This window comes from Myxocyprinus asiaticus, chromosome 39 (genome assembly GCF_019703515.2).
Source record: "Myxocyprinus asiaticus isolate MX2 ecotype Aquarium Trade chromosome 39, UBuf_Myxa_2, whole genome shotgun sequence".
NCBI classification, from domain to species: Eukaryota; Metazoa; Chordata; class Actinopteri; order Cypriniformes; family Catostomidae; genus Myxocyprinus; species Myxocyprinus asiaticus.
This window is the reverse complement of record NC_059382.1, coordinates 31,255,218-31,327,306: the sequence shown is the minus strand read 5'-3', so window position 1 is coordinate 31,327,306 and position 72,089 is coordinate 31,255,218. Positions and strand designations below refer to the sequence as shown.

The following is a 72,089-nucleotide window of genomic DNA, read 5'->3' as shown; positions in this document are numbered from 1 at the left end:
AAAATCACTCTGGACCCCACTCACCCTGCCCACTATCTTTTTGAACTGTTGCCTTCTGGCCGACGCTTCAGAGCTCTGAGCACCAGAACCATCAGGCACAGGAACAGGTTTTTCGCTCAGGCTATCCATCTCATGAACAGTTAAACTGCCCCATTGAGCAATAACTATGTGCAATACACAGTTTAGTCTTTCTTATATTTATCCAACACATACAACCTCTTCTGCCATTTCATTCCTCTGAAAAAATAAAAAACAAAAAAAAACATTTGCACTGTACATAACAGATAACAGATTGTATTAGATTTGCACTACCCATGTGTATGTGTGAATGTATGTGTGTGTCTGTACATATGTGTATAATTATTTTTTATTTTTTATTATTATCTATGTCTTGCTGCTGTTTTTGTATTGTTGTACACTGGAAGCTCCTGTCACCAAGACAAATTCCTTGTATGTGTAAGCATACTTGGCAATAAAGCTGATTCTGATTATACATGTCCGCCTTGTGGACGAGTTAATGCAATTGCATTTAACGATCCATGCAGATTCACATGAGTTCTGAACATGGGAGTTTTTATATTTGTAAAATTCTCTATCTGACCTTTTCCAGAAAATGTGTCTGCACAATACAAATAATGTTATCAAACAAATCATTAACTCAATATCAAATATATCAGTGATTAGGCTTTAAACAAGAAACATGCAGTCATAATTATTTACCTGCTACCTGTTTCTGTCAACAAGAAGTAAAAGCTGAGGCAGTACACCTCAAAGCTTAATGTAAGAACTCATAATGTCTAATGTAAAGACACTCTTTCTGAAAATAATAATAATAATAATAATAATAATAATAATAATAATAACAACAGATTAAGATTTGGTCTCTTAAGGGTCTCTGTTGCATATGACAAGAGATAAATGAACTCAGAAATTAACATGCACATAAACAAAGTGAACACAAGATGGTGACAAATCATTGCTAATTGGTCCATTTTAACTGGCAGGATTTGTTATGCGTAAGGAACACCCTGTATAAAACATACTCTATTTTCCATAAATGACAATGTAATATATTTACTGTTTTTATTTTTTGTGTTTATTCAATATTTATTGAATGTATTTTTGTGTATTATGTTCATTTGACAGTAATATATTTTTTGATGTTCTTTTTAGATCCTATAGTTCAACATTTAAATGGAGCCTTCTTGTTTTAATGTGTTATTTATTGAGAGCTTCAATGTGTAGAGCATGTTAAATTGTGCTGTAATAAATATTATACATTTAAACATATTAATATAAAGCAGGGGTGTAAACTCATTTTGGGTCGCAGGCCTGATTAGACCAAGCCACATTGCTTGGGGGCCGAAGTTTATATTTATAAATTATATATACTCTGTGTGTGTGTACAGTACTGTGCAAAAGTCTTAGGCACATAAGATGTTTCACAAGAGCATTTGTTAAGATGGTTATTTATATCTTAAGCTTTAGTGTGTCAATAGGAAATATAAATGTTAGACTCCCAAAAATTACTTTTGCAAATAGAAAAGATTAGAATAGAAGAAAAGGTAGTCCTGCAACAGATGTTATGACCCCCACAAAGCCCCCCACTGAACATCGTGTCAGTCTGAGATTACATAAAGAGACAGAAGCAATTGAGACAGAGTAAATAGATAGAAGAACTGTGGCGAATTCTCCAAGAAACTTGGAACATACTATCTGCCAACAACCAAGAAAATATGTGTCCAAGTGTACCTCGGAGAATTGGTGCTGTTTTAAAGGCAAAGGTGGTCACACCGAATATTGATTTAGCTTTTTTAGTTTACTGGACTTTGTATGACATGAAGTGATAAATAAAAACTATTTATGGCACTATTTTTGAAGAAATCCTTACTATGCAACATTTTCACAAGTGCCTAAAACTTTTGCACAGCACTATATATATAAATACATAAGACCAATAAAAAAAACATTTTTAGTGAATTGTTGGCCTTCTGGAAAGTATGTTCATTTACTGTATATGTACTCAATACTTGGTAGGGGCTCCTTTTTGCTTTAATTACTGCCTCAATTTGGCGTGGCATGGAGGTGATCAGTTTGTGGCACTGCTGAGGTGGTATGGAAGCCCAGGTTTCTTTGACAGTGGCCTTCAGCTCATCTGCATTTTTTGGTCTCTTGTTTCTCATTTTCCTCTTGACAATACCCCATAGATTCTCCATGGGGTTCAGGTCTGGTGAGTTTGCTGGCCAGTCAAGCACACCAACACCATGGTCATTTAACCAACTTTTGGTGCTTTTGGCAGTGTGGGCAGGTGCCAAATCCTGCTGGAAAATGAAATCAGCATCTTTAAAAAGCTGGTCAGCAGAAGGAAGCATGAAGTGCTCCAAAATTTCTTGGTAAATGGGTGCAGTGACTTTGGTTTTCAAAAAACACAATGGACCAACACCAGCAGATGACATTGTACCTCAAATCATCACAGACTGTGGAAACTTAACACTGGACTTCAAGCAACTTGGGCTATGAGCTTCTCCACCCTTCCTCCAGACTCTAGGACCTTGGTTTCCAAATGAAATACAAAACTTGCTCTCATCTGAAAAGAGGACTTTGGAACACTGGGCAACAGTCCAGTTCTTCTTCTCCTTAGCCCAGGTAAGACGCCTCTGACGTTGTCTGTGGTTCAGGAGTGGCTTAACAAGAGGAATACGACAACTGTAGTGTCTGTGTGTGGTGGCTCTTGATGCCTTGACCCCAGCCTCAGTCCATTCCTTGTGAAGTTCACCCAAATTCTTGAATCGATTTTGCTTGACAATCATAAGGCTGCGGTTCTCTTGGTTGGTTGTGCATCTTTTTCTTCCACACTTTTTCCTTCCACTCAACTTTCTGTTAACACGCTTGGATACAGCACTCTGTGAACAGCCAGCTTCTTTGGCAATGAATGTTTGTGGCTTACCCTCCTTGTGAAGGGTGTCAATGATTTTCTTCTGGACAACTGTCAGATCAGCAGTCTTCCCCATGATTGTGTAGCCTAGTGAACCAAACTGAGAGACCATTTTGAAGGCTCAGGAAACCTTTGCAGGTGTTTTGAGTTGATTAGCTGATTGGCATGTCACCATATTCTAATTTTTTGAGATAGTGAATTGGTGGGTTTTTGTTAAATGTGAGCCAAAATCATCACAATTAAAAGAACCAAAGACTTAAACTACTTCAGTCTGTGTGCATTGAATTTATTTAATACACGAGTTTCACAATTTGAGTTGAATTACTGAAATAAATGAACTTTTCCACGACATTCTAATTTATTGAGATGCACCTGTATATATATATATATATAATTTTTTAACATTGTTTAAATAACTTAAAATTATGTATTAAAATTATTAATTAACTTTACCAACATTTTATCATGTATCATATTTTATCAACTTTGTACACAAAACATTTTGACATGACTGAGAACAACTTGCAGAAAATCATATATTCATTCAGCCCCTCCGAATAATTCAGAAAGTTCATTCACTGAAGGATTCGTCAAACTGATTTAAAACGAGAACTCGTGAGCTGGTGAATCACTGTTTTAAAAGTACCGGCTCATAAGAGTCATTTAGTCATGATTCGGACTAAACCAGTCACCATTTTGTTGAGTACAGCCAGCGAACACAACGCAATAGAAAGGTGCGCAGTTTTTTTTTCATGGTGCACGCTTTTTTGTCACCACATTCAGTTCAGACTCCAATCTCCTAACTTGGGTAAAATATAATTTCTTTAGTGACGCTAGTAGTTCAGCGGTGGAGCAAAGGAAAATTGGAGCAAGAAAACAGAATGATGATGTTTTCATAGCTAGCAATGGGGTAAAAGATACCAAATGTTTTGCCCACCAGCCACAGTGGCTGTGAATGCCCAATTTAAAAAAAAATTCATCATTTTTTTTTTTTTTTTTTACCAGCTCCTTTGGTTATTCATAAAGGTATATAAACCACTACTTCTGAAGCTGTAGTAAATGATGACAAAAATAATAATTAATTGTTATTTGCTTTGTATGGTTATGTATTCAGCCACAAATTTTTGGAATTAAGCAATGTTGCATTCACAATGCGTGTAAACGTGGACTACTCCGTGGAAATCAAGCAAACTAAATTAGAGCACCTCCTGAGACGGTCTGAAATCATTTGCAGAGTTCTCATATACGACACTGTTCTTGCAGTTGCAAACTATTCTCAGATTACTGAAACAGCAGAAACAGTGAGCACGCTACATGCGCGTGTTCCATGAGAAGCGCTGCTCTAAACCGCGGTAAAGATAGTTTGTGGTTTGAAATTCAGACTTTGAGTGGCTATAAACCCACTATGCGCTGTCGTAGACATGTAAATAATGTTGCATTTTATTCTTCATGATTTGTGAATTCAGATGACATCATCCTCTGCTCTGCAATCGGTCGTTTAAATTTGACAACTTTTCATTTTCTAATGCAAATAGCTCCAAAAGTTGAACACCTAGAAGACTGAAACCACTCTCATCTTGACCAGTCGGATTTGTGATTTTTTTCACAGCAGTTTGTTTTCCTGTCAACCCTTTTTAAGTCCATGATTTGGGACAGTGACAAATAAGTGCTCTTCACTTTTCACTTTCACATTTCCAGCAAACACGCAGTTTTAGATAGTTTTCACAAATCAGGTTCTTTCACAATCACATTTAGTTGGGTTTGATTGCATCTTACTGCTCTATAGGAAATCAACTTATAATTAACTGACCATCTTCACAGGTCACAGTAGGCACAAATTAACTGTTTTTGTCTCTTAACCCTTTTTTGAGTTCTGGTGTCAACAGTTTACCTAAAAAATCTATGTTATAGGCTTTCTTGAAACATGATAATTATGGCGGAAAAATGCTAGTTTCCCACAAAACTGGATTTGTGAAAACTTTCACAGATTGATTTTACTCAGTTTGATGGCTTCATGCATATTGGCATTGTGAAAAATGAATTTTCTATGCCATAAAACCAATAAACGTCTTATAATTCTACAAAATGAGCACCTACACGTGTCACACTAGGCTTAAATAAACCACTTTTTCACAGATCAGTTTTTGTAATTTAACCAGTTATTTGAGTTCTTGGGTCAACAGTTTACCTGAAAAAGTTATAGGCTTAGAGTTATAACTCTTGTGTTTTAGTCATTCCCATGAATTTCCTATGGTGGGTCAAAGATGACCTGGAACAGCACAAGAGTTACTTTTTTTGCCACGTGGCCTAAACACATTGAATGCAGTCCAATTTTTTGTGTGTTCAGATGGCAAATGTAGGAAAAGTAACTAAGCCTTGGCCCACCGAGATGAAGGATACCATTTGTATTAAAGAAACAAAAATCAAAATGGGTAAAAACAAATGACCAGAACACTGCACAAGGGTTAAACAAAATGACTAGTTGACGTATCATCCATATACAAATTTTATTTGTCAACAACAAACCAAAGCCATCAAACTAAGTAAAATCAATCTATGAAAGTTTTCACAAATCCAGTATTGTGTTTTTCCACCATGTTAAGAATGTGATCTCTTAAATCCTATAACACAGATTTTGTAGGTAAACTGTTGACTCAAGCACTCAAACAAGAGTTAAGAGACAAAACCTGATCTGTGAACAAATGTACAAATCATTAAGGTCTTTTTGAGCATACTGTGACCTGTGAAGATGGTCAGATTTTAGAATTATAAGCTGATTTCCTATTATTACTCAAGGCAATGGGGGTAGAGCAGTAAGATGTAATCAAACGCAACCAAATGTGATTGTGAAAGTTTTCACAAAATCAGGCTCTATCTAAAAATTTGCATGAACCCAGACTGCCTGTTTGTTGGAAATGTGAAAGTGAAGAGTGAAAACTGAAGAGCACTTATTTGTCACTGTCCTGACTCATTGACTTAAAAAGGGTTGACAGGAAAACAAACTGCGGTGAAAAAAATCACAAATCAGACTGGTCAAGATGAGAGTGGTTTCAGACTTCTAGGTGTTCAACTTTTGGAGCTATTTACATTAGAAAATGAAGAGTCGTAAAATGTAAATGACCGATTGTAGAGTGGAGGATGATGTCATATGAATTCACAAATCATGAAGAATAAAATCAACATTATTTACATGTCTAGGACAGCGCATAGTGGGTTTATAGCCAATCAAAGTCTGAATTTCAAACCGCAAACTATCTTTACCATGGTTTGTGCTTATGGGAGGCAGGGCGCCTCTGAATACACAGAGAATCAGATACGTGCATCAACGTCTTTATTCTTTCATCTGTTCTTCAAAATATAATCAAGTGTGTTTCTTCAAATGCCGTTTCTTGGTGTCTGACAGCATTTCTTGTCACATGTCACTCCAAGATTTCACCCACCACTGCACATAAAATATCCACATTTGGCAGGTTGGTGGGTGCTAATTTTACTCTGAACAAAAGGAAAAACACGGAATTTACTAATTTCATTAAGCAGAGGTTACATCACATATACACAATTAGTTGAAGGTAATCAAGCAAAAATAAGAAATAGACGGCTCGCAGTCCACGTGTGTATTTTTTTATTCTGAAGGCTTCCCAGCAAGAACTTCAATTTACACACAGCTTCAATGATAAGTCAACATAAACTCAATAATTATATTATTCAAACAGCTTCGGTCTGGATGTGTGTGTGCGTGTATATCTCAGATTCTCTCTCCCGCTCTGGTGTTCCGCCAGCCTTTTAAAACCCATCTCCGCAGTCACTGAAATGAGCTACAGGTGTTTACAGTCAATAATCATCTGGGTAGGGTTGCACCAGCTGTGCGTAAGTTCTCACGTAAGTTGGGACATAAGTTCACACTAAGGGCTTGTCAGTGCTTAATTTGGTTGCACCACCTGTTCTTAAGGCAAGACTTAACTAGTAGGTTGTAAGCTCTCCGTTAAGTAATGCGTAGTCCCATAATATGATGTTTACCCATATTTATCCAATAAGTAGCCTTCAGATTTGTACATATAAGTGTTAAAAAGCCATCAGTTTCAATTTGATCTTGTTATGGTTGATGTTCAAATCTTGTTTGCTCATGTAACTGTCAGCTGTAATAAATTATATCCCCATTAAAATACCATACGTAATAAAAGTAGATTTAATAAATAGTATATTTGCCCTTTGTAAATAACAATATATAGGAACTGTATCTAAAATAAATAATGGGTGATAAATAAATACTAATACAACAGGCTGAAAAAATAGACATTTATTCATTTTAATATCCTATATATTTCGTATATGTTGAAACTTGACACCAGGCGACGCATGCTGAAAACAGCAACGTTTGGGTGGTTTCATGCTGAAGAGCTGTTTAAAAGTTTTTTTCTCTCTCTCTCTCGTAAACATAAACAAGTGTAAATGCCAACACCATCATATATGTTGAAAGGACTGATGCCTGTCAACCAAAACATGAGCTCATTGATGTCATTAAATGAGTCTGCTTTTTTATTCCATCTGTTACTCCTGGTCAGACTCTGCCGTAAACATTTAGTTTATAAGTAGGGTTACGTTCTACCTAAGTTTAATGGTACATATAGCTGGTGAAACCAGCCTCAGGGGCCTCCGACCAGGAGTAATGGATGGAATAAAAAGTAGACTCACTTAATGACATCAATGAGCTCATGTTTTGGTTGACAGGCTTCAGTCCTCTCGACATGTATATGATGGTGTTGGCATTTACACTTGTTTACATTTACGGGAGAAAACATTATGTAAAAAACTTACTTCTTTAGCATGAAACCGATCTAACGGTGCACTTTCCTGTGTACGGTGTCAAGTTTCAACATATACGATATATATATAAGATATTAAAATGAATAAATGTCTATTTTTCCAGCCTGTTGTATAAGTAATTATTTATTTATTGTCCCTTATTCATTTTAGATAGTTATTAAATATTGTTATTTACATAGGTTAAATATACCATAAATGAAATCTTGTTTTATTACGTATCGTATTTTAATGGGGATATAATTTATTACAGCTGACAGTTATGTGAGCAAACAAGGTTTGAACATCAACGAGATAAAACTGAAATGCACGGCTTTTTAATACTTCTGTGTACAAACTTGAAGGCTGCTTATTGGATCAATTAATGTAAACGTCATATCATGCGACTACGCATTACTTTACAGTGAGCTTACAACCTACTAGTTAAGTCTTGCCTTAAGAACAGGTGGTGCAACCAAATTAAGCACCGACTTAGTTACAAACTAACTAGTAGTTACTAAGACCTTAGTGTGAACTTTACGTCCTAACTTACGTGAGAACTTACGCACAGCTGGTGGAACCCTACCCTGGTGATGGCTTTTACCGCTTCCTCTCTCCCCACTGACAGATACACGACCATGTCCCCCTCCACACAAACATAAACGCCAAGGAGCTGAAACCTGCTTAAAATTAATAATAGACCCTGTACTGGTAACTCCAGACTTCCAAAACCCCTTCATTGTCCAAGCTGATGCCTCTGAGATGGGGTTAGGAGCTGTCCTCTCTTAGTTTAGGGATTGAGAAGAACATCCCATTACATTCATCAGATTTAAGTTACTCAAACATGAACGTAACTGCTCCAGTGTTGAGAAAGAATGTTTGGCCAACAGGTGGGCCCTTAAAAAACCTAGGTATTACATGCTGGGGAGAGAATTCATCCTTCTCACTGACCATGCACCACTGAAATGGATGTCCACTGCAAAGGACACTAATGCCAGGGTCACCCATTAGTTCTTAGACTTACAAGACTTCTGTTTCAGAGTGGAGCATCGAGCCGGGAAGTTGCAAGGTAATGCAGATGCCCTGTTCCAAAGAGATGAATGCCTGTTGTCTGTCGCACCTGGCAACAGCCTGGAGCTGGGGGGGAAATATGTGGCACCCCAGGGATGGGAGGAGGTGCCCATGGCCAAGAGAGAAGGTTCTGCCTAGGAGAAAACATTAACCAAGAGTACTTCTACCTGCTCACCCTCTAAACGTGGCACCACCCTAGCTGAAGCCAGTGATGGGCTAATGAAGATCCCCATAAAAACTTACACCCAGTATCACACAGGGTGTGTCTGGTCCTGTGAGAAGCCTAAACAGGACCTTGTCTGGGTGCTGGATGTCTATTGAAACTTGTAGCTGAGTACGCAACCTTTTGAATCCAGCTCACACTTACTTAACGCCCTGTCTCTCGTTGTCTCTCCCCCCGCTCCATGAAGGTGGACTAGATGCCGATCAGTCACTGAGGATCTAAAACTCTGCAGATACCCTGGTTCGGGAAGAACTTCAGTTTAACTTTGACCCCCCTGCCCCTTTACCTACTCCCATGTTTTGGTCTGAATAAAAGATAATTTTTTTGTTAAAACCACTCCTGTCTCTAGTGGTCTCGTTTTGATGTAACTCATTCCTCTCCTTGCCATGGGGTGCCACAATATCCACATAACAAACATTGTTGCTCTTAATTATTTCAAAAGGAAAACCATGGACAATTAAGACTGTAAACAAAGACAAAAAGATTTGAAGTAACAAACTGTCCTGTGACACATTTTTAATGGATGTGGGGATTTGCGTATGCAGGTGTGTCATCGTTTGTAATAAGTGGTCAAAAAAGTCTAATTAACACAGAAGCAAGATAATTGGGCCCCTGTTGATGTCAATTGTTTCTCTTAGTTCACAATGATCTTAAGACTTTGCCCCTTGAGTGCTATTTTGCATGTTTATTGCCAAGGTAGAACGTTTGACCTTTGTTCATGCAACAAAATGTAGAGGACCCTTGAGATGTGTATAGCTAAATAAACAAAGTCCAGTAATGAGGACTGAATTAGAGTTGTTAAATTAACTTATTCATGTGGACACCTATTCACAGTCATTCTGCTATATATTCCACAAAGTTTACAGGCGTACTCATGATTAGGCATAAATAGTAATCTGTACCCACAGAATTCTGCAGAAAGCTCCTCAATTTGGTTGGAGAATGGCATACACTTGTCATGCAGGAATTTCTAAACATACCATGTATGTCCATTGATTCATTATTTTGGCTTATTTGGTACTTGCAGTAATAATATGTTTTACTTATCAGATGTTGGTGCATTAGTGTACTCTCAGATCTGTTTAGCACATTTAACCACATTTAAAACAATTTCACATGATTCTACATATTTTCTTTCAAAATCAGCATAGGAATTTTGAGAACAGTGTTCTGTTCCACATGAGAATACTCATTAGTACTGAAATACTACCTTACTAGTCTTGTCAATGCATGTAGGAAAATGACATAATCATACAACAGAAATTAGGCAAGGGAACATATGACAAATATTATTGGAAGCAGCTGATAGATACTGACACTGTGTCCTAACCAGCTGCGATTAACATAATCACACTGGAAATCAACATGTTGCTACCAAATGTTCCAGTACCCTGAAAAAAACCCTATTTACCTGTGTTTACCTTTTTTCAGTGGCGTAAAAGATAGCATGCTGTGTCTGAAGCCACAGAGACCTGGGTTCTGGTCCTGCGTATACACTGAAGTACTGCAATCACGTTTGGATAATCAATGATGAGCGCAATTCTAGGGTTCCATTTTCCCTAAAACAAATTACAGTTTTACTCCATTTACAGTTAGGTTTAGGAATGGGGTAGACTTAATAAAATATGCATTCCTCTTTATAGTATTACATAACTTAAAGCAAAAAAATGGCTGTACCATACAACTCACTTTTGGTGCACCTCTGTGGACCTCTGTATTTCACCCAATGCTTAGAATTTTAGTAAGCAGAGAGGTTAGCTGAAGAACTGTTGAAGAGTTGTTGAATTCACATTGAGATCAGTCTATTGCAACCGCGATGAGCAGCTGGGCATTCTGTCGATCACTTGGTTTCTATTGCTGTGGCATCACACCAGAGAGAACACGCATGTCCATACACAATCTCAGGAAAAAAAAAAAAGATTTCCATTCAATAAACAGACGGTTCCTCCTGACTCTAGTTATTTCTGATTTTATTAGTAATTTAAGTGTAGGAGATCCATACAGCATGGTGCGGCCATGTCATGTTCATACAGATTTCTTGCAACTGGAATGTTATTTTGTCGCATCTGGATACAACATGCTGTCATACACACAGGAAACACATCTAACATACTAATCTCCCAGGGAAATCGATGACAGGAGGTGTGTTGTTTTGTCTGCTAAAATTAGTCTGTGCTTTCCAAATGTTTGAATTGACCTCTCATTGGCTAAAGCTGGTACCACAGTCAACCACATGTGCCGAATGCGGTTTGAGCTATAAGAACACAAAACACATCAGACCCCATTTACACCTGTATTTAGCGCTAATTACTTGTGTTTGGATTAAGAAAGATTTAATATGTAACCCTGGTTTCATGATTAGGGAACGAGACGCTGTGTCGAGCTGAAGCATTGGGAAACATGCAAGTGGGTCACGAGATCTGAAGCCCTTATGCAATCATGTCAATTTATTGGCCGATAGCACTTAAAGAAATAGTTTACCCAAAAATAAAAATGCTCTCGTCATTTACTCACCCTTAGGCCATCCCAAATCTGTATGACTTTCTTTTATCTGCTGAACTCAAATTATTTTTTGAAAGATTTTTTTGAAGAATTTCTCAGCTATTTTGGTCCATACAATGCGAGTGAATGGGTGCCAAAATTTTGAAGCTCCAACAATCACGAGCATAAAAGTAATCCATATGACTTCAGTAGTTAAATCAATGTCTTCAGAAGCAATATGACAGATGTGGGTGAGAAACAGATAATTATTTATGTCCTTTTTTTTTTTTTTATTATAAATTCTCCTCCCTGCTCAGTCAATCTCCACTTTAACTTTCACACTCTTCTTCTTGTGTTTTTGGTGATTCACATTCTTCATACATATTAACCCCCACTGGCCAGGGAGAAAAATTTCTTTAAAATCTTGATCTGTTTCTCATCCACACCTATCATATCACTTTTGAAGATATGAATCAAAACACTGGAGTCATACAAATTACTTTTAAGCTGCCTTTAAGTGCTTTTTGTAGCATCAAAATTTTGACACCCATTCATTTGCATTGTATGGACCTACAGAGATTAAATATTCTTCTAAAAATCTGAATTTGTGTTCTGCAGAAGAAAGAAAGTCATACACATCTGGGAAGGCATGATAATGATTAAATTATGAGAGAATGTCAAGTGCTCGCTCTAGCATCATCACTCAGATTTTCTGCAAAAGGCACAAGCCTGTGCAGCAACTTGAGTATGGCCAGCTACACAGCATCTCATTCCATACTGAGGGAAACGGGGTTACATACACAACCGAGACATTTCCTTTCATAGTTCACGTCAATGCTACATGGTGCTGACACATTGAGAAAGGCACTTCAGCACTTGAAATTGTGTAAACAGGCCAATGAGAGAGCCTCTGCTTAGTGACCGAAAACCATTGTTGCGGGAACCAAAGCACACAAGCAGCTGACTTATGCCACTGGCTAGTGTGAGCAACATAGACTAACAAAGCTCTAACCGGGCACAGCATATGAAACCTTTCACTCTCATCTAGGGTGACCAGATGTCCTGATAAAACCAGGACAGTCCAGATTTTAGAAGCCATGTCCTGCATCCCGATGGAGGAACAGTCGTGATGCCTTTTGTGGCAATAATCAGTCTTATATTAAATGTTTTACAAAATGGACAACGCTGGGTTTCGTGCTTTTTCTTTCACAAGAATGAATAACTAGAGAATCGTTCATTTCTGCAGTCAGAATCAGCTGTAATTTCTCAGAGCAGCCTTTGCTAAACTCTCCCTTACCCTGTCTGTGTGCCCATAATAAAAGTCTCCTCACCTGCTTGAACCCAAAAACCGGGAAGAGAATGGATGATAATACAGTACATGTCAAGGAAATCAAATGGCAAAGTAAAATGCATCCTCTTCATTCAGCTTACTTTCTCCTCTCCTCTGATATAGGCTACAGTCAGTAGAATCACACACATGTTCCAAATGAGTGATGATTGTATATCCCTTTTTTAATTTACTTGAAAACAACAGTACAGAATTGCATCCCTGTCATGGAGCTGTTATTGGTTTATTCATTGCTCTCCACAAAGTGTGAAGTGAAAACATAACTTTTATTGTGTGTGCTGGGCTTTGTTTATACTGTAAGCTGGGGAGCTGTTAAAGTAAAAACATTTAAATGCTGGAATTTCAATCAGTAACTTATTTTTAATATAAATTGCACGTTAAGTTTACATGGAGTTAAATGACAACTTATTCAAGAATAACATGCAAAAAAATAAATAAATAAATAAATACATTTAATGTATAAAGAGCATCTTTACTTTCCTGTTGCATCCCGATTTTTTGTCATGGTCATCTGGTCACCCTATTCTCATCCGACTCAAATAGGTGAAGGGATGTGGACAGGGCAAAAAGGTGTTAGCCTGTGCACTCCGCACATAAATCGAAAGACAAGAGAATGTCTTCTGGTCAAAACCACATTCACATGCACGTGTTCAGCCACTATTGTGATGACAGAACTTTAAGTGTTGCTAATGCAAACCTGGCCCCGAAACACACTTATAAAAGCTATAGCACTGAACCTACAGGTCACTGAACTGGGTCATCATCTCGCACTGAACACCAAGAGGCAAAAACTAGCCACTTAAGCATGTACAGCCTTTTTGTAGAAGGGCTCTAGCATTTAGAATGGTATTAACCACAGCAGGGGATAACCCATCATTTAAGAAAGCGCTCCATTTCGAATCCCAGGGCATGCTGAGTGACTCCAGCCAGGTCTCCTAAGCAACCAAATTGGCCCGGTTGCTAGGGAGGGTAGAGTCACATGGGGTAAACTCCTCGTGGTCACTATAATGTGGTTCGTTCTCGGTGGAGTGCGTGGTGAGTTGAGCATGGATGCCATGGTGGATGGCGTGAAGCCTCCACACGCACTGTCTCCGTGGCAACGTGCTCAACAAACCACGTGATAAGATGCGTGGGTTGACAGTCTCAGACGCAGAGGCAACTGGGATTCGTCCTCCGCCACCCGGACTGAGGCGAATCACTACGCGACCACGAGGACTTAAAAGCACATTGGGAATTGGGCATTCCAAATTGAAAAAAAAAAAAAAAAAAAAATCCATTAAGGGCCATAACCCATTATGTCCACAAGTCCAGCCAGGGGTGCCATATGCTGCTCTGTGCTGAGACAATAGACCTGTTCTGATAGGAAGGTCCCAAGGAACCTCTTGCAAGAAAGAGACCAGTGTAGAGAACCAAGTGTGGGAGGGCCAATATGGTGCCACTAACAGGAGCTGAACTGAGTCCACCTGAAACCTATGCAGAACCACATGAAGCAGATTGATCAGTGGAATGCATTTAGATGTGGTTTTGGCCACTGATGCGTTAGCATAGATGCCCAGAGGCGAACAGGTCCACATCCACTCTGCCAAACTTCCTTCTGGAAACAGATTGGCCCACTAAACTGATCCCTGTATGTACAATAAGGGAACAACATGTGGTGCTTGTGACAAAGTGCTTTTGCACACTAGATAATTACGTGTGCCCCAAGACACTTGGTCATGGGGGCAGATACGAGAATTTAGTTTTGAATGCTCAACACTTGTTCCCCGGCATGATTCACAGTGATTTCCGAAGGGCAGATACTGGAGTGATGAGAACATTAAAATGGACAGATTAGGTCCACTGAATGGGGGAAAAATGGGCTGAGAAAAAATTGTGCACTTGAAGTGAAGAAAATCTGAGTGATGATGCTAGAGCGAGCGCTTATAAGGTGCCCATGATGTAGCTCCTTAGTGGGCATTGCCATCAGCCAATATATTGGCGTGATTGTATAAGGGCTTCAGACCTCGTGACCCATTTGTGTTTCACAATATGTCAGTTCTATGCAGCGTCAAAGTGAACTATAAAAGGGAACAAACAATAACGCTAAAGTGTGTCATTTCTGTGCCACTAATGCCACAGATGCAACCAAAAATAATTGATTGCATTTAAAATCTAGTTGCCATTGGTGACAGTCCGGTTGTGTGTCATATGCGGTTTCATCAGATATTATCTTGTGATTACTGAATACATCTTTAGAGCGCACACCACCATTGTGTCTCGTGCTGATTTTCACACGTTCTGTTGCGATGATGAGCTCGCTGCACCGCACGCAACAACAAACCCGGCGTGAAAGAATTGTGAACAAATTACTCTTTTGAACCGAGTCTTTTTCATGAATCACCCGAAATGAACTGAGGGTGTGAACTCAGGAGCTCAGGCTAGCAGTTTGAATCAGAGTCACTTTCTCAGCGAATCGGCTGTAGTGTCAGTGAGTTCACAACTATGAGCGCAGACATTTCAAAATAAGAGTCCCATGTGTAAATCGGGCTTCTTTATAATTAAAAGTCCCGCATTATATACTACTTTTTTCTTCTTCTGGTAATTATCGATTGGGATTGGAGTAGCACAATAAACTGCATCTGGGAGTTCATTCAATTTACACTCTTGTAGTCTCTGTGTCTGGTCCATCTGTAGAATTAAAGAGGAACTAAGGCAATAATTTAAATTATAATTAAATTATATTTATGAGATCCAGCTTTTGACACTTAGGACAACTGAGGGACTTGTACACAATTATTACACAAGGTGCAATCATACATTGATGCTCAAGAAGGCAACACACTACTATATACATACTATACTTTATGTATACATTATATCTGTAATGTAGATTCTGAAGGGCAGTACTAAATAAAATAAAAAACTTTTATCTCTTATATTTGTATAAATTATGAAAGGGAGGTGAACATTTATGAGACAAAAGGGGAATCTAAATGTATCTTCTCAACTATACATACTGTATATTAAACCTCAGATTAATGGGTTATCAGCAGTTTTCCTTCGGCTTTCTATCTAAATCGAACAATTCTGTGATTTGGCGACTAAAAACAGCTATTTGGCTCCTTAATGATTCAGTTTAGGTGCCAATGGCCCCTAAGAAATGTTTTTAGTCTGGAGCCCTGCACTTCAGCTTTAATACCAGGTGTTAACAGAACCTTTTTTCAGTCTTTCTTATTGAGTAAATTACTTGATTGGTAGTATGCTGACAATAGCCCATAAAATAATGTAATTCTTCATCTCTTTTGAATGTAAGGTATAATAATAATAATAATATGTATAATTTATATAGCACCTTTCCAGAGCTCAAGGACGCTTCACAATAAAGAACAGTAACATAACAAACATATAGACAATCATATGGACAGTGGACAGTTGCCCAGTATGGAACAGAAAGCAAATGCAGTTGCATATAGCAGATAACAGATCATACAAACAATTAGGCATTTCAAAACAGTACAAGTAAGCATACAAATACAATGAGCAGTACATGATGCATATACACATTATAACTGATAATACTGAGAGAAAAAAATAGGTTTTGAGCTGAGTTTTGAATACAGAGATGGAGGTAGTAGTTCGGAGTGCCAGGGGAATTGAGTTCCAAATCTTAGGTGCCACAACAGAAAAAGACCTGCCGCCCATTGACGAAAGACGGAATCTAGGAACAAGATGATCGCACACAGAAGATCAGAGTGAGTGAATAGGAGTATAGGAAGAAAGTAAATCAGAAAGGCAAGAAGGAGCTAGACCGTGGAGTGACTTAAATGTAAGCAGTAGAATTTTGTATGCAATACGGGATGTGACAGGTAGCCAGTGAAGGTTAAATAGGATGGGAGTAATATGTGCAGATTGTTTAGTGTAAGTTAGTACTCTCGCAGCAGAATTTTGAATGTATTGCAAGCGGGAGATAGAGTGCCGGTAGTCCAGAAAAAAGGGCGTTACAGTAGTCAAGGTGAGATGTAATAAATGCATGGACTAATGATTCAGCATCTTTCGGGCTAATGTATGAACGAATTTGGGCGATACGACGTAGTTGGAAAAATGCTGCTTTAGAGAGTTTGTTAATATAGGCATCTAGGGTCAATGAAGGGTCAAGAATGATACCTAAGTTTTTGACTGTGGCAGATGGGATAATTAGAGTACCATCAATCTCACAGCTAGGGACATTATTTCGATTTTTTGTTAGTGTTGATGGTCCAATAATTATGATTTCAGTTTTACTCAAGTTTAATTTGAGAAGGTTGGAGTTAAGCCAGCCCTTCAATTCATTGACACAAGAGGAATGAGGCAGTCTGGTGAATAGAATCTGGCTGGCAAGCTGTGTATATTTGTATATCATCGGCGTAGCAGTGATAGTTAAAACCATGATGTCGAATAATTTGTCCAAGAGGCATAATGTAGATAATGTAGTAATGGACCAAGAACTGAGCCCTGAGGAAAACCTTGTTTGAGTGGGACAGTGGGGGATTTGTAATCGTGCATAGTGATATAGTATTGCCTATCCATGAGATATGAAGAGAACCAGGATAACGCAACGCCTAAGATACCAATCTCTGAAAGGCGAGAAAGTAGTAGTTTGTGACAGACAGTGCCAAAAGCTGAGCTGAGGTCAAGTAGTAAGAGAAAGGAGAGATTGCTCGAGTCACCAAAGTGTAAAAGGTCATTGACAACCTTTACTAGAGCAGTTTCAGTACTGTGATGCAAGCGGAATCCAGATTGAAATATATCAAACAGACTGTTGTGAGCTAGAAATGATTGCAGCTGAATGGCGACAACCTTTTCCATGATTTTAGAGACAAATGGTAAATTAGGAATAATGATAATTTGAAAAGTATGCTGGAGCCAGATTTGATTTTTTGAGAATAGGATTAACAGCAGCAGTCTTAAGTGATATTGGGACAGTGGCAGAGATAAGAGACATGTTCACAAGGTGTGAGATAGGAGCAGAAATAACAGAGGTACAGTGTTTTAGAAGAGATGTGGGTGCAGGATCTAGCCGGCACGAAGAGGAATTGGATTTCTGTATTATATCACTAATGAGGGAGGGGTTCGTCGGGGTAAAGTTAGTCAAGGGTTGGATAGACTGATCGAGCTCACAAGTAGAAATAGTAAGTTCGTCACCAAAGGTCTCACATAAAGCGTCCAGCTGTCCCTGAAAGTGGTGCAAAAAGGAACAGCAATTGTCATCAGATTGGCAAATACTGTGGCTGGGTGCTTGCACTAGTTTGTTTACCATGCTAAACATTAATTTAGGCCTATTGTTAGCTTTATTAATGGTGTTGGAGATATAAGTAGAGCGGGCTGCATTCAGGGAAGTTTTATAATATCTAACATGTTCCGAGAATGCTAAGAAATGTACAGTTTGGCCCAACTCCCTAAAAAGTCATTCAAGTTGTCGGCCTTTTGCTTTTAGAGCACAAAGCTCTGCATTAAACCAAGGAGAGGAGCGGGAAGAGGGAACAGACCTGGTCCTAATAAGAGTGTACACATCTAAGGCATTAGCAATAAGAGAATGGTACTCATCCAGTATCATAGACGGACAGGTGAAATTGAAGACATCAGAAATAGCAGAGGAAGCAGTTGAGTCAGAAAAAGAGTTGGGATTGACAGCATTGATGTTACGATATGATATGGTTGTATCAATACATTTTGTTGGACAGGATAATGTAAAATCAAAAGTAGTAAGTTTATGGTCAGAGATAGGAATAGCCAGACCACAGATGGAGACATTATTCAAACCAGATGTACAGACTGAAGTCAAGCATATGACCATGAGTGTGTGTTGGGAAATTGACATTCTGAAGAAGATCAAACAGTCCAGGACATTCTTTAAGTGAGTATTGTTAGAGCATGTAGTATCAACATGGATGTTGAAGTCACCAAGCAAAAGGACCTGAGACAACACAGCACAAGTTAATAGTTCACTGAGTTCAGAGAAAAATTCAATTTGCTGCTTAGGTGGCCTATAAATTAAGATAATTATAAGGGGACGGTTTGAGCCAACCTTCAGAACCATGTACTCAAATTGCTTAGTGTTGTGAAAATCCAGCCGAGTAAGTGGTATTGAATTTCGATAGATGACCGCAAGTCCACCCCCTTTTCCATATGAACGTGGTTTAGACAAGTGCTGATATCCATGTGGCGTAAGCAGATTAAGGTGCATGTAATCATTAGGCATCTGCCAAGTCTCTATGAGAAATAGGATGTCCAGGCTGGTGTCAGTAGTTAGTTCATTAAGATAGGGGCCCTTATCCAAGATGGAGCGACAGTTCAGGAGAGCAAAGTGTTTTTGCAATACACCAAGGTTGCCTGTAGAGGTATAATTTGTGTTTGTCTTATTTATGTTGACAAGTGATCGCGGTGTCTAGCAATCCCTTTGTAAAAGCTTTGGTTTACTCAGTGCTCTATTAATTGACCAAATGCACGGAATCTCAATAGGTGCTGACTGTTGAATGTTGGAAATCCTTCCGGGTGAGCGATGTACATACCGTGGGCGCCAGATGGTAACAAGCAACCAGCAGTGCTTGTACATCACAGAGTTGAGGCACGGATGCCCGTTTAATGCCTTTAAATCAGATGACAAATACCTAGTTTCCATGTTGGATGTTAATCCAAAAAGGGAAACCAGAGGCAAGATGAGTGCTAAAGATTTTGATGTACTAGAGATAACCGTGAGAAAGCCAGCCATTAGCAAAACCACATCAGCCAAAACCTCAACCATCACAACATCTATAAATAGCTCACAGAGAGGAAAGCAACCCGACCTGACAGTAAGCAAATAGAGTGATTGATAAGGAGAGTGTTAACTCACCCCACAGTCAGTCTCATAGATGGAGGATTGAGGAGGGAGAGAGCTCGCAGTAAGCCAGCAACCGAGAGTTCACAGCGGCAACAGAAAAACATGGCAAGCTGAGGCAGAGGTGGTAGATCCAAGTTGCAGAGTGGCATCCGAGAAACCAGAGAGGTAGCAGAAAACACAACAGCTGTTGTAGAACAGCAGCCAGATGATAGCAGAACAAAATAAAGCGAAAATAACAAAAGTATCAGAAAACAAATAACACAACTGATAACAAACAATCATCCTAGTTTGGAGCGGCAGCCAGACGCGCACAGCGTTCCCACACCGGAACCGGAAGTATGCATTGCATTTGCTTTTCTGCATTCCAACTTTTGATTTGTGCTTTTAAAGATTCAAGAAAACAGTCCATGTAGTTTGTGTTATACTGCAAAAAAGGAGATTCCTCTATGGGAGTAATATATATGGGAATATAACATGGTATATTTAGAGACCATGACATGTGTCAAGCTTTCATTTCACTCTAATATGTAAGACAAGACATCCTATCTGGAAGTAATATTTTAAGGATTGCATATCAATGTAATAGGGAGAGCACATATTAATGAGTGATGTAGGTAGATCTGGTTAACTCCTGCAATTATATATAAATGTTCTGCTTGTAATATGATAAGTTGTTTATTGTCTGACTTGAATTGTCAGAGGTAGCTTGTTGATTCCAACACAGTCCTCATGTGCAGATTTACATATAATTATTAAAGAAACGTCTATATTAAGAATGAATTACTTCTGGTTAACTTCAAGTGTTTGTGAACGTTTTAGTTTTATCTTAATGTTTGTAATGCCTTAATGTTTATGATATCTTCTGAAACTTGACACTGAAAAGAGGTTAATCACTGAGCACTGGTTAATGGCATTACAGTGATAGTAGGCTACTGAATCAATATTATATATATATACTGTACTGTACTGTTTGTATGACATGTTTGTTCCTTTGGTGTAAAACTGTATATTACTATAGTGTAAACCTGATCCACTATAATGTATTTTCAGTTCCATTACTTTCATTTGCTTGGACAAAACATTGTGTTTGCAAAAGGGTTTTTCAGCATTAAGGATCTCCCTGCACAACTCCCTGTCATTCTCAGACTTTAAACTAAATGACTCGGAAAGAGCCCGTCCAGGAATTTCACCATATCCTGACCCTCTTCGGCCTCAGGAATTCCAACAATACAGACATTATTCCGCCGGCTACGGTTCTCCAAGTCCTCCAACTTCTCCTAGACATGCTCCAAATCCACCTTGGTTGCTAGTAGATTAGCAGATAGTTCCCTCTCCGATGACTCCAGATAATCAATCCGTTTCTCGACATCCCCTACAGCCTGGGAAAATGGAGGCCTTTTTTATTTATTCCTTTTTTCTGATGTTTTTATTGTCTATCCTAGCTAATTGCCCAGCTAACAAAAAGGTAGAGTCCTCTTGCCTCCTCTTGATGTTCACAGGACTAACAGTGGACATTTAAGGGACGTTCGCTACCAGTCATTTGAACGTTCTCTCGATGTACTTTGAATGTCACATTGAATCAACATCATTAACACCATGTGAAAACACATAAAATCCATTCAGATGATTTGCTTACCTTATGTTGAAACTATGTTGATTTCAGTTGGGTAAAACTATGCTATACAATCAACACATTTTCACTTTCCATTTTAAAATTCCAATATTTTAATGAATAAATCAGCCTATATATGTGATAATGTATTAAACACACAGCAAGTGTAGTTCATTTTATTATGCAATATATACATTTAAAAATACATAAAAATCTTTGGAGTAAACTTTTTTCTGCAATACATAAATCTTAAGTCTACTGTAAACAGCCAAATCACACTGGTGCAATCACAGATGAATGTATAATAATAAACAAATGACAGGCTAATTTAACAAAGTTACTGATTTAAAGAGTTCACCCCCCAAAAAATTGAAACTGTCATCTTGTTGTTCTGAAACCTTATGACTCCTTATTCTGTGACATGCAAAAGGGACCAAGAATCTCAGTCAACATTCAATTTTATTGCATCTCTTTTGTTTCTCTCTATAAAAGTGAATGGTTACTGAGACTGAATATTACATATCTTCCACTAAAGACATACAGGTTTGGAACATAATGAGCCCCTCTGAGAGTACAGGGAGGGTTTTTTTCTTTCCCTGAATTTTTTATTTAAAAAAACTTGCAGTCCCTTGCAATACGTTTTGTGCTCCTTCTTCAACTATTAAACTATGGTATTTGGAGGGAGTCACGTGACACCATGCGAGGTTCAGACATATGAATGGCGAGCTCTGTGCACTTTGCTAGTTTTAACACTATTATCATAAACCGGTGAGATTCAATACACTCTGTTCCATAACTGTTCTTTGAAAATTTGTCAAAAAATTCAAAATCCTCGGGCTCTGGAGACATTAAAAGACACTTACGTGCTCAAGCTGACATGCCCCCGGAGGCCCCAAGCCCGGGAGTCGATTGGGTCGGAGAATTGAGGGAAATTCGGCAAGAAATGTTGAACATGTCAGCAATGCTCACGAAGGTCGTTGCTGACTTGGAAGATCTTGCTGTAATACGTTGATCAATCTGCCATGGAGACGAAATTCACTGAGGTTGTTACAAGAGTTGGGGATGTCTAGAAACGGATCGATTATCTGAAGTCATCGGAGAGGGAACCATCTGCTAATCCACTAGCAACCAAGGTGGATTTGGAGCATGTCTGGAAGAAGTTGGAGGACTTGGAGAACCGTAGCTGGCGGAATAACGCCCGTATTGTTGGAATTCCTGAGGCCGAAGAGGGTCAGGATATGGTGAAATACCTGGACGGGCACTTTCCAAGTCTACTTGACATAACAGGCCATAAGCTGGAAAATGAGTGAGCTCACAGGGTTCCGGCTCGGCGATCTGCTGAGGGAGACAGGCTATGATCAATTCTGGCCAAATTTCGGAGATTATCCGATAAAGAGCTCGTGTTATGCGAGGAATAAAGGAAGGCTTTCTTGGAAGAACCACATAATTTTCTCGTTCCCAGACTTTGCGAATTTGACGAGAGAAACGTGATAATTTAAGGAAAGCAAGAAACTCTTACATCAACGGAAGGTCGCTTTTGCACTGATGTTCCCGGCCAAATTGAGAGTAGATGCTAAGGATGGCCGTAAAACATTCACATGTCCCCAGCAAGCAATGTCCTTCATAAAGTAAGTTATTTTGTGGTACTCACATTGCAGCCGAGTGGACCAACTCGCTGAACATTCACTTGACTGTCCGAGGAAACTGAGTGCCTATTTCATTTCTTTTTGCGCTGATTCCACCTAGTGGCTGGAGTTTGTTTTGTGAAGTAACACTCATTCGGGGCAGTTTTGTGGGTGAACCTGCACATTCTTTGTGCTTATGCCTCCTATTGGCTGGAGTTTGTTTTGTGGAGTATTTCTTGCAAGTCATTGGAGTGATTAGGTCATTTGTTGCACTCATGTAGCAGCCGAATGGGCCGTCTCACTGAACATTCGTTTGACTATCCGAGGAAACTGAGTGCCTTTTTTTTATGCTGGATCTGCCTAGCGGCTGGAGTTTGTTTTGTGGAGGAACACACCAGCGGGACAGTTCTGTGGATTAATCTACACATTCTTTGTGTTTATTCCGCCTATTGGCTGGAGTTTGTTTTAGAGATTATCTTTTCTTGTGTAATTCTGTTTTACAAAATTTGTATAGAAATATCGGACTTGAGCAATCCGACAGCAAAGTTGTCACGGGGGCTCTCGTAAGCGTACATGGACTGTTTGAGTTTGGAAGAATAGATGCCAGTTGGCGCTGTCATGCGCGGGGTTAATGCGCACGTTTTTCTTTTTTCTATTTGTTTGGTTCGGGGGGAAGTTTGGGGTTTGATTGTTGTTCTAATGTTGGAATGTGGTCTTTATAATTTTGTTTTTGACACACAATCTATTTTTCTATTATGTCAAAAGTTAATGAGTGGATTGTCTCTCTCCACGTGCAATGTGAATGGGTTAGGACACCCCATATAAAGAAGGAAGGTTATTTCTCTTCTTAAGCATAAGAAATATGATATAGTGTTTCTTCAAGAAACGCATCTTTCCCCGCAGAAGCTGAAAAGTTTGGGAAGATATGGGGTGGACATGTTTTCTTTAGTGCTGGCTCAAGTAAGAGCAGAGGAGTCATTGCACTGATAAGTAATCATCTATAATTCAAATCTCTCAAACAGATTAAATATAAATTAGGAAGAGTCATTATTGTTTTAGCAGAAATTCAGGGGCAAAGTCTTGTTTTGGCTAATATTTACGCACCTAACTTTGATGATCAGGTCTTTATTATAGACCTTGAAGGGATGTTGCAAGCCGCTGGCACCCCTCATGATATAAAATTGGGAGGAGACGTTAATCTTTTGATGGACTCAGTCCTTGATCATAGTGAAGCAAAAGTGTGTAAGCCCCCTAGAGTAACATTGACGCTTCACAGGATGTGTAAAAATCTTGGTCTCTTGATATTTGGAGACTTTTGAACCCATGTGGTAGGGACTATAATTTGTTTTTTCATCAGTCCATAAGCTTTATTCTAGAATAGATTTTTATATAAGTCCCTCATTTCATCTGTTGTTGATTGCTCAGTTGGAAACATTTTAGTCTCAGATCACACCCTTGTGAGTTTAGAGGTGTTGCCACATATGGAGAAAAGGTAATCATATAGTTGGCGCTTTAATGTATCCCTTTTGCTAAAGCCTGAATTCCAACAAATGTTAAAGTCTGAAATCAATGTTTATATGGAGACCAACTGGTCCTCAGTATCTTCTGTGGGCTTGGCTTGGGAGGTACTTAAGGCAGTACTTATGCCTCATTCACCAAACAATCCAAAGCACAAGAACTCGTGGAGTTGGAAGGTAATATTAAAAGTGCAGAGGCAGAGTTGAAGCGCGAATGTCGTATGATGGCCTCAAAGAATTGACCCGATTGAAATACAGATATAATACTATTTTGCCGCGGAAGGTGGAGTTTTCACTATTCAGGGCAAGACGGTCATACTTTGAGTCGGAGGACAAGGCAGGAAAATTCTGGCTAGATATATAAAACAGAGAGTGTCTTTTTCTAGCACTCCCTCAGTGAAATCTGCTGGTGGTGAAATATTTACCTCAGCCATTGATATTAATAATGCTTTTAAAGAATTCTATCTTGATCTCTATAGTTCCATGTCTTCGTCTACTAACGAGGATATTAGAAACTTTGTGGAAACTGACGGCTGAGCAAAAAAATTCTCTTTATTCTGAGATAACCTTGGCGAGGTAATTAAGGCCTTGCCTACAAACAAGGCTCTGGGGCCAGATGGCTTTGCCGCTGAGTTTTTTTATTTCTTATTCTACAGAACTGGCTCCACTTTTGCTAGAAGTTTATACAGAATCATTAAAGAATGGAAAGCTTCCGCCAACCATGATGCAAGCCCGGATCAGTCTGATTCTTAAAAAGGACAAAGATCCAAGCTATTGTAAGAGTTTCTATCCAATTTCCCCAATCCAGCTAGATGTTAAAATACTGTCAAAAATTTTGACTAACCGACAAATGAGTGGATATATTTCAGATTATTTTACTCTGGATAGGGGCACCCAGCAGGGTTGCCCTCTTACCCCATTATTGTTCTGTGTTGCCCTAGAACCATTAGCAGCCGCAATAAGAAAGGAGGAGGATTTTCCAGGGGTGGTGATAGGAGGTGTGGCGCATAAGCTTTTGCTTTATGCAGATGCTCGTCTCTGACCCTACTAGATCTATGCCTTGCCTCCACAGTTCCTGTATGCTCGGGATACAGAGTTAATTGGTATAAGTCTGAAGCTTTGGCTCAGACAGCATACTGCCCGGTAACGGCTTTTCAGCCAGGCGCATTCCAGTGGCCCAAACAGGGCATTAAGTATTTGGGTATTTTATTCCCAGCAAATTTGTGCGATTTAGTTAATTTTGACCCTTTAATAAAAAGGTTTGAGCGATGCGGGCAGGTGGGCTTCATTACATTTATCTATGATTGGGAAGGTTAATGTTATTAAAATGAATTGTATTCCAAATTTCAACTACCTGCTACAGTCTCTCCCTATAGATGTCCCCCTCTCTTATTTCAAGCAATTTGATAGCATAGCGAAGTCCTTCATTTGGAATGGTAAATGTCCCAGATTACATTTCAGTAAGTTGCATAGGCTGATTGACAAAGGTGGGCTAGGCCTATCCAAGATTTTGTTTTATTAATACGCATTCGGTCTCAGACATTTGGCTCATTTGTCACTTCCACCTGAGAGAGCCCCTCCCTGGTTTTGTATTGAACAGGAATTTCTTGCCGCTATTTCGCCATTGCAAATCCTTTCTTTCTGTTACACCCCGTTATCTCACATTTGCACTCGGTATGGACAAAAGTGTCCAGAGTGTTTAATTTGGACATTTATTAAATGTTGTCTTGAGCATATGGCTGAACCCAAAATTATGTATTAATAAGTCCCCTTTCTGCTGGACAGAGTGGATTGTGAGGGAGGTTAATACACTCGGTGACCTATATGAGAGTGGAGTGTTGAGATCCTTTGAAAATTTGATTTAACATTTTGGGATTCCCAGATCTCAGTTCTTTAGATATTTACAGCTGCGCTTCCTGCTCTATACTATTTTTGGGAGTAGCATACACCCGCCCTAAATCGGCAAATATTCTGGGAGTGGTGATTACTGCTTTTGAAAAAGGTCATGAGGCATCAGTGTATTACTCCCTGCTAATTCAGAGTCTGGGTGACGGAGCTTTAACTTCTATCAAGAGATTATGGGAGAAAGATTTAAACTTGGTATTGGAAGAGGAAGTGTGGGCTAGGATTCTAAAAAATGTCAAGTCTGCATCTAGAGATGCAAGGGTACACCTTGTGCAATTCAAGATTTTACATCGATTCTATTGGACACCCGGTAGATTGTATAGACTTGGTCTTAAAGACACACCCACCTGCTGGCGATGCCAATCAGAAGATGGAGACACAACTCATGTTTTTTGGTGGTGTTAAGATCCAAGAATTTTGGTTGAAGGATTCAGAGTTTTATGTGTGACGTATTAGGCACTCAAATTTCATTGTGCCCCAGACTCTGTATTTTAGGCGATGGGGCGGTCATCAATATAGGGAATAAACACATAAAAAATTGGGTCCTAACCAGTGTTATGATCACCAGACAAGTTGTTTTAAGAGGATGGAAGTTGGCTGGAGCGCCATGATGATAGTCAGCTTACCGTACAGAAATATAGGGATGTATGTGCCCAACATGTGTATTCCTTGGGATATCTCTTCTGTTCATTAAAAAAAAAATAAATAAATAAAACAAATTTCCAGTTGCACTTTATTCTGTTTTGAATACTATTATGATGCTAGTGAAACTTTGTAATACAGCACTTTTCATACCACTGTCTCCTTAAGATGATTCACTTATGTTTTCCTCTTTTGTAAGTCGCTTTGGATAAAAGCGTCTGCCAAATGAATAAATGTAAAATGTAAATGTTTGATATTGGTGAAGGTCTTTTTTAAATAATTCTGGTAATAATTCTGGATTTTATATATATATATATATATATATATATATATATATATATATATATATATATATATACACATACATACATACATACACACAATGTGTTTTTGAATTTGATTTCATAAAATTATTTTTATGTAAAATTGTGTCAGATGTAGGCTAATTAATATATAGGCCTATGCAATAGCTTTTAAAACACTGTAAAAATGTTGAGAACGAGTAGAGAAGTGTTAGATTCTTGTTTTTATAAGTGCAGCACATTGATCATTTAAATTTTAACATACCGATTCATTGATGTGATCTGACTATACAGGTCTGGAAAGGCAAGCAGATGTGCTGAAGGGCTTGTGTGATTGCTTCATACAGATGAACAAACAGAGCGGATTTACAGGCAACGGACTACAAAAGACTCAGAGTCAGGTTGATGAATGTTAAGATGCAGTCATTTTATAAACCTTTTATAAATTGTATTAGTGTTAGGCTTCTAAAATGTGTAGTAATTCAGTGGTTGAGGAAATAAACACAGTCAGAAAATATCAGCTGTTTTCCCCGAAAGGAATCGACTCCAGCTTTGGAGTCGATTCCAATGTTTCGAGTCGATTCTCGATTCCCAACACCTCGGAATTGATTCCCAGCCCTAGCTGTGTGGAGCAATAGAGATGTTTGAGCAATCATGAGCGCTTTTAGCTTCTCCCTTCAACATGAGCGCTCTAGGTGTCAATCAAACGTGCGCTTTCCAGGTGCTCTCAATATCTCATCACCAGTCACTCATCTCGGTGCTATTCTGTGAGGATCCCAATTTAAATCAGATTAATGTTGGTCACAATACAACTAATAACAAATGTAACAGTTTAACCTTCAATAATGGCACCATGTCTTCACACATTTGCTTAATAATTAGAGATTTGTGTTACAACAAGACACCAAACAAGTAAACAAATCATAGATATTATTTATTTCTCACTGGAACAGTTTTAGAGCTTGTAATGGATATAGTTTTCTTATTTTTGAAAAGTGTCTCTGCTGTGTGTGATGCTCTCATAGTTTTTGTTTGCCAGTATGTCACAATGACATTTTGATATTGGCAACAGAACTATTCATAACTGTTTTCAATACAATTAAATGTAGCAATTCACAATTAATGTAATTTGAATGTAATTTTGGTAACACTTAATAAAAAGGTTTAATTTCTTTAACATTAGTTAATGCATTAGGTATCATGACCAAACAATGAACACTATATTTTTACTCGCTGTCCTTTTCTGCATATCGCTGCCCCCTTCATATCGCATCATCGTTTTGTGGCCCATTCTGCATAACGTGGCAGCCCATTTCAGCTTATCGTGGCCCATTTTAACTAATAAAACTTTCCAGTCCCAGTTCTCCCGATGGCCAGTCTGCCCCTGAGTATATGTTGTAATTAACATAAAGTTCATTACTTCACATTAACTACAGTAATGTTGTTAATTAATGTTAACAAATGGAACCTTTTTGTAAAGTGTTAATGTCATTTTACTGTGTGGTGCATAAACATATAACTGCAGCATATGACTTGCAAAAGTGTGGCAAAGGGCACTTTAAGAACAAATCGGCATCAGTATCTCCTGATGGCCAGTTCGCCCCTGAGTATATGTTGTAATTAACATAAAGTTCATTACTTCACATTAACTACAGTAATGTTGTTAATTAATGTTAACAAATGGAACCTTTTTGTAAAGTGTTAACGTCATTTTACTGTGTGGTGCATAAACATATAACTGCAGCATATGACTTGCAAAAGTGTGGCAAAGGGCACTTTAAGAACAAATCGGTATCAGTATCGGCCAATCTTAATGTTAAAAAAAATAATAATAATAATCGGTGATTGGTATCAGCCTCAAATTTCGTGATCGGTAGTTTTTGCTGTTTTCCCCCTCGTGGGAGTTTGAGTTTGTAAAATAAAGTATTTTTGGTTTTTAACTCTGCGTTTGCATCCTCATCTCTGCTAAACCTCTGACACATCTGTAAATTGCATCCTTACAATTAAAAGCATTCTTGTAAGATCACTGAATGTTGTGAAAATGTCCACTGTGGGACCAAAGATGAATGTTATATTAGGGATGAAACGGGGATGTTCACCGATGTCCCCTGATCGTTATTTTTTTAGAACGTTGTGGGACCAAAGACGAATGTTATTTTAGGGGACAAAACGGGGATGTTTGCTGACGTCCCCTGAACATCATTTTCAGGATGTTTTGCCCGGATGAAAATGGGACCTGTTTCGAATGTCCAAAATGTCTTGGGAACATCCTGCAGCAAACGTTACAAAAATGACCAAATGCTGACCTAAGCGGACGTTGGTGAATGTCCGGGGGACGTCCCTTTGCTGGGTTTATCCTTACATATTTAATCATATCTCATAAGTCTTTGCACTCTCCTATGTATGTACTAATATATGTTATGGCTGTTTTGTAGACTTGGTATATTCTATATTTTCTGTCCCTCATATGCTTTTTATTTAATTGGAGTGGGATATCACTCACTGGTTGTTTGATGCAAATGTTTTGCATTCAGTTTGTTGGAGCTTTACAATCCACGTTGCTTTTTTGGATGGCACTGGTCCTTTAGTTTGCAATATGCAATATGAACAGCGGTGAAACACTTTCTTATGAAGTGTTACATTCATACGAGCAGACTGAGAAGTAAGTTTGAAGAAGAAGAAATAGAAATAAACCTTGTGTAAATTTTCAGCTTTACACTAAGCTAAAATGCTTTTCTAGCCATTTTATATGCACGTTACCAGGCACGATCATATTTTTTTATCAAGAAAATTCACGTCGGATCATAATTTCTTTTTTTCTAGTAAGACCTTTGATATTAGGGCAAAAAATTGTATTCTTGATAATTTTTTTATTGTTTTCCTGTATAAATATCTATATAAATATATAAAGTTTTTATATAGTCAAAACAAGTGAAAAAATCTACCAGTGCTGAAGTAGTAATCCAAAGTATTTAGAATACATTACTGACCTTGAGTAATCTAACGGAATACGTTACAAATTACATTTTACAGCATGTATTCTGTAATCTGTAGTGGAATACATTTCAAAAGTAATCCTCCCAACCCTGGCCACGGATGTTCATATAGTCCATTTCAAGACGGTTTAAGGTAGTGACATCATTTGTTCCTTTATCATTTCCTGCAAGTTGTGCATTCCGAACGTGATAAATCACCCTCCGAAGGGCACTTTGAAGGGAGAGCAATCATGATAATCATGCTGTAAGATCACTTCAAACACAAATATACAGAGGTGGGTAGAGTAGCCAAAAACTGTACTCAAGTAAAAGTACAATTACTCTAAAAAAAAAAAAAAAAAATATTGCTCAAGTAGAAGTGCTAACATAAATAATTACTTGAGTAAGAGTAAGAAAGTATCCAATTAAGAGTACTCAAGTAGTGAGTAACTCGTTACTTTCACAAATGACATAATGGACGTTAACTCCCTACATTTGATTACATAATACACATTTTACATGTATTACAGAATTTATTTTATTATTATTATTCTGTCATCATTCATCATGATGTTGTTCCAAACCTGTATGACTTTCTTTCTTCCATGCAACACAATAAGGACATTTTAGACAGAATGTTAGCCTTGGTCACCATTTACTTTCAGTGAATTTTTTTTTTTCCTTTATATTTTGAAAGTGAATGATGACTGAGACTGTCAGTCCCTAACATTCTGTCTAACATATTTTGTCTTCCACATAATACAAAGGGTCACACGGGTTTGGAACAACTTGAGGGTAGGGAAATGATGACGGAATATTAAATTATGGCTGAGCAATCACTTTAAAGGGGTAGTTCACCCCAAAAGGATAATTCTCTCATCATTTACTTACCCTAATGCCATTCCAGATATGTATGACTTCCTTTCTTCTGCAGAACACAGATTATGATTTTTAGAAGAATATTTCAGCTCTGTAGGTCAGAACAATGCAAGTGAATGGGTGCCAAAATTGTGATGCTCCAAAAAGCACATAAAGGAATCATAAAAGTAATCCATACGACTCCAGTAGTTAAATCCATATTTTCAGAAGTGATATGATATCATATCACTTCTGATATGGGTGAGAAAAAGATCAATATTTAAGTCATTTTTTTGCTAGAAGTTCTTCTCCCAGCCCAGCAGGGGGCGATATGCAGAGAAGAATGTGAATCACCAAAAAATACAAAAAGAATGTGAATGTGATCTGTTTTTCATCCACACCTATCGTATCGCTTCTGAAGATATTGATTTAACCACTGGAGTCTTATGGATTACTTTTATGCTAACTTATGTGATTTTGAGCTTTAAAATGTTGGCACCCATTCACTTGCATTATATGGATCAAAAGAGCTGAGACATTCTTCTAAAAATCTTAATTTGTGTTCAGCAGATGGAGGAAAGTCATACACATCTGGGGTGGCATGAGGGTGAGTAAATGATAAAGAATTCTCACTTTTGGGTGAACTATCCCTTTAAGGGCTTTTGTCAGATCTGGATGAATTTGTTAACAAGAAGAGAGGTTTGGATTTACGGTGATAATGTGAACAATGTCCCACAGGGTCATTATATATAATGCTGTAATATAAAACAAAGCAAGATGTTTTATTAATGCCTACTTTCACTATTTCATAGCTTTTAGTTCTTATTTCAGTGTAGTTACAGTTTTCAGTGTCATAAGACTTTAGATCATTAGTTCTGTACACAGTACCGCCGCTCACTAAACGCAGAGTACGCAGCCTGTGAAGGGCACCATGTGCAGAAATGCTGTCTGTTCGCACTCCAGTTATCAATCACACGTTCAGCAGAGCAAAAGGCATTAACACTTAACGTGGATGTTTACGTGGATTTATACAGTTAATCAGCCCGAAGTAGTTGCAATAGTTTCCAGTACCCCCGCGAGGGTCCGGGGTAAATACGTAAATACTGCTCATGACATGCGGGATGCGGGACAAAGTGCACTGATATATTGCTGCAGATTTAAAAATGTACATTTAAAAACTGATGTCACAAGAGCCCATATTTACAGAATCACCATGAAAATGACCATCAACATATCACAGAAAAGCCAGCGTTATCATTAGAGCCACAACTTACCTCAGAGTGCTGCCTTAAGTTGGAGCTTCAATTTTAATCTTGAAATATAAGCTTGACTTTGTGTAAAATGGTGTTGCATTACAAAAATATAATTTTTTTCACTGTGTAGAGCGAAGAAAGTGTTTCACTTTGAAGATCATAATGCTGCAGTAGTGATGGACTCGGCTTGAGTGACAGTCTGTGACATTGCACAGCTGTGTGAACTTCTGCTGTTGTAAGAACACAAGCATAACACAAGTAATTTTTCAAAAAATTATTTACAGACAGATTGTTTCACTCTTAATTGACTATATCACAATTCCAGTGAGTCAGAAGTTTACATACACTAAGTTAACTGTGCCTTTAAACAGCTAAGAAAAGTCCAGAAAATTATGTCAAGCCTTTAGACAATTAGCTTCTGATAGCAGGTGTACTGAATTGGAGGTGTACCTGTGGATGTATTTTAAGGCCAACCTTCAAACTCAGTGCCTCTTTGCATGACATCATGGGAAAATCAAAATAAATCAGCTAAGACCTCAGCAAAAGTCTGGTTCATCCTTGGGAGCAATTTCCAAATGCCTGAAGGTACCACGTTCATCTGTACAAACAATAATACGCAAATATAAACTAGAGTTGTGGTACTCGAGTTTGGACTCAAGTCTGAGTCACAATTCCAATTTTAGTGGACTTGGACTTGTCACGGACTCGGATGCATTTTTACTCGGACTTGACTCGGACTCTAACCTTTGGGACTCTGGATTTTTGGGACTCTCGAGTCCAGCCAAGTCCATGGCATTTGATTCGTGATGCAATGAACAAAATAAATAAATAAAAATAAAAAAACAGAAATAAATGGACACTCTGCAAGCAGTTGTAGCACCTCCTGATGTCGTAGATGTAGCCAGAGTTTGTTTCACCGTGTTGAACAAACACACCTGCAGAGCGGCACACTCAGTCAACCGATATGCTTGAATGTTACTACGGAGACTGCTGTATAACCTCGATTACCGAGTTGGCTGGCATGACGAACACATAAAACAGGTATGTATCCAATGTACTATAAACTACAGTGGCAGTTTCGCATGGCACGGGACCTAACAACTGGTAAAATCGCATGTTGGCAGATAGAGACAAAAAATAAATCTCAGTATATATTATTTCTTTAGATAGGGAGCATTTTAGATAAAACTAAAATAAAAAGGACAAATTGAAAATGAAGTAGAAATAAAAAAACAAAATAAAAATTCGAAACAATAATAACTCTGGTTTTAATGACTAATGCAGCTTTCACTTTCTTTAGTCTATGTTTGAGTGGAGGGGGAAAGCAACAAATAACTGAAATGTCAACAGAACTCAATAAGAATTGTGTTGAAGGACAGTTTTGTTTTCATACACCTAAAGCACATGCTTTCATTCTGAAACCACTTTGAAGTTTGTTCAGCACGAAACGAATCAAAATATAAAAGGTGTTTTTGTTACATTTATATTGACAATTGTTTTTTCTTAGTTGTGAAAGTTAAAATAAGCTTTAAATATTGATGTTGAGTTTACGGTTACAATTTGAATTCAGATTCACGGACAGATTCATTCGTACTCTGACTCGACTCGGACTCGGCCTGTTATGACTCAGTCTTGAGTCCGACTCGGCCCCTTTTGGACTCGGACTTTACTCGGACTCGACTGTTTAAAGACTAGGACTTGACTCTGACTCGACTAAGGTGGACTCGAACCCAACACTAGTATAAACACCATGGGACCACGCAGCCATCATACCGCTCAGGAAGGACATGCATTCTGTCTCCTAGAGATGAATATAGTTTGGTGCGAAAAGTGCAAATCAAAACCAGAACAACAGCAAAGGACCATGTGAAGATGCTGGAGGAAACAGGTAGAAAAGTATCTATAGCCACAGTAAAACAAGTCCTATATTGACATAACCTGAAAGACTGCTCAGCAAGGAAGAAGCCACTGCTGCAAATCCACCATAAAAAGCCAGACTACAGTTTGCAAGTGTACATGGGGACAAAGATCTTACTTTTTGTAGAAATGTCCTCTGGTCTGATGAAACAAAAATTGAACTGTTTGGCCATAATGACCATCATTATGTTTGTAGGATAAAGTGTGAGGCTTGCAAGCCAAAGATCACCATCTCAACCGTTTTATCATGTTGTGGGGGTGCTTTGCTGCAGGAGGGACTGGTGCACTTCACAAAATAGATGGCATTATGAGGAAGGAAAATTATGTGGATATATTGAAGCAACATCTCAAAACATCAGCCAGGAAGTTAAAGGTTGGTCGCAAATGGGTCTTGCAAATGGACAATGACCCCAAGCATACCTCCAAAGTTGTGGCAAAATGGCTTAAGGACAACAAAGTCAAGGTACTGGAGTGGCCATCACAAAGCCTTGACCTCAATCCAACAGAAAATTTGTGGGCAGAACTGAAAAAGTGTGTGCGAGCAAGGAGGCCTACAAACCTGACACCAGTTCTGTCTGGAGGAATGGGCCAAAATTCCAGCAAAATTATTGTGAGAAGCCTGCAGAAGGCTACACAAAATGTTTGACCCAAGTTAAACAATTTAAAGACAATGCTACTAAATACTAACAAAGTATATGCAAACTTCTGACCCACTGGGAATGTGATGAAAGAAATAAAAGCTGAAATAAATCACTCTCTACTATTATTCTGACATTTCACATTCTTAAAATCTAACGGTATCATTCAGGCCGGGTAGGGTCGGGCCACATGGTCTTGGCTAAGGGTCGGGTTTCATTTTAAGGCCCGTGCAGACCTCTATGGCAGATTTCTGTGGGTACCCTCAGATTAATCCTGCAGGTGCCCATGGTAGAAAGAGTGTGTAAAAAAAGGGATACACAGTTTTGTAACAACTGATCTTGCAGGAAATCACACACAGCTGTGTCCAGCAAAACATCCGAATAGTCAAAAAACGGGAAAAGATTGTCTGGTATGTGCTGCCGAATATTCAGCAGTGTGTCCCTAGTAAAACTGATTGGAAAAAGATTACTAAACACAGGACAAACAAACAAAAACAACAAAAGAATTGGAGAGCTCCACACCAAGGCTGCCATCCGTGGCACTATCTTGATCTCTTTACTTTTGTACATGAAACTGATGTTGAGCAGGTACAGTTCAATAAAGCTGTCAGCTGAGGATATGTGAGGCATCTATTTCTCAAACAAGAGACTCTGATGTACTTATCCTCTTGTTTAGTTGTACGTCTGGCCTTCCACATCTCTTTCTGTCCTTGTTAGAGCCAGTTGTCCTTTGTCTTTGAAGATTGTAGTGTACACCTTTATATAAAAACTTCAGTTTTTTGGGCAATTTCAAGCATTGTATAGCCTTCATTCCTCAAAACAATGATTGACTGATGAGTTTCTAGAGAAAGCTGTTTCTTTTTTGCCATTTTTTACCTAATACAGACCTTAAGACATGCCAGTCTGTTGCATACTGTGGCAACTCAAAAACAAACACAAAGACAATGTTAAGCTTCATTTAAGGAACCAAACAGCTTTCAGCTGTGTTTGATATAATGTGATTGAAGTGATTTTCTAGTACCAAATTAGCAATTTAGCATGATTACTCAAGGTTACTCAAGGCAAAAATGACTTTTTTCATATAGTGATGGTGCTGTTTTGACATCAGTAATGTCCTGACTATACTTTGTGATCAGTTGAATGCCACTATGGTGAATTAAAGTACCAATTTCCTGTCAAACGTTAGCATTATTCAGCAAGGTGTGTGTTCTGTGTCTAATAATACGGTGATAAGAAGCGGTGCTTCCCAGTAATGCTTTGCGGTATGAATAAATTATGCAGATAACTGTGTACTGTTCATATCTTTACTGTTTGCCGATTTTATATACACTGATGTTATTTTATTTGTTGTCACTTTTAGTTATTTGTCATTTGGTGATTATTCAGAGCACATCGTATACTTAATATGCTGTTTTTAGTTGTCACTGTCATTGTGATTTGTATGCAAATAATGAGATACATGTGCATGCTGTAGGGTAAAAATGTGCTTTGAGCCATGGGGAAATTTCAAAATAAAGGTTTTTAAAGTCCGTTTAAGGGACTTTAACTGCCTATATTGCCTATGGGATGTACGGCCCTGGGAGTTACCTTAAATTGTATAGGCTGGTGATGATGATTATGGTGATAATGTAATGATGGTTGTCCATTCCATCTCATGTGTCAGCAGTGGTGCATGAAATACACAAATCCTGTACTTTAGTAAAATTACAGATACCCTGATTAAATTTTACTCCAGTAAAATTCTGAGTACGCCTTTGAGTTTTTACTTAAGTAAAAGTACTAAAAAAGTGTGGAGTTTACTATGACAAAATTGCTGTTTTATAAAAAAAGTCACGGATGATTTTATGACTGGAAGGTGACAATTTACGGCTCTCTCTATACATTTGTATAGCATCAGCAAACTGTCTTAAAATGCTAGTTTACCGATACAGCCGTTATGCTCTCTCCAATGATAGAACTATGAAGGTTGTTATCTCAGTACTATAAGATCTCTGACTTTAGACTAAAAGTACTGATCAATTAGAATTAGTGCTTATTATTTTTTGGAATTTAATATTTAAAGGCACACTCACACTGAATATTTCAAGTCTTTTAAAGCCATACGATAGCTGTGTGGGAAAGAGACCTAAATTTAAGTTGTTATTCTCTGAAAATGTTCCCCTTTTACCCTAGCTCTCAAGTCAAATTAGCATATAGGCTACATAAAAATGCCACATGAAGATGCTCCAGGTTTGATGTCAACCTGGATTGGCTGTTATGTGTCTTGTGAACTGTGTCGCTGCAAGTCACAATATGCAGAAGTGCAAATGAGATTTCAGATCTACTGTGGAAGGGAAGATGAACTAGGCACTGATTTGCTTACTTATTGGCATTTAAAGGTGCACTGGGTATATTTTTTCCTTATTAAAATGTTTTTCCTCTTAAGAAATGACTAGTAGACTTACTTCCAGGCTCCAGACTTTTATTAGAAAGGTGACACTGGTGCCATCAAGTTTAACAAATAGAGGCATTTGGCATGGTGGTACCATGATTTGATAGCACAAGGGTGGGTGTGACATTTAAAATGAAAGATTAAGGACATAAACCAATAATTGTACAGATATTATTATAGTAATTAATTATCAATAATATAGCATAGTTTTTCAAACAGAAATGTAAATGAAGTAGACCTTCTCTACAGGCATTTTCCGTACACAAGAGGCAGTGTGTTACTCCACCTCCTCGCGTCCTGGTACTATCAACTCTCTCAACAGACGCTGAGGTGCTTGAGAGTTTGAAGCACTAGTCATGTGGTTTAATGAATAATCATGAGATAGCCCGTTCTCACAGGATAAGGCCAATCAATCTCATTAATAATTATGAGACACTAATGACGCAACGATGCACTATAGTACAGGGACAAGTCACATCGTGTGATGTTGATTTTAAACCCGAAAGACGAAAATAGCACAAAATAATCCCCAAGTTAACCAATTTTTTCTTAAAATTTCAAATGAATGAATACTTTGTCTTCTATCATGTGTAACACATGCATATCTGGTAACATCTCAGAAAATTTATTTTTCAACTTTTATTTGCACTTAAATTTTACTACAACATGGTCCAAATAACATTTTCTCTATCAGAATGCAAGAAAATCTGGTTAGAGAAATAAAAGTGCTAATAAAAAAAAAACATAGGTTTTCTAGAAAATGTCACAAAAAGGTGCACCACACAGGAAGTTGTCAACATAGTGTAAATGTTAAATAAATCAACTTGTTTAATATCTTTCTGAAAAAAAAAAACGAAAAAAAAACAAACAAAAAAAAACATTAAGAGCAAAGGCTTTTGTTGTGCAGACTTGGTTTAAAAATAAACCAGAATGGTATAAAATAAGAAAACTGCAAAATACTTAGCCAACGTTGGTATTCATTTTAAACATTATCTAAACCAAGTCTATCAAGAAAGATATCTATAAACCAATATCTAGAAGATATGAAGTGCATCTAGAAAGAACTCATTAAAAGTATATTAAACAATTCTGAAGTATAATCAAACCCCTTCAGCTACAGTCCAATCGCAAAATTTTGTCTAGACACTTTTTTTTTTTTTTCATTTTAGTTTGGGAAATTAACTTAGATTGGGAAGTTAAATTAACAGTTATTTACAGACAAGACAAAAAGAAAAACCATCTAAAGCCTCTAGACTTTGACCTAGTGCATAGGCAGAATTTGGCCAGGCCTCAGCAAAAGTGAGTGCACAAGACATTCACTCAGGGTGTACTGGCCTTATTAGATGTCTTGTATCTAACTATCCAGTAAATTAAACAAAGATCCAAAAAACTTCGCTGGAGACACCGTTGTTATTTGAGAAGTTTATATGAATCATCTGTGAAACGTAAATGTTCAAAATTCATAATCATTAAATGAAAAGATTACACAATAAATAAGTGTAAATGAATTGCTAAATATGAGAATTCTAGAGTATATTTATGATTAAATTAAGAGAAATAAACAAATAAATGTACAAACTCTTAATAAATGTAACTTTACCAAAATAATCCTTTTGCATGTTACATATGATTTTAACACTGAATACTCACAGACATTGCATCAAACAGATTCAGAGACAGATGATGATCACGGATTATTGCAACTGAGAGAACGAACACATTGTGTTGCTTCCACTGCAGCACCACTGAATGCTTCCTTGACTAACAGTAACTGGATAACTATTTTTCAAAATTAAAGTCCCACTAGAGGGAGCTAAAGGCAAACCATAAATCTATTGGAGAATAATATTAAGTCCAGAACACAGGGTTAATCACTAGCAGTGGCGGATTTAGGCATGGGCAACATGGGCAGCCACGGTGCGCCCGCACACCCATACTATAGGTCACTTCATCAGCAGTACACACAAACTAATATGAATACAATACACAGACATGTAATTTTAACAGTTGTCAATTAAATCAAAACAACACAGCCTAGGATAGCTACTACACCATCCACCCTCCCAGTACTAAAGAAACCGAAGAAAGATCTGATTTCCCATGATGGGCAGGACAAAAAACAAAACGGTCTACCTGCATCTCAATCGGGCCAGCGTGATCTGCATGATTTGGACAAAAACTCATTGCGATTATTTGGAAAAAAATATTGTGATTTGAACTGCGATTATAATATACAAGAAAATGGTGGTGTTTTTCCACATGTTCAACTGCCAAACGGTTACTGGGGTTTTCACACTTGAACCAAACTGAGACCTTTTTTTTTTTTTTTTTTTTTCAGTTCATCCACAAACAAATAAACTCAGCAAAAAAAGAAACGTCCTCTCACTTTCAACTACTTTTATTTTCAGCAAACTTAAGATGTGTAAATATTTGTATGAACATAAAAAGATTCAACAACTAAGACAAACTGATCAAGTTTCACAGACATGGGACTAACAGAAATGGAATAATGTGACCTTCTCATGGACTGCACCAGATTTGCCCGTTCTTGCTGTGAGATGTTACCCCACTCTTCCACCAAGGCACTTGCAAGTTCCCGGTTATTTCTGGGGGGGAATGGCCCTAGCCCTCACCCTCCGATCCAACAGGTCCCAGACGTGCTCAATGGGATTGAGATCCAGGCTCCTCGCTGGCCATGGCAGAACACTGACATTCCTGTCTTGCAAGAAATCGTGCACAGAACAAGCAGTATGGCTGGTGGCATTGTCATGCTGGAGGGTCATGTCAGGATGTGCCTGCAGGAAGGGTACCACATGAGGGAGGAGGATGTCTTCCCTGTAACACACAGCATTAAAATTGCCTGCAATGACAACAAGCTCAGTCCGATGATCCTGTGACATACCCCCCAGACCATGACGGACCCTCCACCTCCAAATCGATCCTGCTCCAGAGTACAGGCCTCGGTGTAACACTCATTCCTTCGACGATAAATGCGAGTCCAGTCATCACCCCTGGTGAGACAAAACCGTGACTCATCAGTGAAGAGCACTTTTTGCAAGTCCTGTCTGGTCCAGCGAAGATGGGTTTTTGCCCATAGGCGACGTTGTTGCCGGTGATGTCTGGTAAGGACCTGACTTACAACAAGCCTACAAGCCCTCAGTCCAGCCTCTCTCAGCCTATTGCGGACAGTCTGAGCACTCATGGAGGGATTGTGCGTTCCTAGTATAACTCGGGCAGTTGTTGTTGCCATCCTGTACCTGTACTGCAGGTGTGATATTCGGATGTACCAATCCTGTGCAGATGTTGTTACACGTGGTCTGCCGCTGTGAGGATGAATCAGCTGTCCTTCCTGTCTCCCTGTAGCGCTGTCTTAAGCATCTCACAGTACGAACATTGCAATTTATTGCCCTGGCCACATCTGCAGTCCTCATGCCTCCATGCCTAAAGCACGTTCACACAGATGAGCAGGGACCCTGAGCATCTTACTTTTGGTGTTTTTCAGAGTCAGTAGAAAGGTCTCTTTAGTGTCCTAAGTTTTTATAACTGTGACCTTAATTGCCTACCATCTGCAAGCTGTTAGTGTCTTAACGACCGTTTCACAGGTGCATGTTCATTAATTGTTTATGGTTCATTGAACAAGCATGGAAAACATTGTTTAAACCCTTTACAATAAAGATCTGTAAAGTTATTTGGATTTTTACAAAAGCATCTTTAAAATAGAGTGTCCTGAAAAAGGGACATTTCTTTTTTTGTTTATATAAACAGTGAAACAAAGAAAAAACTTTCATATTAAAATTGTACCCATCCACTATGTACTTGTTTGTGTCCATTTTGTGACAGGGTCTCAGCCCCCTAATCATCATAAATGGTTTTTAAAACACAGTCAACTTTAATATTAGGGATGCTCCAATCAGGATTTTTACATCTGACACTGATCTCCAATTTTCTTTTCATCTAATTGACCGATGCTGATCATCAGCAGCTCTGTCAGAACTGGTTATATGTAAGCATTCTGCTCAATGTCACGGTTAACTGAATTTCCCTATTGGTAATACTACAGTTGTTGTCTTTTTTGCTGTCAAAAATACTGTTGGTTGGTTGAATAATTAAGTAAACAAAAAATATTCAATTTTACCCTTTACTCTAGGCCTTAAAAACAAGTAGGCTTATACAAACTATTCTCTACTGTATATAAGATAGTCCTATAGAACGAGGCTTAATGTCAAAATTAAGTTGAACTGATAACCCATTGGTGTAGTTAAACTTAAAGTGAAAGTTTTGGTTAGTTTGTCACCATTTCATTTAATTATTTTTATTCAGTATTATATTTTATTTTATGTATTATCTTATAGTTTCTAAATATTTTATATATATTTATTATATGTACAGTGCATCCGGAAAATATTCACAGCGCTTCACTTTTTCCACATTTTGTTATGTTACAGCCTTATTCCAAAATGGATTAAATTAATTATTTTCCTCAAAATTCTACAAACAATACCCCATAATGACAACGTGAAAGAAGTCTGTTTGAAATCTTTGCAAATTTATTAAAAATAAAAAATGAAAAAAATCACATGTACATAAGTATTCACAGCCTTTGCCATGACACTCAAAACTGAGCTCAGGTGCATCCTGTTTCCACTGATCATCCTTGAGATGTTTCTACAACTTGATTGGAGTCCACCTGTGGTAAATTCAGTTGATTGGACATGATTTGGAAAGGCACACACCTGTCTATATAAGGTTCCACAGTTAACAGTGCGTATCAGAGCACAAACCAAGCCATGAAGTCCAAGGAATTGTCTGTAGACCTCCAAGACAGGATTGTATCGAGGCACAGATCTGGGGAAGGGTACAGAAAAATTTCTGCAGCATTGGAGGTCCCAATGAGCACAGTGGCCTCCATCATCCGTAAATGGAAGAAGTTTGGAACCACCAGGACTCTTCCTAGAGCTGGCCGCCTGGCCAAACTGAGCGATCGGGGGAGAAGGGCCTTAATCAAGGAGGTGACCAAGAACCCGATGGTCACTCTGACAGAGCTCCAGCGTTTCTCTGTGGAGAGAGGAGAACTTTCCAGAAGAACAACCATCTCTGCAGCACTCCACCAATCAGGCCTGTATGGTAGAGTGGCCAGACAGAAGCCACTCCTCAGTAAAAGGCACATGACAAACCCACCTGGAGTTTGCCAAAAGGCACCTGAAGGACTCTCAGACCATGAGAAACAAAGATTGAACTCTTTGGCCTGAATGGCAAGCATCATGCCTGGAGGAAACCAGGCACCGCTCATCACCTGGCCAATACCATCCCTACAGTGAAGTATGGTGGTGGCATCATGCTGTGGGGATGTTTTTCAGTGGCAGGAACTGGGAGACTAGTCAGGATTGAGGGAAAGATGAGTGCAGCAATGTACAGAGACATCCTTGATGAAAATTTGCTCTAGAGCGCTCTGGACCTCAGACTGGGGCGAAGGGTCGTTGTCCTGTTGGAAGATGAACCCAAGCACACAGCCAAGATAACAAAGGAGTGGCTACGGGTCAACTCTATGAATGTCCTTGAGTGGCCCAGCCAGAGCCCAGACTTGAACCCGATTGAACATCTCTGGAGAGATCTGAAAATGGCTGTGCACCGACGCTCCCCATCCAACCTGATGGAGCTTGAGAGGTCCTGCAAAGAAGAATGGGAGAAACTGCCCAAAAATAGGTGTGCCAGGCTTGTAGCATCATACTCAAAAAGACTTGAGGCTGTAATTGGTGCCAAAGGTGCTTCAACAAAGTACTGAGCAAAGGCTGTGAATACTTATGTACATGTGTGTTTTTTTTTTTGTTTGTTTTTATAAATTTGCAAAGATTTCAAACAAACTTTTCACGTTGTCATTATGGGGTATTGTTTGTAGAATTTTGAAGAAAATAATGAATTTAATCAATTTTGGAAAAAGGCTGTAACATAACAAAATGTGGAAAAAGTGAAGCGCTGTGAATACTTTCCGGATGCACTGTATGTTCCTTCTCATTTTGTTTGATGTTGGTAACATTATGCTGCCTTCATGTGCTATCGGAATTATCCTACTTCCCACTTCTGAAGTGGTAATTACAAGTACCTCGTGTTCATATGCTTTGTTGTCGGAAAGAACAGGAATCATGGACGACGCCAGGTTCATTCAACATATTTCTTGAGGAACATTTATTTTGACACCATAATACATATCACTCAGTTAGCTTGTTGATGATAATGTAATTTTGGTCAAATACAAGCTATTTTCACAGTGTAAACATGCATAGAACGGTTGCTGATATAAATAAAAATGACCAAAACGGCAAGCACTAACAAATCAAGTGCAAGCATTAGTTCAGTCAGGCCATGAGAGGCAAGCTCAGCATCAGCTGACAACCAGCTGACCTACTTCTTCCAATCACAGTAGTCTATCTATCAAGGATGGCCTATATATATATATATATATATATATATATATATATATATATATATATATATATATATATATATATATTCAACACAGCATTCTTGCCAGCCTAGCCAAGCACCTGACAACCAAAAAGCTAGCAACACAGCTTGACACGGTATGCTCCTATTCAACACGGCATGCTCCTATTCTTACCTTACTCCTTCATGATGGATAGATGGGAGATAATCGTGGAGTCTTTGATCTTTAAGGATTTCCTCGAGGACACACAATTCTTAATTCAGAGAAGTGGAATATATCCCACACCCAGGTGCAGCTCCGGTGGCTGCTTTCAACCCCAACCATGATTAGCCATTCCTGTTTTCCTGGAACTCAGGACTGCAATCGCCATTCATCCACCACCGATTCTTCACTTCCACAGGTCACAGTGGATGGTAGTCGCAGCCAAAGGTAGCACATCCCCAGCACACACTCATTCTCCATCTCCAGAAAGACTTGGCTGCAACATTCCATGCAACATTCCTGCTGCTTTCTCCACAAGGGGCATGCTACTCTCTCCCCAATGCCACAAAAGGGGAGAGGCTTCCCTCTGCTGCTTTCTCCTCGAGGAGCAAGATGCCCTCTCCCCCTCTGATGGGAGGAGGGGCACCCCTCTGCTACTTGCAGGCACATCACTTTCTGCTTTTTGTTACTCACTACATCGAAAAATGAGGCAAGTCCCTGTACCATTTTCATGTACTTTTTAGAAAGAAGTCATGCTATTAAGGCAATCACAATCGGTATGGTTTGGGGGGGGGGGGGGTTCTTGTAGAGCTTCCCTCTACTTTAACTGTAGGAGAAGAATGCACAAATGATTGTGTCTAACATACAATAAATTGTTTATTGCCAAAGTGGCTAAAATTGAGTGCAAGCATTAGTTTAATCAGGCCACAAGAGGCAAGTTCAGCATCAGCTGACCACCAGCTGACCTACTCCAATAAGAGTAGTCTATATATCAAGGACAGCATATATATATATATATATATTCAACACAGCATTCTTGCCAGCCAAGCACCTGACAGCAACCAACCTCCTCCCCAACTACCTTCCAAATGCATTAGTCTCCATTGTTAATGGTTCATAGCTTTAGCCGGCCTAGTTCTGTGCACTTTTCTGTTTGTTGCTTTATGTTCCAGATGACAGCCATCATGACGAGACCTTCTAAGCAGCCCACTTTCCGAGATACCCCTCTTCAGATCAAGAGTCTCCTTTCCATGGATATTTTGCCAAATGTTATGCTTTCCTTGCTGATGGTTCCAGTATGGGGGGTTCTTGTTGAGCTTCCCTCCCACCAAAAGTAAAATTAGTGTGTCTAACATACAATAAATTGTTTGTTGCCAAAGCGGTCCTGGCTGAATTAGCTTTATTTAGAAAAATGAACAAAACCTGTCATTCACTTCAGAAACAGTACTCTCATCCACCATGTTGAAAGTTTAGAACTTCTCCCATCTCAGAAACTCGGGTCTAAAAATTATCTCTGAGTTTCCCAGTCGTAATTATGACTTGATGGATCATTCATGTGCAACTTCCGAGTGGGAAACTCGTATTTACGATAATTCAATAATTAGCACGTGAATGCAGCATCAGTTCCGCTTTCACTTGTTTCCACTGGGAGTGTAATAAAGGTGACACTTTCTTGAAAAATTTGCTTATAGCTGTGTCGTTTCGAAGACTGCATGCTAGCTAGGACACGTCCTTTGAAGGCTGCAGTATACCAAGCATCCTCCTTTAAACAAGCCTCATTTAAATGAGATGGCCTTTGTAGGACAAACGGAAACAGAACTTATCATGGTTGCTATGACAGCATGCCACTCTTTAACAAGCGCAAGCTCTTTGAGTGATAAAGGAACAAAGTCCCTTTGGAAGGGAGTGTATGAGGTAAATTTGAGGAGAGTTATAATGATGTAGAGAGAAAATAAATAGATTTTTCAGGTGTACTTTTAGTCTATAATCCATTATTTTAATTATAGTACTATAATTATACATATTATATACTCTGCACCCGTCTACTGAGGTACTTCAACTTGGGAATTAACATTACTTGCGTTTGAACATCAGATTTCTGGGAGTCTTTTTTTTTTTCAGACAAGTGATGTTCATTTCAATTGAAGCAAAGCATTGTGGGTTGTGAGTGCCCACGAAGGATACACCACATGCATCAGAATTCCCGTGAAAGGTCGCATTCAAATGTATGTGACCTCTGGAGGATGCAACCTTTGAAACGAGACAAAACGTATGTGTCCAGATGCTGAGGCCATCATGGAAAGAACCAGATTTAGTCAGTAAGAACAGCAATTAACAGATTGCATTGGGAAAAGTTTGTTTTAGGATAACATGAACCCCTTCACAGTTCCCAGACATGACAGCTGCCCTGTCAAAACACAGACCAACACACAGAAGAGGGTCCAGTTCCCGTGGCTCCAAAAGCTGTAGTATCTTATCTGATATTCCAGTGGCAATAAGGTCTGATGTGTTAATGAATTCAATCGCCCTTTCTTTAATGACTCCTGCATGAAAGTAGCGGATGCACATGGCTACAAGTTCAAGTTTCAAATTACCTTTGTACTCTGTCATCTGCTTGAGATGCACCGTACCTTGCCAGATATCACATCTGCCAGGGAATGTTTTGAGACATGGTTGGGTTGCCTTTTCATGTAGTTTAGACATATCTGATGGCAGGCCTCTTGCCCCACCCACAATAATAATAACAATAATTCCTTACATTTATATAGCGCTTTTCTAGGCACTCAATCGCTTTAAATAGTATAGGGAGAATCTCCTCACCCACCACCAGTGTGCAGCATCCACCTAGATGATGCGACGGCAGCCATAGTGCACCAGTATGCTCACCACACACCAGCTATTGGTGGAGAGGAGTGATGTAGCCAATTCAGGGATGGGGATTATTAGGAGGCCATGATAGATAAGGGCCAATGGGTGAAATTTGGCCTGGACACCAGGGTTACATCCCTACACTTTATGAGAAGTGCCCTGGGATTTTTAATGATCACAGAGAGTCAGGATCTCGGTTTAATGTCTCATCCGAAGGATGCTGCGGTTATATCTTACTTCCAGGAAGATGGACATCCTACATTTGCTGGGTCAGAATACTATGGCTGGATGTGCTGGGTTGATGGGTGGAAATCCAGAACCAGCGGCTGATTGGTTGGTGTTGGCTGAAGATTGTGTGCTGGTTGGAATCTGAGAGTAACGGATCTGTGGTTGCTGGTGTGTCAGACCCAGAGCTAGCTATAGGTGTGTCAACAGCTCTTGAGCTAATTTTAGCATCATCTGTTGCCATTAACTGTAGCCTTCTAATGGAGGCGTTCTCTCCCGTGTCAAAGCAGGGTTTTTTAAAGTTGTTTTTATTGAATTTTGCTTAAACATCACTCTCGGCCAAAAGGCAGATTTTCTAACACATTAACGCAAATGTTTGACTGATGGTTGAACACACAAATGACTGAGACAGCCAAGAGGCTGCTCTCTTCCCAGTGTGCACATCATGACCCTCGCTCTCCGCTGGCTCATGGGCTGGCCAAATAATGGAATGTACTATATTTTTACCTGAAAGGAAGGTACTTGTGCACATCCTTTAGCCAACATCCAGAAAAAAAAGAAAAAAAAAAAACATTCTACAGAACATGAACTTACTTATAAGAGCAGTAATCTGTACATGGACATCAGTGCAAACTTCCTTGGACTTTATTTCTGAGAGCAGCAGATCCATGGTTTTCATGAGCACATTCTTCTCCATTACAACAGAGTTCCTCATGGTCTCCCTCCACATTGTCCACACTGACAACACTGATTATCACTTTTGACTCATTGTCCATGGTGGTGTATGTGATTAATTAATAATAATAATTAATTAATTAATGTGCAGTACTGGGCACAATATCCAGGGCTGTCCATCCTTCCATCAGCTGTAAAATATTAAAATATATGTTAGAGGAAGCTTTTAATCAGCACTATAGCTCAGCTCAAATACATGGACATAACACCCATAATATGCAAAAAGGCAAACATAAGTTGTAGCAGAAATGGACATAATAATCACAAAGGATATCTGTGATTACCTAGAACCACAATTTCCTTTTCTTTTAGGCTTTACATGACCCTGGATCTACAATCATTAAAAAAAAAAACATCAATGGTGTCAACACAGTATGTGTCTTGGATTTTATTTTAAAAGTGTTGTGATTCATAAAACCAATATTCATAAATATGAACATGAGTGAAGGATTCAATTATGAACAGATGTATCCTGTAGCTGGCTATTTAATTAGCTTTGGATTGATTAAGGGTGACATTCTCTTTGGACCCTGATTACTTAAGGGATTTCTAATGTTCCCTGTGCTCATTTACTGTTTTCAGTATATTAATAGCAACATTTAATGGTTATTTTTCTTAATTAAAATAAATGAACAAAACATGACAGAGTTCCATGTACTCACATCCTTAACTGTAAATTTTGTTAATTAGCACTTTAATCCCCATATCAGAATGTCTTGTACCTGTTCTGTTCCCAGAAGATCAACAAACAATTTGTGTTCACTGCCAGCCTTGCACAAACTGATCTGACATAAAGGTTACTGAAGAGACAGACATGAATGTATATGAATGAATATATTATATAATTTAAGTTTTAAATGTCATATATATTGACTATTTCACTTGTAAGAAATTACATAACAAATTACTGTATGTCTGTGTGTGGGATAAACCCACAAAATACTGTCTAATTCTACCCATTTTTGTTTACCCTCTAAAAATAATTCACAAATCAAACTGACATGTTCATCTGTTAAATGCAAATGCACAGCTTATTTGAAAAAGGTTTCTCATACACTATATGGCCAAAAGTGTATGGACACCCAAATACCACATTTGATGAGAGCATTTACAGTAGTTTCAAAACTATTGCCAGTAATAGGGAGCAGGGCCTCCCTTACAGCTCTCAATGGCGGCAGGGACTGACACCAAATCAGACACAAGAGCATCAATGAGGTCTTGTAGAATGGCCCATCGTGAAGAAATTGTGATGCTTACCTTTGTTTGGAACAACCCTTCGAGATGTGTCCCTTTTCCGCAGTGCTCTTCAAGGGCACAATGCAGTTTGGAATTCGCAAAGTGTATGTCATGACACATGAAACACTCATCAGTTTCATCTAGATGTCACTTTGAAAAAAAAAAAAAAACAGCTACACAGAGGGGCCTGGCCCACCACAACAGGAATCATCTTGCCCATTGAAACTGAGGGGACATACTGTGTGTATATGTATACACGATACATCACAATATCATGATTCAATTCAGTTACAGTTGTGCTCAAAAGTTTGCATACCCTTGGAGAATTGGTAATATATGTACCATTTTTAAAGAAAACATGAGTGAGCAGGCAAAACACATTTCTTTTATTTCTTATGGGATTCATATTCAACTGTAGGTTATAACAGAATGGCACAATCATAAAACAAAACATGGCAACAAAGAAAAAAATGAAATGACCCCTGTTCAAAAGTCTGCATACCCTTAGTTCTTAATACTGTGTATTGCACACTTTAACATCAATGACAGCATGCAGTCATTTGTAATAGTTATCTATGAGGCCCCAAATTCTTGTAGGTGGTATAGCTGCCCATTCATCTTGGCAAAATGCCTCCAGGTCATGCAAAGTCTTTGGTCGTCTTGCATGAACCGCACGTTTGAGATCTCCCCAGAGTTGCTCGATGATATTAAGGTCAGGAGACTGTGATGACCACTCCAGAACCTTCACCTTTTTCTGTTGTAACCACTGGAGGGTCAACTTGGCCTTGTGCTTAGGGTCATTGTCGTGCTGGAAAGTCCAAGAACGTCCCATGCGCAGCTTTCGTGCAGAAGAATGCAAATTGTCTGCCAGTATTTTCTGATAACATGCTGCATTCATCTTTCCATCAATTTTCACAAGATTCCCCATGCCTTTAGAGCTCACACACCCCCAAAACATCAGTGAGCCACCACCATGCTTCACAGTGGGGATGGTATTCTTTTCACTATAGGCCTTGTTGACCCCTCTCCAAACATAGCGCATATGGTTGTGATCATAAAGCTCTATTTTGGTCTCGTCACACCAAATTACAGTGTGCCAGAAGCTGTGAGGCATGTTAAGGTGTTGTCGGGCATATTGTAACTGGGCTTTTTTGTGGCATTGGCGCAATAAAGGCTTCTTTCTGGCAACTCGACCATGCAGCTCATTTTTGTTCAAGTATCGTCGTATTGTGCTCCTTGAAACAACCACACCATCTTTTTCCTAAGCAGCCTGTATTTCTCCTGAGGTTACCTGTGGGTTTTTCTTTGTATCCCGAACAATTCTTTTGGTAGTTGTGGCTGAAATCTTTCTTGGTCTACCTGATCTTGGCTTGGTATCAAGAGATCCCCGAATTTTCCACTTCTTAATAAGTGATTGAACAGTACTGACTGGCATTTTCAATATCTTTTTATTTCCTTTTCCATCTTTATAAAGTTCAATTACCTTGTTACGCAGGTCTTTTGACAGTTCTTTTCTGCTCCCCATGGCTCAGTACCTAGCCTGCTCAGTGCATCCATGTGAGAGCTAACAAACTCATTGACTATTTATACACAGACACTAATTGCAATTGAAAAAACCACAGGTGTGGGAAATTAACCTTTAATTGCCATTTAAACCTGTGTGTGTGCCCAAACATTCAAGGGTATGTAAACTTTTGATCAGGGCCATTTGGGTGATTTCTGTTATCATTATGATTTAAAAAGGAGCAAAACAACTATGTGACAATAAATGGCTTCATATGATCACTATCCTTAAATAAAAGACATGCATGATCAGTCATATTTTCAAAATCAATGCCAAAATTTCACAATTTCTGCCAGGGTATGCAAACTTTTGAGCACAACTGTATATATATATATATATATATATATATATACATATACACACACACACACACACACACACAGTACTGTGCAAAAGTTTTAGGCACTTAAAAATGTTGCATAGTGAGGATGTCTTCAAAAATAATGACAAATAGTTTTCATTTATCACTTAATGTCATACAATGTCCAGTAAACATAAACAAGCTAAATCAATATTCGGTGTGACCACCTTTGCCTTTAAAACAGCACCAATTCTCCTAGGTACACCTGGACTCAGTTTTTCTTGGTTGTTGGAAGATAGGATGTTCCAAGCTTCTTTGAGAATTCGCTACAGTTCTTCTATCTATTTAGGCTGTCTCAGTTGCTTCTGTCTCTTTTCGTAATCTCAGACTGATACGATGTTCAGTGGGGGCTTTTTGGGGGCCATGACATCTGTTGCAGGGCTCCCTGTTCTTCTATTCTAATCTTTTCTATTTGCAAAAGTAATGTTTGTGAGTCTAACATTTATATTTCCCATTGATACACTAAAGCTGAAGATATAAATAACCATCTTAAGACAAATGCTTTTGTGAAACACTTTATGTGCCTAAGACTTTTGCACAGTATTGTATATACAGTTGTGCTCAAAAGTGTGCATACCAATTGCATTGATTTTGAAAATATGACTGATCATGCAAAAAACTGTCTTTTATTTAAGGATAGTGATCATATGAAGCCATTTATTATCACATAGTTGTTTGGCTCCTTTTTAAATCATAATGATAACAGAAATCACTCAAATGGCCCTGATCACAAGTTTACATACCCTTGAATGTTTGGCCTTGTTACAGACACACAAGGTGACACACACAGGTTTTAATTTCCCACACCTGTGGTTTTTTAAATTGCAGTTAGTGTCTGTGTATAAATAGTCAATGAGTTTGTTAGCTCTCACATGGATGCACTGAACAGGCTAGATACTGAGCCATGGGGAGCAGAAAAGAACTGTCAAAAGACCTGCGTAACAAGGTAATGGAACATTATAAAGATGGAAAAGGATATAAAAAGATATCCAAAGCCTTGAAAATGCCAGTCAGAAAATGCCGGGATCTCTTGATACCAAGCCAAGGTCAGGTAGATCAAGAAAGATTTCAGCCACAACTGCCAGAAGAATTGTTCAGGATATAAAGAAAAACCCACAGGTAACCTCAGGAGAAATACAGGCTGCTCTGGAAAAAGATGGTGTGGTTGTTTCAAGGAGCACAATACGACGATACTTGAACAAAAATGAGCTGCATAGTCGAGTTGCCAGAAAGAAGCCTTTACTGCACCAATGCCACAAAAAAGCCCGGTTACAATATGCCCGACAACACCTTGACATGCCTCACAGCTTCTGGCACACTGTAATTTGGAGTGACGAGACCAAAATAGAGCTTTATGGTCACAACCATATGCGCTATGTTTGGAGAGGGGTCAACAAGGCCTATAGTGAAAAGAATACCATCCCCACTGTGAAGCATGGTGGTGGCTCACTGATGTTTTGGGGGTGAGCTCTAAAGGCACAGGGAATCTTGTGAAAATTGATGGCGAGATGAATACAGCATGTTATCAGAAAATACTGGCAGACAATTTGCATTCTTCTGCATGAAAGCTGCGCATGGGACGCTCTTGGACTTTCCAGCATGACAATGACCCTAAGCACAAGGCCAAGTTGACCCTCCAGTGGTTACAACAGAAAAAAGTGAAGGTTCTGGGGTGGCCATCACAGTCTCCTGACCTTAATATCATCGAGCCACTCTGGGGAGATCTCAAACATGCGGTTCATGCAAGACGACCAAAGACTTTGCATGACCTGGAGGCTATTTGCCAAGACAAATGGGCAGCTATACCACCTGCAAGAATTTGGGGCCTCATAGACAACTATTACAAAAGACTGCACGCTGTCATTGATGCTAAAGTGTGCAATACACAGTATTAAGAACTAAGGGTATGCAGACTTTTGAACAGGGGTCATTTCATTTTTTCCTTTGTTGCCATGTTTTGTTTTATGATTGTGCCATTCTGTTATCAAATCAAATCAAATCAAATCACTTTATTGTCACACAGCCATATACACAAGTGCAATGGTGTGTGAAATTCTTGGGTGCAGTTCCGATCAACATAGCAGTCGTGACAGTGATGATACCAATTTACAATAACATCAAATTAACACAGCACAATTAAACATCTGTTATACACATAATTACACTCAACAGTATACAAATAATAACATACACTGTACAGTATACAATACGCACTATATAGATACACATTAATCAATAAAAATAAAAAATAAAAATATATAAAAAAGTATATATATATATATATATATATATATATATATATATATATATATATATATATATAATGTACAGTATTGTACTGTATTGACATTCAGGCTGTCGGTTGATAGTCAGTTGTTAAGAGAGAATATAATATAATATAATAAAATTTATGACAGTCCGGTGTGAGATATAAGAGTAAGAGTAATAAAGTGCAGTGCTGATGTATTTGATCGTGGGAGATCAAGAGTTCAGAAGTCTGATTGCTTGGGGGAAGAAGCTATCATGGAGTCGGCTGGTGCGGGTCCTGATGCTGCGATACCGCCTACCTGATGGTAGCAGTGAGAACAGCCCATGGCTCGGTGGCTGGAGTCTCTGATGATCCTCCGAGCTTTTTTCATGCACCGCCTTGTATATATTTCATGGAGGGAGGGAAGCTCACCTCCGATGATGTGTCTGGTAGTTCGCACCACCCTTTGCAGTGCTTTGCGGTTGTGGGCTGTGCTATTGCCGTACCAGGCAGAGATGCAGCCAGTCAGGATGCTCTCTACAGTGCAGGTGTAGAACCGTGTGAGGATGTGGCGGTTCATTCCAAACTTCCTCAGCCGTCTCAGGAAGAAGAGGCGCTGATGAGCCTTCTTCACAACGACTTCAGTGTGGATGGACCATGTGAGTTCCTCAGTGATGTGGACACCCAGGAACTTGAAGCTGCTGACTCTCTCCACTGGTGCTCCATTGATGGTGATGGGGCTGTGTTCTCTGTCTTTTCTTCTGAAGTCCACCACAAGCTCCTTTGTCTTACTGACGTTGAGGGAGAGGTTGTGCTCCTGACACCAGTGTGTCAGAGTGTGCACCTCCTCTCTGTAGGCTATTTCATTATTGTCAGTGATCAGACCTACCACCGTCGTGTCATCAGCAAACTTAATGATGGCATTTGAGCTATGTGTTGCCACACAGTCATGTGTGTACAGGGAATACAGGAGTGGGCTGAGAACACAGCCCTGTGGGGCTCCAGTGTTGAGGGTCAGTGAGGAGGAGATGTTGCTGCCTATTCTAACCACCTGGCGTCTGCTTGACAGGAAGTCCAGGATCCAGCTGCACAGCGAGCTGTTGAAGCCCAGAACCCGGAGTTTCTCATCTAGCTTGGAGGGCACTATGGTGCTGAATGCTGAGCTGTAGTCTACAAACAACATTCTCACATAAGTGTGCTTTTTTTCCAGGTGGGAGAGAGCAGTGTGTATTGTAGATGCAATGGCATCATCAGTGGAGCAGTTGTTGCGGTAAGCAAACTGCAGTGGGTCAAGAGAGAGAGGCAATACAGAGCAAATGTAATCTCTGATTAGTCTCTCAAAGCATTTGCTGATGATGGGGGTCAGAGCAGCAGGACGCCTGTCATTTAAGCAAGTTATTTTTGATTGTTTTGGAACAGGCACAATAGTGGACGTTTTAAAGCATGTGGGGACTACAGACAAAGAGAGGGAAAGGTTGAAAATGTCCGTAAAAACACCAGCCAGCTGGTTCGCGCACGCTCTGATGACGTGGCCCGGAATGCCGTCTGGGCCCACGGCTTTGCGGATATTCACCCGTCGGAAGGATTGGGTTACATCCGCTACAGAGACGGAGAGTGAACTAACCTCTGTAGCTTCAGCCGTGAGAGCTCTCTGCAGCCTGAACTTGTTTAGAATGTTGAGTCTTTTTGACAAAACAAAATGACTGTAAAAACAACCTAGATGCAGCGCAAAGAATGAAACAGAGCACAGGTGTCTCACCATGCATTTTTGACATTTTAAGTTTTTTTAAATTGACATGGCCGGTCCTGCGCGAGATGCTGAAGAAAAAGTGAGACACGGTGCAAATATTAAAGACAGTCCACTTTATTCTCAGTTTATGGTGAACATGTCTAATATTGCAGGGATTCTCAAATTAAATTACTGAGCAAAACCAAATTATAAAACATAAAATATGCAGACAATAGTTAACAACAACACACAGTGGATATAATTAAAGGGTGCGTTTAAATCAGTGAGCTATGGTTCCTATTATAGTAACCAAAATGAAGCCAAAGCCACAGCACGAGAAGAGTAAAAACGTGTTTCAAAAACATCAAAGACATTCGTCCTTCATGTGTTTACATAGGAAAACAATGGTAAAACAGAACAGACACGCAAAAATATGTTTGGTGTGAACGGCCCCTTACTCGTCCGTTTGCGTGTGTCTGTGAGTGAGAGCGAATGCGCGAAACAAGTTCGGTAAACCTGTTTATTTTTTCATTCATTACAAACCTGAACCCGACCCGAACGCAAATTCCTACTTGAAAAACTGACCCAAACCCGGCACGAAACCCATCGGGTTCTTGGGTCCTGTCCTGTATTTTTTCAAATAAATCCTATAACATCAAAATAATTATTCTTGAACTGTTCTTAAACTGTTCCTAAATGGTTAACCCTTGTGTGACCTTCGGGACATTTTTGTCTTTTTCATTTTTGTTTTTTCGATCATTTTGGCTGTGTTAATGCCAAAGGCATATATTTTGCCAAAGGTGTGTATTTTTTAGGGAATTTTGATATTTCAACCTCAGTTCCTATAATACACTGTGTACACAAAATAGTTACACTCAGGACCTTAAGGACAAAAATGTCCCCATTGAAACCCATTAAAACTGCAATATTTGATCCCAGTGCCATTAAAGCATAAAATCATGAATTGCGTGATAATATGCTTTCATTCCGGAGCCCTGGCTTCAAAATTTTAATTTTTTATATTTTGCACCAGATAGCACCATTTTTTCTAATATTTAGCCTATGGAGCATATACATGCTTTTTCCCTGTTTTCTGTTTGCTGTATTATAGAGCACTGCAGGCCAATTGAATAAATGATGCAGCTAAAATTGTGTGGGTGTGTTGGTATGGATGTCAGAGTATGTTTTGTATGTGTGTATTAGGAAATTTGTGAGTGTGTGTGTGTGTGTGTGTGTGTGTGTGTGTGTGTGTGTGTGTGAGAGAGAGAGAGAAAAACAACAGTGGCATTATGTAAACAAACTGGCATTTAAAGGGTTAAAATCCTGAAAATGAATGGATATTTGGTAGTTATGATCAGGACTGATGTTGGTTAAAAAAATTTACTCATTGAAAGTGGAAAATAATATTAATATATAATATTATTATGGCAGTTTTTTGACATTTTTATCCTCTAAGGACCTCTGAGTAACTTTTTTAATTAAAGGGTTAATAAAATCTATAACTCAGAATCGATTATTTATATACACTCTCTTTATAATGTCTTCTCCAAGCAAGTACATTTGTCGCAAAAGGCTGTATTTCATGTAACAAGCCACATGAAGTCCTCTTTGACACCTGAACTTCTTCAGAACATCAAATCTTAGAGACACCTGTGCTAAAACAAGCTAGATGCAGCGCAACAAATGAAACAGAACGCAGATATCTCGAGGTGTATTTTTCAATATTGAAGCTCTTTTTAACTTGACATGGTGGCTAAAATCTGTCGGCCCTGCACGAAACTTGAAAGAAACAGCAAGACGCGCTGCAGAAGTCAAAGACGTCCGTCTAGCGCATGATTACATCAGCGAACAGTTGAAACACATTGCAGACATGCACTGTTCGGTGTGTGGGCGGGTTTAGGTGGTTTACGAAGAAAACATTTTTAGGTTACAAACTGGTAATTACAAGGGTATTATGCTATAAATGTGGTTTGTGAGGACATTTCTAGTGTCCCCATAATTCAAATTGCTTAAAAAACATACTAAACTATGTTTTTTTGAAAATGTAAAAATGCAGAAAGTTTTTTGTGAGGGTTAGGTTTAGGGGTAGAGTTAGGGTATAGTATCTATAGTTTGTACAGTATAAAAATCATTATGTCTATGGAGAGTCCTCATAAGGATAGCCGACACCTCCACTTAAACCTCCACACTCTTAAAGGCACCTCCTCTTAAAAGGGCACCTTTACATTTGTGAAGGGCACCTTTAGATTTGTGAACGAAAGGGACAGGGGCTTGAGCTTGTGTAGCCTCCCTTCTGTGCACGTCAGTGTGGCAAATCACAAAGCATACTGAAACAACACTAAATATCTATTTTATATACAGTATATTTAGCATGATAGATGTATGATGAGATTGTAAATGAGGACAAATCCTAAATATCTAATTCTGTTAAGGTTTGAAACAAATAGTGAAATCAAGTGAAAATGAAGCAGGCCTACAATATTTTGTATGATCATTTGTCTTATCAAAACTATAAAGGAATTGTGTTAGAAGTCTAGAAATACACACAAAAGTAGTATTTGTTTTTAGAATTTGACAAAGATCATATCAGTCAAATGGTTATTATATGAGGTCAAACATGTTGGGCCTCATGTATTCAGATAGAAGACAAAGGCAGGCCTTACACAGTCGTAAAACCTAACTCAGGCCCCCACATAAGTCATAAATCTTACTGATAAAAACCGCGCCAAAATCAAACAAAGGGAGTCCAAAACAGACTACAACTCCCATGAAGCCTTGCTCACTAAAGGATCGAACTCTCAACTCCTATTGGATGAGGTACACGAAAGAACGCACCTCAACCATGACATCATCAGGAGTAGAAATACCTCTGAAATGCTTCCAGGATTTGCTTCCAGCAACTTTGCCCGCCGTGTGTAGACGCAGCTCATCGCTGCTCTCAGGTGCAGCCTCGTGGCACAAGGAAGTAAGTCCGACTTGAAACTGTGGCCATACAATCTCCAACTCGCTGGACGAGTTGAGATTACTCTGTGTTCCACCGAACACTCTAACGGATCCGAAAGAGACCGCCGAGCAATCCGCATCTTCATCTGTTTGCCTGCAGAAGTGAAGAGAAAAGATTTCTCTTCCCTCTTCAATCAAGTCAACGTCGCTGATTTCTGCGCCAGCCCGCCGAGAATCAGCAGCCGTACCGCCCACCGACAGAGCGAGGAAACGGCCTCCCGTTATCACCCGAGCCTCGAGGAACCGAGTCTGAGTTAAAGGACGGATGAACACACATTCTGCATCCTCATGCGAGTCAAGTAAGAGGTTTACGTCTGGGCAGAGATAGAATATTATAGTGTGTTATTCTTGTGCACCAAGGTTATTGCTTGTACAGTTTACGGACCGCCATGTCCACTCATTATTAATACTCAGGGTATTAATCATCACAAATTTGATTTGCTGTATTGTGGTCCAACCACATTAGGTTGTTGTGCATTTCCGCCATCGCGGGTGAGACCGGCAAACTGAGTGGTAAACTAACAGCTGCTTTCTCTCCCACGATAGCGAAATCGGCTTTGGGGCCGTCACTTAATTCTCTCTCTCGTACTAACCACACACACACACACACACACACACACACACACACACCGCGATCCCTCACAAACATTCTCAGAGACATTTTTGGCTAGTAGATAGCTTTGTGATAAAGTTCAGCTTTGTCCCTAAGCTATCGTACAAGCGGATACACGCGGTAACTGGTAGACGCCATTGACTGGTTTCTCTCTGCCCACATTCGCGGCCATATTCTCTGGCTGGAAGTCTCGCGTGACAAACTCTCCACGAGAGTCACGTCCGCGATTTTGTGCGCGTCCCTCCTTACACACACACACACACTCTCTCTCTCACACACACACCCTCGTGTGTTATAGGATTATTTTAGTTTCCATATCTAATCATATCACTGTTTAGTTTGTAGTTGTAAGTCGGAAGTTTATTGACTGCACTGTATTAATTATTAATTGATATTACTGCATAAATAAACTTTGTTATATTACAAAGAGAAGTGTTTTGGTTTGTTTTGCATACACCTGTGTCATGCTGACGGGATTTTTTTTTCCCCAAAAATCGATATTCTTCGGATGTCGATTTTCCTAAGAAAACAATCTAATATTGAGACTGTTATGGTTATTAGTCCCTGATTCCAGGGTGGTGCCCCGTCAATGTTAATCCTTATTAATATTCTATTGATTTTTGATAACTGATAATTATCTTTGATGATCGTTGAATTTGAATGATCAATAAGCTTGTGTTAATTTTAATTAATGTTTCATCGATGTTAACAATTAATGATTATCTTTGATAATTGTTGATTTAAAGGATTAGAAAAAGCTAACATTGATTCTCATCAATGTTCTATTGATTTTGATAATTATTAATTATTGCTAATAACCAAACCTGCTCCTAAACGTAGTGCATTACATTTACTGGAGCCCCATTTGAGGTTTTAATGAGTTAGATTAAATTAATTAATTTAAATATTAATTAATAACTAAATAAATAATTATTATTTCTGATAGTAACACTGATCTAAACAACCAGTAAAGCCCTACAAACATTTAATGAAAGGAAATATAGTTTTTATGTTTCATACAGATCAAGTGCATCAGATGAGTATTGAATGAAGCTCAGAGTGTGGCAGATGCTATTTGCACCCTGGTGAAAATAATGGTATATGCTATTTACACACCAGTGCAAATAGTGGCAGATATTATTTGCACCACAACCCTGGTACAAATAATGGTAGATACTAATTGCACCCATATTTAAATACTAACATACAGTATGGGCATCAATGCAGTGTGTTTGTTGTGTTTATTTAGAGCTCCACATACACAACACATTAACCTAAAAAATAACCTTGGTTTTACTACATGGTTTCATGCGGGAAAGAGTGTGATCGACAGACCCCACCTCCGGATCAAATCCCTCTCTGCACTCCCTGACACTCACCATGACTAAATCATTGCAATGAAATCAACATTTATATTTATTTTTATCTATTATTTTTAGTAGTATTTAATGAAATAATAAGAGTTGAAACAGGGAATCGGATAGGAAAAAGAGTAGGACAAGATATGGTTTCGAACTGCAGTCGTGAGGACAACACTACACATTCACACAACATCTTTAAACCCCACTCCACTGCAGCGACATCTGTTGTTTATTTTGTCGCATTTTTCTGTGGTTTCACCAAACTACTGGGGTGCAAATAGGTGCACTCCGATTTTAAAACTGCACAATTGGTAGATAAAGTGTAGTCAACCCTTTCAAACACTGTAGTTTCACACATCCAGGGCCACTGTACCTCTGGGAAAGAGGAACTTAAAATGGAAAAAGAGGCTGATGACCATCAAGAGAGACTGAGGCATCCACATGCCATAAACAAAAAATAAATTATGAATCATACATGAATCAACATACAATAATGAATCCTGTGGACAGACAATTGATCTTTGCAAGAAATTTTATTTGAGAAATTCTTTTTGCAAATACATATGTAATTTGAAGTGAATGGGATAAATGTTGAAAAACAAAGTTTTTGATACAAATGTTTTGCATTAATTTTGTTGGAGCATTTCAATCTACTTTGCTTTTGTGGATGGCATTGGACCGTTACTTTGCAATATGCAAACCTCTTTATTATCGTAAAATTGATGGAAATCCCCAACTTTCTAAAGTTTGTAGTTGTGCCAGTAATCAGAAATGGAATCCTGATAATCATCATTGTCTCTCTGGCAAGTAAACTCTCATTTTGTGTAAAAAAAAACACTGTTTTTGTGAGCACATGGTGTTGGTTCAGGGATATATCCATTAATAACTTGGTAGGACTTTTGACTACTTTCCTTATACCAACTGCAGATTTTCTTCTGTATTATTATTATTCCTATGTTACAGTTTTTTGCCTCTGTGTTCAGATCTGGCAACGCTCACTTGAAGGCCATTAACACCTGCATTACTCATTTCATTGTTATGTCAGTTAGTTTGACTTTTGCTTTGATTGCATTTTTGTCATATAGAAATAGTTTTTATCCTAGCAGTCGTGTATTTATGAGTACAATGTACTTTTTCCAAGTTGTTTTAACCCAATTATATATGGAGTAAGAACAAAAGAAATTAGACAAACGTTTCCGCAGTTTATAAACAATATAAAGGTCCTACCCTTGTAAAAAAAAAAAAAAAAAAAAAATCCAATAACATTTCATTATGATATACTGAAAGTGTCACATTAAAACAAGGAGAAATTGTTTTGATGATAATATTGAATTGAAAGCATCACATGCTTAAAAGGCTATATAGCCAAGAAGGCTATTGATACCATTTTTGTGCAAAAGTGAAGTAATAATAAATAAAAAAAAAGCTCACTAATTACAAACAATTTTTTATTTCCATGCTATACTACTGTATATCAGTTTTGAAACTGAATGTATTTCTTGGGAATTACATTACTAATTTCAAATATTGCTTATCTGAAAAGTTAAAGACATGCTTTCTGTGGATAAAACAAATACAAATAAATTGTGAATAAAAAACCCCAACAAATTTAACTCAAGCACTGATAAACGGAGTCCAAGCACAACAAATACTTATCTAAAGAATATATTTTTCATATTCATATTTTATAACCCTGTGGTGGCAGGGGGGTTGTCAAGCATTCGTCTGGAGAGAGAAAAAGTGGTAAGGATGCACACACCTGAGCGCTATAATATCTAACACCTGTTTCTGATTGCAGTAAGCACTGGGGAGAGTGATAAAAAGGGACCACTCCAGAGAAGAGAGAGAGAGAGCTACCCATCTGAAAAAGACTGTTTTGAGTTGAGCTAAAGAGTGTACTGCTGTAAAGCCCTTTGAGTTGTTTATTAGAAGTTACACCTTTGAGTTGAAGCCCAAATTTCCTGTGTCCTCCTTTCCCTCCCTTCCTTGAATGTTACAAACCCCAATTCCGAAAAAGCTGGGACAATATGAAAATTCTTATAAAAACAAAAAGGAGTGATTTGTAAATTATATTCACCATTTGCTATATTGAAAGCACTACAACTACACAGTATATGATGTTTTTCCTTTTGAATTTTATTGTTTTTGTTTTTTAATGTACAGTCATTTCAAATCAGATGATTGCAACACGCTCCAAAAAAGTTGAGACAGGGGCAATTTAAGACTAATAACAATTTGACGAGTTGAAATAACAAGACGATGTGAAACAGGAGATGTTAAACAGGTGAGGCAATCATGTCATAGTATATAGGGAGCCTCCAAAAACAGCCTAGTCCTTCAAGAGCAAGGATCATTCGAGGCTTGTCAGTTTTCAAACAGATGCTTCAGCAAATAATCCAGCACTTTGAGATCAATGTTCTCCAAAGACAAATTGGAAGGATTTTGGGCATTTCAACCTACACTGCACAATATAGTTAAAAGAATCAATGAATCTGGTCAAATCTCAGTGCGTAAAGGACAAGACAAAAACCACTTCTGAATGTGCATGATCTCTGATCCCTCAGACATCACTGTCTTAAAAAAACTATATTAATCTGTAATGGATATCATAAACATGCGCTTAGGATAACTTTAGTAAACCTATGTTAGACAACACCACTCGCCGCTGCATTCACAGATGCAAGTTAAAACTTTACTATACAAAGCAGAAGCCCTACATCAACACTTGCCAGAAGCGCTGCCAACTTCTCTGGGCTTGGTCTCATCTTAGATGGAAAGTGTTTTTTGGTTCGAAAAGTCACATTTCAAAACGTTTTTGAAAAACAAAGCCATCGTGTTATCTGGGCCATAGAAGAAAAGGGCCATCCAAACTGTTATTAGTGTCTGGTCCAAAAGCCAGTGTCAGGGCCAGGAGTGTGTCAGTGCCCATGGCATGCGTAAATCGCACATCTGTGAGAACACCATCAATGCAGACATACGTATATGTAAAAATTTTGGAGCAACATACAGTGCATCCGGAAAGTATTCACAGTGCTTCACTTTTTCCACATTTGTTATGTTACAGCCTTATTCCAAAATGGATTAAATTCATTATTTTCCTCAGAATTCTACAAACAATACCCCATAATGACAATGTGAAAGAAGTTTGTTTGAAATCTTTGCAAATTTATTAAAAAAAATAAATAAATAAATAAAAATCACATGTACGTAAGTATTCACAGCCTTTGCTAAATACTTTGTTGAAGCACCTTTGGCACCAATTACAGCCTCAAGTCTTTTTGAGTATGATGCTACAAGCCTGGCACACCTATTTTTGGGCAGTTTCTCCCATTCTTCTTTGCAGGACCGCTCAAGCTCCATCAGGTTGGATGGGGAGCGTCGGTGCACAGCCATTTTCAGATCTCTCCAGAGATGTTCAATCGGGTTCAAGTCTGAGCTCTGGCTGGGCCACTCAAGGACATTCACAGAGTTGTCGCGGAGCCACTCCTTTGTTATCTTGGCTGTGTGCTTAGGGTCGTAATCCTGTTGGAAGATGAACCTTCGCCCCAGTCTGAGGTCCAGAGCACTCTGGAGCAGGTTTTCATCAAGGATGTCTCTGTACATTGCTGCATTCATCTTTCCCTCAATCCTGACAAGTCACCCAGTTCCTGCCGCTGAAAAACATCCCCACAGCATGATGCTGCCACCATCATGCTTCACTGTAGGGATGGAATTGGCCATGTGATGAGCGGTGCCTGGTTTCCTCCAGACATGACGCTTGCCATTCAGGTCAAAGAGTTCAGTCTTTGTTTCTCATGGTCTGAGAGTCCTTCAGGTGCCTTTTGGCAAACTCCGGGTGGGCTGTCATGTGCCTTTTACTGAGGAGTGGCTTCTGTCTGGCCACTCTACCATACAGGCCTGATTGGTGGAGTGCTGCAGAGATGGTTGTTCTTCTGGAAGGTTCTCCTCTCTCCACAGAGAAATGCTGGAGCTCTGTCAGAGTGACCATCGGGTTCTTGGTCACATCCCTGACTAAGGCCCTTCTCCCCCGATCGCTCAGTTTGGCCAGGCGGCCAGCTCTAGGAAGAGTCCTGGTGGTTCCAAACTTCTTCCATTTACGGATGATGGGAGGCCACTGTGCTCATTGGGACCTTCAATGCTGCAGACATTTTTCTATACCCTTCCCCAGATCTGTGCCTCGATACAATCCTGTCTCAGAAGCCTACAAACAATTCCTTGGACTTCATGGCTTGGTTTGTGTTCTGACATGCACTGTTAACTGTTGGACCTTATATAGACTGGTGTGTGCCTTTCCAAATCATGTCCAATCAACTGAATTTACCACAGGTGGACTCCAATCAAGTTGTAGAAACATCTCAAGGATGATCAGTGGAAACAGGATGCATCTGAGCTCAATTTTGAGTGTCATGGCAAAGGCTGTGAATACTTATGTACATGTGATTTTTTTCGTTTTTTATTTTTAATACATTTGCAAAGATTTCAAACAGACTTCTTTCACGTTGTCATTATGGGGTATTGTTCATAGAATTTTGAGGAAAATAATGAATTTAATCCATTTTGGAATAAGGCTGTAACATAACAAAATGTGGAAAAAGTGAAGCGCTGTGAATACTTTCCGGATGCACTGTATACTGCCATCCAGCGCCGTATTTTCTAGGGACGTCCCTGCATTTTCCAGCAGGACTACTTCAAACCACATACTGTCCAGATTTCAAGTGCATGGCTGTGTAAGTAGAGAGTGCGAGTGCTAGATTGGCCTGCCAGCAATCCTGACCTGTCTCCAATTGAGAATGTGTGGCACATTATGAAGCACACAATATGGCAATAAAGACCCCGTACAACTGTGCAGCTAAAGACCTACAGTAATGGATGATTGGGGAAAAATTCCATTTTCTAAACTTAAAAAACTTGTGTCTTCAGTGCCCAAATGCTTAATAAGTGTTATTAGAAGAAATGGTTATGTTTCACAGTGGTAAACACTCGACTGTCAAGCGGCGACACGCGGCGCATGTGGCAGGGCATCCAGGCCATCACCAGTTACAGGACAACATCACCTGCCTGTGACAGTGATGCCTCCCTTCCCGATGTACTGAATGACTTCTATGCTCAGTTTGAGGCACAGAATGATACGGCAGCAAGGAAGACTACCACTCCTCCCAACGACCAGGTTCTATGTCTTACCATGGCTAATGTGAGGAAAACTCTACACAGATTCAACCCACAGAAGGCTGCTGGACCAGACAACATTCCTGGCAGAGTGCTCAGAGGATGTACAGACCAGCTGGTGGTAAGATCATGTTCTTACTGACATCTTCAACATCTCCCTGAGCAATCGTTCCAACGTGCTTCAAGGCCACCACCAATTGCACTTACACCTATCATCATGAAGTGCCATCTGGCCCTCACCCACCTGGACAAAAAGGAAGCGTACGTTCAAATGCTGTTCATAGATTTCAGTTCAGCATTCAACACAACCATTCCTCAGCTCCTGATTGGAAAGCTGAACCTGCTGGCCTGAACACCTCCCTCTGCAACTGGAACCTGGACTTCCTAACTGGGAGACCTCAGACAGTCCGGATCAGGAGCAGCATCTCCACCACCACCACACTGAGCACTGGGGCCCCCCAGGGTTGTGTGCTGTCCACTGCTTTTCACTCTGCTGACCCACGACTGTGCAGCAATGCACAGCTCAAATCACATCATCAAGTTCGCTGATGACATGACCGTGGTGGGTCTTATCAGCAAGAACAATGAGTCAGCATACAGAGAGGAGGTGCAGCGGCTAATGGACTGGTGCATAGCCAACAACCTGTCTCTGAACATGGACAAAACAAAAGAGATGGTTGTTGATTTCAGGAGAGCACGGAGAGACCACTCTCCACTGAACATCGACGGCTCCTCTGTGAAGATCGTCAAGAGCACCAAATTCCTTGGTGTTCACCTGGCAGAGAACCTCACCTGGTCCCTCAACACCAGCTCCATAACCACGAAAGCCCAGCAGCATCTCTACTTTCTGCAAAGGCTGAGAAAAGCTAATCTCCTACCCCCCATCCTCACCACATTCTACAGAGGGACTATCGAAAGCATCCTGAGCAGCTGCATCACTGTCTGGTTTGGAAATTGCACCGTTTCGGATCGCAAGACCCTGCAGAGGATAGCGAGGACAGCTGAGAAGATCATCGGGATCTCTCTTCCCTCCATCATAGACATTTACACCACACGCTGCATCCGCAAAGCCACCAGCATTGCGGATGACCCCACACACCCCTCACACAAACTCTTCACCCTCCTGCCGTCTGGCAAAAGGTACCGAAGCATTCAGGCCCTCATGGCCAGACTGTGTAACAGTTTCTTCCCCAAAGCCATCAGACTCCTCAACACTCAGAGACTGGACTGACAACACACACACTCAACTGAACATCATCCAACTCCCTTTGCAGTTTTGCACAATTCTGTATTATCTACCCAATTTTTTTTGCTGCTACTGTATTCATAAAATATTGTACTTAATTTCTTGTCACTTCTACCTGGCTGCTACCCAATAACTGCTATGTCCATATCGTATAAGCTTATCTGCTGAATACTATGTCAAAATATGTTGTGTTTACATTCACAGCATTTTATTGTAATATCTTTTTTCACTACCTGTTTCATCTGACACTTTCACACTAGAAATGTGTACTGGTCAGCACTGCACTGTCTCTTACTGTGCTGTCATGTACAATAATTGCTGAAACACATTTGCTTTATGTAGAAATGTGTAGGTCTTTTAGTTCTCTATATTCTCATGTAGATCTGTGTTTAATTTATGGTGTTTCTTGTTGTTTTTATGTAGCACCATGGTCCTGGAGGAACATTGTTTCATTTCACTGTGTACTGTACTAGCTGTATGTGGTTGAAATAACAATAAAAGCCACTTGACTTGACTGTCCCAACTTTTTTGGAGGGTGTTGCAATCATATGATTTGAAATTATTGTATTTGTTCAAAAAACAATGAAATTAACAAGGAAAAACATCATATAATGTGTAGTTGTAGTGCTTTCAATATAGCAAAGGGTGAATCTAATTTACAAATCACTCCTTTTTGTTTTTCGGAATTGGGTTGTATATTCTATGATATACTGTACATTTAATATTTTTCAATAATAAAGTTAACTGCTCTACAGTAACTTTATTTGCTATATAATACACATAAAAACACTGATTACATTTTCAGCACATGTACTACATTTTTTGTGTACTTATATATGGTGGGAATCCCAGGACATTTCATGTTACTTTCTCCTATCCTAAGTTAATGTGCAGAGACAACTAAGTATGCCACTCCCTAATAAGACCATTTCAAGGACTGTTCGTTGGTGATGTGACTGTTCTGTGAACATTTCCTGCTTGTCAAAACAGAGACCATTTAGCAGAGACGAGCCACTTCTATTAAAATGAATGGAAGAAATTGGAACGCCCAATGGCAGCCAACGGTCAACAGAAAAATACAGCCTCATCACCGCTACCTTTAAACCCCGCCTCTCCTCGGGAGACCGGTCTCTACCTGCTGGCGTCTTCACGGGTCCAGGAACAGAGCGGTGAGGGTCCGGCGCGAGTTAGATGCGACACCAGGGATTGAGCACACGTCGCGGCCAGGCCATATAGCGTCCAAATGGGCTCTTTAATATGACTTTGCATCACTCACTCTTCTCACTGAACGTGCCACTTAGCGTTTTGATTTTTTTAAAGGTTCTACCATTTATTCCACTAAAATCAAGACGCAGATGAGTTGCAGACAACGTAAACCACTTGTGTCAGTGAAGTGTCTAGGCAGATGTCACACGTCTGTACATGGCATCACATCTTTACTATATACATAGATGGTGGGTGAATGACTTGCAGGATAAGGGTACGTAAATAAAATTAAGTAAAGAAATAAATAGGTAACATTTAAAATACAAATACAATTTTCCTATCTGAATCCATGCATTAATTTCAAGATTTTCAAATGGCAGGTACTGCCTACTGTACAATGTTCACACTGCATACAAAAAACTCCAAATTAATAAATTGTTGATTATTGTTATTTGCATTGACACCAGTATTCATATTGATAATTATACATCTCAAATTGATGCCTATCAATCCATCATTCTTTATATAGTCAGTCTCTGGGTATCGCCAGGCACCTCACAATATGATACGTATCACCATACATGTCACGACTTGATACATCACGATACATCACAATATCATGATTCAATTCAGTTACAGTTGTGCTCAAAATTTTGCATACCCTTGGAGAATTGGTAATATATGTACCATTTTTAAAGAAAACAAGTGAGCAGGCAAAACACATTTCTTTTATTTCTTATAGGATTCATATTCAACTGTAGGTTATAACAGAATGGCACAATCATAAAACAAAACATGGCAACAAAGAAAAAAATGAAATGACCCCTGTTCAAAAGTCTGCATACCCTTAGTACTTACGACTGTGTACTGCCCCCTTTAGCATCAATGACATTGTGCAGTCTTTTGTAATAGTTATCTATGAGGCTCCAAATTCTTGCAGGTGGTATAGCTGCCCACTCGTCTTAACAAAATGCCTCCAGGTCATGCAAAGTCTTTGGTCGTCTTGAATGAACCACACGTTTGAGATCTCTCCAGAGTGGCTTGATGATATTACGGTCAGGAGACTGTGATGGCCACTTCAGAACCTTCAACTTTTGCTGCTGTAACCACTGGAGGGTCAACTTGGCCTTGTGCTTAGGGTCATTGTCATGCTGGAAAGTCCAAGAGCATCCCATGTGCAGCTTTCGTGCAGAAGAATGCAAATTGTCTGCCAGTATTTTCTGATAACATGCTGCATTCATCTTGCCATCATTTTCACAAGATTCCCCGTGCCTTGAGAGCTAACACACCCCAAAAACATCAGTGAGCCGCCACCATGCTTCACAGTGGGGATGGTATTCTTATCACTATAGGCCTTGTTGACCCCTCTCCAAACATAGCGCTTATGGTTGTGACCATAAAGCTCTATTTTGGTCTCGTCACTCCAAATTACAGTGTGCCAGAAGCTGTGAGGCATGTCAAGTCTTGTTGTCGGGCATATTGTAACCAGGCTTTTTTGTGGCATTGGTGCAGTAAAGGCTTCTTTCTGGCAGCTCGACCATGTAGCTAATTTTTGTTCAAGTATCATTGTATTGTGCTCCTTGAAACAACCATACCATCTTTTTCCAGAGCAGCCTGTATTTCTCCTGAGGTTACCTGTGGGTTTTTCTTTGTATCCTGAACAATTCTTCTGGCAGTTATGGTTGAAATCTTTCTTGTTCTACCTGACCTTGGCTTGGTATCAAAATATCCCCGAATTTTCCACTTCTTAATAGTGTTTGAACAGTACTGACTGGCATTTTCAAGGCTTTGGATATCTTTTTATATCCTTTTCCATCTTTATAAAGTTCCATTACCTTGTTACGCAGATCTTTCGACAGTTCTTTTCTGCTCCCCATGGCTCAGTATCTAGCCTGCTCAGTGCATCCACGTGAGAGCTAACAAACTCATTGACTATTTATACACAGACACTAACTGCAATTTAAAAAGACACAGGGGGTGGGAAATTAACCTTTAATTGCCATTTCAACCTGTGTGTGTCACCTTGTGTGTCTGTAACAAGGCCAAACATTCAAGGGTATGTAAACTTTTGATCAGTGCCATTTGGGTGATTTCTGTTATCATTATGATTTAAAAAGGAGCCAAACAACTATGTGATAATACATGGCTTCATATGATCACTATCCTTAAATAAAAGACATGCATGATCAGTCATATTTTCAAAATCAATGCCAAAATTTCACAATTTCTGCCAGGGTATGAAATTTTGAGCACAACTGTGTGTGTATATATATATATATATGTATATATATATATATATATATATATATATATATATATATATATATATATATATATATATAGACACACACACAGTTTTTTGCATGATCAGTCATATTTTCAAAATCAATTCCAAAATTTCACATTTTCTGCCAGGGTATGCAAACTTTTGAGCACAACTGTACGATTCACAAGCTCTTGATTCACTTCCAATTAATTTGGGTATATTTAAGTTATAATGTCCATATTTGCTCATATATGAGAGAAATGAGGAACGCCCCTCTTATTTAGACAATCTGCTTCGTATTGAACTGTTGGACAAGATATAAATAAACACACACACACACACAAATAAAATAAAATATTGATACTGGGATTGATAAAATAGCATGAGAAAAGTATCATAATATATCAATATTTGATTGTATTGGCACAGCCCTACTATTTATCCCTCCTTCCAGGAAATATAGAGAATCTCCAGATAATGTCATGTGCAGTTTTAAGAGAGCCTTTAGAGCCTTCTTTAACAGTTTCTTGGCCAGAGGACCTTTCCTTCTCCTGGATCTCTTCTGAGCTTCCGAAGTTTTGTCTGTAAAACATATTCATACATTCCCCCATTGTCTATTGTATATTTATGTTTACTGTGTTTCCATCATTGTTTATATTTATGTTAAACTTTTCTATTCTAAGTGCTTGCATTTAAATGTGTTGAATTTAAAGCACTTGCATTTAAGTGCATTGTATTTTTAAGCACTGAATATTTCATTTGGAACATTTCACAACTAATTTCATTATTAAATATTAAACAATAAATATTCACCTTCCAAAGTTTGTTTCAAAAATATTCAGTTAATTTGAAAATACCATCTAGATTTTTCGACAGGTAAAATTCAGCCCATTCTATTTAGCTTAAAATTCACTTCCTCAATTTCAGTGGTTCAAATTCGGTTGGAAATTCAACCTTACACATCCGGGAACTGCAGGAAAAGCAGCAGAGTACAGCTGCACAATCTCAACCTGGTGCTATTCGTTCTCTCCAGTAGGTGGTGCAATGCGATCGGGTGTTGACTGCTGAAGCCCAAAGCTAAAGGTAGGGAGAACAGCTGTGTACGTTTTGATAGTTTGTTTTTCAAAATTGTTCATGGGTAGAAAATAGAAGATACATGTTTGATTTGCACATGTGGGTGGGCATGAAACACACCTTTCCACTGATTGGTCAACCCGCGTCATCATCAGTTCCTCAATGCCGTGCAACAGAATAATTATCCACCGCTGCTCAACTTTTAATGCAACTACATATTATCTCTCTCTCATTAAGCAACCGGACTAAGGAATGCCTGTGACACAAACCATACTAGTCAGGTCTATAGACAGGGCTTCGTGCCAACATTCTTCTGCGTAGGCATGGATTCTGTAACCTACATGTGCCAGAGAAATATTAGTTGTCTGTTTTAGAAATAGCCTATCTTATCCTACTTCTTAGACACACAGCCTGTTTTATTTAGCTGTGAGCTATCAAAATCTCTATCAAAAGGTGTGGCGAAGCTGCGCACAGTGCGACCCATTGGACCACATAGAGCGGATGCATTTTCGTTGTAGTGAAGCACAGACCAGTATGTGGAATGTAGGGCTACCCCCAACCAAAGATTTTCCTAGTCGACTTGTAGGCGTTAATTTAAGCCATTAGTTGACTAGTCGCACGTTTATGATATTAATTTAATTACTTGAATATACTTTTTTTTTTTTTTTTTTTTCAGAAAATGGGTTGAGTTCCAGGGCTGAGAAAGAACGTTATAAGTAACATTGGTAACACTGTTCTACATTACAGAGAGATACTAAACCGTAATAATGAGCCTTTAAAATATACATTTTACAAGTGCACGCACGAAGCGAGCCACAGTGACACCGGCAAAAGCGGTAATGATCCTGAATGTGTTGGAAAAACCAGCAAGGAGACAGTCTGAACATTTTGTTAATTTATATAGAGAAATGCACATTAGGGTTGTGCCAACAGACGATGATCTCGGGGATCGACGATGGTCAGAGTGATCGCCAATAGCTGATGCCTTTGAAGATGTCAAGATGATATTTGGCTCGTTTTCCCATGTATTAAATTATTATTATTATCATTATTATTATTATTATTATTATTATTATCAAATTAATATTACAAATAATTTGCCCGTAGACACACAGACATGCGCTTGAAGAAACACTTTATTATATTATTAAGAACAGATTACAGAAAAGCTGTCTATGCGCATGTATGATGCGCTGATACGGTGGTGTGCAGTCTCATGGAACACATGCATTTAAAAGGTTTTTTTGCAAGGATAGTATCATCTATAAGTGCTGCAAATGACCTCAGACATCTCAGCTCAGGAGGTGTTTTGAGTTCAGTTCACTTTATTTCCACAGAGCAGTTCATTGTGACCAACTCTGCAGCCTATACATCTGTGATTTAAAATATTAAA

General features: G+C 39.0%; 1 pseudogene; it reads left to right on the top strand.

The window, feature by feature from the left end:
* The first annotated feature begins 19,397 nt into the window (after positions 1-19,397).
* Positions 19,398-60,973, top strand: LOC127429978 (olfactory receptor 52K1-like; annotated as a pseudogene).
* The last annotated feature ends 11,116 nt before the right edge of the window (positions 60,974-72,089 follow it).